General features: G+C 45.3%; 3 protein-coding genes across 4 annotated transcripts; all 3 read right to left on the reverse strand.

The window, feature by feature from the left end:
* Positions 1–3,802: 3,802 nt before the first annotated feature.
* On the reverse strand, positions 3,803–9,234 carry klhdc4 (kelch domain containing 4). The gene is made up of 13 exons (XM_076042755.1): positions 9,075–9,234; positions 8,866–8,957; positions 8,072–8,150; positions 7,806–7,904; positions 7,494–7,630; positions 7,132–7,224; positions 6,351–6,513; positions 6,189–6,267; positions 5,888–6,096; positions 5,510–5,747; positions 4,830–5,012; positions 4,548–4,679; positions 3,803–4,182 (listed from the first exon to the last, which is right to left on the reverse strand). The coding sequence occupies exons 1-13, from the start codon at positions 9,171–9,173 to the stop codon at positions 4,010–4,012; spliced, it is 1,776 nt and encodes a 591-aa protein (XP_075898870.1). The 5' UTR covers positions 9,174–9,234; the 3' UTR covers positions 3,803–4,009.
* Positions 9,235–20,090: 10,856 nt separating this feature from the next.
* Positions 20,091–34,052, reverse strand: slc7a5 (solute carrier family 7 member 5). Its single transcript, XM_076042874.1, has 10 exons — positions 33,149–34,052; positions 30,418–30,543; positions 26,777–26,882; positions 25,507–25,551; positions 25,253–25,376; positions 24,347–24,450; positions 24,164–24,260; positions 23,419–23,568; positions 20,741–20,918; positions 20,091–20,362 (listed from the first exon to the last, which is right to left on the reverse strand). Exons 1-10 carry the CDS (start codon positions 33,753–33,755, stop codon positions 20,310–20,312), a joined length of 1,590 nt encoding a protein of 529 aa, XP_075898989.1. The 5' UTR covers positions 33,756–34,052; the 3' UTR covers positions 20,091–20,309.
* A 4,685-nt stretch (positions 34,053–38,737) lies between these two features.
* On the reverse strand, positions 38,738–53,434 carry ca5a (carbonic anhydrase Va). Of its 2 annotated transcripts, none has more exons than XM_076042875.1 (8): positions 52,921–53,434; positions 48,691–48,888; positions 47,615–47,733; positions 46,103–46,198; positions 45,781–45,843; positions 44,312–44,470; positions 40,185–42,431; positions 38,738–40,142 (listed from the first exon to the last, which is right to left on the reverse strand). In XM_076042875.1, exons 1-7 carry the CDS (start codon positions 53,060–53,062, stop codon positions 42,258–42,260), a joined length of 951 nt encoding a protein of 316 aa, XP_075898990.1. In that variant the 5' UTR covers positions 53,063–53,434; the 3' UTR covers positions 38,738–40,142; positions 40,185–42,257. The 2 variants fall into 2 exon arrangements, with proteins under 2 accessions (XP_075898990.1, XP_075898991.1); XM_076042876.1 differs by lacking the exon at positions 52,921–53,434 and adding an exon at positions 49,024–49,168.
* Positions 53,435–54,178: the final 744 nt, after the last annotated feature.

A 54,178-nucleotide genomic window follows, 5' to 3' on the forward strand; every position in this document is an offset into this window, starting at 1 on the left:
CATCCCAGTCTCAGGGTTTTCAATTGCCTTGTCTGTGGTGGACTCTGTTCATCTTGCATCAGATTACACAATCATCAAAGAACCCACAAGTTGTAGAAGAAGTCACCATTGGTCATGATAGACTACCATAGCAGTCAATAGCTAGTAAGCAGTGGTCCACGCAGTCAGGCGTTGGTATACACCAGTCTTTAACTTTTCCCAGCAGCAGCATCGAGAGGAGCCAGCTGAGGTGGCTCGGACATCTGTTTCTGATGCCTCTTGGACGGCTCACTGGGGAGGTGTATCGGGCATCCCGATGTCCCAGTGGATGGAGGCCCCAGGGAAGACCCAGGACATGCTGGAGAGACTACGTCTCTTGCTGGCCTGGGAGCCTTTAGGGTCCCAGCAGATGAGCTGGAGGAGGTGATTGTTGTCAGGGCAGTCTGGGCATCTCTGCTGAGACTGTTGCCACTACGACCCAACTCCAGACAAGCAGCAGAAGATGGATGGATGGATGGATGGATGGATGGATCCAGCTGGAGATCAGCTCCAGATTACTGGGCTCACCTTCCTCTCACGGATGGATTTAAGAATTTAAAAGTGAATTTAAAATTGAGGTACAAATTCAAAGGTGGTTCAAAACAAAGAGAAATCAATTCAATGAATTCAAGTTGTAGGAAGTACTTGTGTCTAAACCTGGCTACAAATTTTTAAATATTCTCAAAAGCAATGTAAAATCGTCATAAAATGTCATTATCTACCACATTCTTTACTGTTGTTCCTCCTCAAATCCATGTCCTTCTACTCTTCACATGTCATCCTTTTACACCCTCTTCCCTTCCCCCAGTTCTTCCCTTCCGCTACTCTGTTGCTGCCGTTGTCCTTGCCTTTCTGTCTGCTGTGTCTGAGCGAGCTAAGCCAATTCCAGCCCAGATTACAGTAATAAAATCACTGTGAGGCTGGGGATTAAGGCTAAGGCCTCTAAACACACTGGTAGTAGTAAAGAGGTGGGGGTAGGGAAGGATGAGAGAAGGCAAACAGGTGAAGAAGGGGGGGAAGTCAGAGGTGGAAGAGTTCAAGTGATTTCCTGATCGCAATAAAAGGGATTAGGATTTGGAGAAGTCAGTAACGCAATTGTGTTCTCTGAGAAATCCATGACATCTGATCAATTGAGTTAATTGGAGCTAAGAAGGTGACCCCACTCAGGGACAATTGTTACCACGGCATTAGCGTGCAAGGAGACAAACATGAATGGTTTGGCCCCAGTATGCATCGTCCGGTTGTTCACAAAACCCCCCCATATTACACATATTTGCAAGGTTGCAATAACAATACAGCCACAAGAGTGAGCATACACCTGGTCGTGGATCGTTATAAGTATCCTGGATTATTATCATCAGTATTAGTGACATCACAAAGGGCAAATTTCCTGAAGAACATGGTTTTGCACACACTCTCTGAAAAGTGAAGCAGAGAATAGGAGCAAAGGAGGAGTAAGGGTTAACCCTAGGCCATTCTGTGATTGGCTGGAGACTCAAAATTATTGTTCCAACAAACAATGAGGTTTGCGTGATATGGGAGAAGCAGGTTGCCCTCCCTTCAGCACAAGTAAAAAGTAAACAGACTTTCAGGACCATGTTCCACAGAGCGGTTTAACTATATGGTCTATAGACAGACAGACAGACAGACAGATAGACAGACAGACAGATAGATAGATATCTCCTCTGACGGAGAGGCTTTGCGCGCCCCTGCGTCAGCAGTTCACCCTCGCCCCAAAATATCTCTTCAGTTATTTATACAAAAAAAATAATAGTAATCTTTTTTTCGACCTCGAGTTCAACTGGAAAAAAGTCGGGGGAGGGGAGGCGGGAAGCGGGAGGAGCGGGGCCGTGAGGGTGGGAGAGGAGGAGGAGGAGGAGGAAGGCAGCCTGGTTCACATCCATCTCTCCCTCTTCTCTATTATTCATCAGCCTCCTCTCCTCCCTCGTTCAGCATGCTGATGGAGGATAAAATAGGTCACCAAGGGATCGGCTGGTGCTCGCACTCTGACTGATGTCTTCCCTCACACGTCGTGTCCCCCCCACCCCATCTTCCTCACCTGCATTCTCTTTTACTTCCCTCTCCGCCACCGCCGCCCTGCAACCCCCCCCCCCCCCCCCCCCCCCCTCTTTAGATCAGCTCCAGATTACTCGGCTCACCTTCCTCTCACTGTCTCACCTCGCATGTCTCCCTTGTGAAGAAGCCTTTTCATGCTACACTGTCTGCATGGGCAGCAGCATTGATGGCTACTGTAAATGTTGGGGGGGGTATGAGGGAATAAAACAATCAGTTGTCACGTGCAAAGCGGCGTTTCTTTTCATGTTGTAGAAAGACGCGATCGGGAAATGAAATGAGGCAACGCCAAAGAAAGGGGCGGGGTTTGATTTCTAGGACCAGTGCTTCTCGACTGGTCTGACTTCAGGACCCACCTCCACTCCTTCACCACAAGCCACCGCCAGATGATTTGATTGAGGAGATGGTGCAGTTTGAACCTGGGTATAGTACAGGATATTACAGTGAGTCAACACAAAAACCAAAGCAACCAGCAGGTGGCGGTGCAATTTCCTGATACACTTGGCTGCATTTTAATTAAAAAGCCTTTTGATAGACCCGCGCCTGGTCAATGATAACCCGACGTGCAAACTGATTGGCCCACTATTAATAACATGCAATCACTTAATCGCCCTTAATAATCAATGTATCGTTAGGCAGTTAGAATATGTCGAACGGTTTATAATGTCTGTTTCACTCTTGCCCTACACGCACAGAGTGGACGATTAAAGCACTTTTAGCTGCTTACACTTTCAATGAACAACTTCGCTTATAAGACGTAGCATGTTTACAAGTCACTCTCAGCTCGGCTGCGCCGCACACTCGCGTAACACTTAAAACGGTCCGAGTGGAACCACATGTCAAACATAACAATCCTATTGTTACATTGTCGGTGAAGTGGAACTATTGAGAGCCCGCAACTCACCAGGAGAATCACTATCCTAGACATACTTCCGTGAGTGGAAAAAAATACAATGAGTCAAGACTTGAATCATTCAGACTATTATGAGGAGCGCGTCAGTGGAAAGTTGGACGTGGTTTAATAAACGGTCCTTGTGTTGTAGTAATGCTATGAATTGAAAGGGGGCAACAACAAACAAAAAAACACGCCTCAACCTGTTGTTGCTGCAGATGCAGAGCGGACAGTTGCCAGTTTTCTACCTGTTGGGAGACTGCGCATACAAAACGTCCGCTAGATGGAGACAAATTCCAAATTCACAAACCGCTGCGCGTCGTACTATACTGGAAGTGTCGCTCCGGAGGAAGTGAAAGACTCACCAGCACATGATTTTGTTCTGCTGCTCCCCTCCGTTCTTGGGGAAAAAAAAAAAAAAAAGTTCTTGATAGCCCCAAGGAAATGTTTTGATGAATATTTGGTTCCCAGGTGGTGCACAGGGGCTGCTGGATGCTCCTCAGAAGAAGATGGATTGGATCCGGAGAAGGAAATTCTATGTATCCCAGCAGATCTCAGAATCACTTCCAAAATCTAAAAGCTCCTCAATAACTATTATGGTTTATTACCTGGATTAATTTTATACGTGCAATATGAACTCACATTTTTTGCAAGTTACACACAGCAGTTTCTCTTACACATCATTTCCCACTTACCGCACACCCTCGCTGGTTAAACAAGGACAACACACAATAGGCAAGTGATGCTAAATAAGAAGTGCCAGTATCAACGAACAAATAAGAGTGCGGCGGCTTAGACAGTGAAATGAGAACAGAGTCATTTCAAAGTTGGCCGACTGTTTTAAAGGTGGATGAAATTCCACTTGTTACATTTCAAGTTGTACATGTAATTACAAAAAAGGTTGCTTCAAGAACATGTCCTTTACAAAGACACGCACGCACACGCACACGCACACACACACACACACACACACACACACACACACACACACACACACACACACACACAGTCACCCTGTAGCCTCCTCTACTGGTCTTCATAGAAGACTTTAGACATAGCGAGGGCCACCTTGGCCACCTTCTTGTCCTTGGCCTCAGGACCCATGTTGGTGCGGGCCAGTCCAATCCAGTAACTCTCTGTGCGGCTCTGGTAGTCCGTCACGGTCTCTCCCTCCTGCACTGTGGGGTGCGCCTCCTCATCTGAGATGGTCGGTGGGAGGGGGGGGGGATAACAGTACAAATACGAAAAGTATTTCTATTTGTGGTGTGGTGTTGTGGAATGGTCTCGAAGAAAACATGAAACTAGCGATAAATGTAGAGCAATTTAAAAAGATGCACAAAAAAAAAAATCTATTTTTTCACATGACTTTAACTTTCAAGTATTGCAATATTTTATAAATGGAGAGTCGTAAAAGTATCTTCTTTCTAGCTTCTTTCCAGTTATGCAATTTTTATATTTCTTAATGTGCATCTTCAAGTACAAACTATTAAATGAATTGCATTACGATGAGAATATCAAGTGCACTGTAATCAGGATTTATGCTGGAAGCGGAGGAATGGCTCACCTTCCTCCTCCTCGCTCTCCTCCTCGGACTCATCCTCCTCTTCCTCCCCCTCCGCTCCTTTCGCCTCCTCCTCCCCCTCCTCCTCCTCCTCCTCTCCCTCTGACTCAGACTCTTCCAACCACTCCTGTGTCTCTGCAGAGTGGGATGGTGGGGGTGGGAACCACGTTAATCATAAATCTGGATGGACCCTCACGCCCTCCAACCGGCTTCTCGGCTGATTTTTTTTTTTCTTTTTTTCATCTATTCGTCGACGCGGCGCTCTTTCTTTTTTTAATCACTCACTTGGGTCCATCTCGACCAGAACCTCCCACTGATCCATCTTGTGGAGGTCCAGGCAGTAGAAGTCGTTCAAGGTGAACTGCCGGTCGCCCACCTCAAACATGCCGCCGTACAGGAAGAGTTTCCCCTGACGCACGGTGGCCATGGCGCTGGAGCGGGGACACGGCTCCACCAGCGCCGCTGATGCTGAGCACATAGAAGCAACAAGGCTGAATGTACTGCTTTTATACAGTGGTGGAAGAAAGTTTTTGGACGGCCCGTGCATTTGTGATATACTGCAAGTGCAACGTGCACTACCAGTCAGAAGTTTGGACACACCCTATGAATTGAATGTATTTTCTTTCATTCTCACGACGATTGACATTGCAGTTTCTCACTGAAGGCATTAAAACTGCGTATATAAACACATAGAATTATGTCGGAAACAAACACGTTTTATATTTAAATTCTTCGAAATAGCCGCCTTTTATGAAAAGCATATTCAGAGTTATTTAACGTGTTGCATGATTCCATATATCTTGCTCATATATTTGATGTCTACAGTATTTATCTGCAGTGCAGAAAGTTGTAAAGATAAAAAAAATGCATGAGAAGGTGAGTCCGAACTGACTGCTGGTGCAGCTCCCTTCAGAATGCAAAGTCTGGCCAAAAACTGCTGTATGATATATTCAGCATCGTCTTACCATCGTCCTCCAGGTCTTCATCTTCCTCCTCCTCCTCGTCCTCCTCCTGCTCCTGCCGAGCCCCGGGGACGACCTCCTTGATGGTCATCACCGTGCCGTCCTCAGTGACGATCTCCTTGATGATCTCAGTGGGTCCCTGGGCTGCCGCTCCTTCCTCCTCTCCCTGCTCCTGCTGCTGCTCCCCCTCCGCTGCGCCCTTCTTCCCTCGTCGTCGCTTCTTCTTCTCGGACTTGTTGCCCTGGACGGACAGAAGTGGAAAATGACGATCTCAAAGAGCGAGTCGGTCTCTTTCCGACAGCCAAATTTTTTTTGTAGAGTGGAAAAAAAAGGCTGATGACGTTAAAGATGAAAAAGCGTTCAGTCGTAAGTGCCAGTTACCCTGAGCAAGCCGGCGAACCAGCGGTTCTTCAGAGGGTCAAACAGGTACAGGTCGTTGTAGAAGTCACCCTCCAGCGACTCTTCCTCTTCTTCGTCACAAACGCCGCCAAACAGAACCGCCCGGCCCGCTGGACCCACCGCGAGGGAAAAACCCGAGCGAGGAGGCGGCTTGTTGCCGGAGGGGTTCACCCTGGACCAGGACCACTTCTCTGGAGGGAGAGGAGGAGGAGAAAGATCAGCCAGCACTACGACAAACAGCTGGACGCTCAGAAGTCACGAGCAGACAGCATTGCTCTCTCACCTTGGCTGTCTTTACCGTCTCGCTTCAGGAGAAACATGTCAGAGTGGATGGTCCCTTTTTCAACGTCCTTCTTCACTCTCTGGAAGGAGCAGATTCAGTTGTTAGGCCGACTTGACAACACAATGCGGTTAAAAAAAAACTAATTTGCAAAGGTGCGCGCACCACTTTCGAATATCCACCGTAGATGACGACTCCGGTGCCGTCGGGGGTGGAGGTCATCTGGCAGGCGGAGCGCGGGGAAGGGGCGGAGCCAGACGGGGAAAGGCGGGACCAGGCGAATGTGTCCAGGGAGAAAGAGTAAATGTCGTTGTAATAGACAAAGTCTCTGCGGGGAGTCGGAGGAAAGAAAAAGAAAATATTCATTGACTTGAATGTTTCTTGCAATTACTGCATAGTTTATTTTTTTGTAAAAAAAAAAAAAAAAAACTATAAGGTAAAAAAAATCCCTTTTTACCGTAATACCCTAAAATAGTTTTACTAGCGCAGTCACCTGCTGGATAAAGTGACTGAAGGCTAAGGAGTGGGAAAAACATTCATCAAAACAGGGGTGTCAAAGGTTGCATAAGAAATCTTAAACTCTGACGATAACTGTGTAATCTGTCATTGGTTTCTACTGGACATAGACATAGAGACATAGACATAGACAGACTTTATTGATCCCTTTGGGATGACTCCCTCAGGGAAATTAAAACTTCCAGCAGCAATGAATTATAGAGATAGGAGATTAAAGCACGCAGATAGACAAAATAGCAGCACACAGATAGAAAAGTAGTAGTACTAGTACTACTACAGGTGTTGAGTTTAACAAATAGAAATAGAGAGAAGTTCATGATTAATAGCAGCTGCAATCGAGGCAGTTCATTTCCGCGTCATCATACATGTTCTCAGGCCTCGTCGGCTCCACGGGGGTCAGACACTTTTCCAACAGTGAACCTCTGCCTACCTGGCGCTCTCGTGGAAACCTCCGAACACCAGCAGCTGCCTCTTGCTGAGAATCATCCGGTGTCCGCTGCGACCCGATGGACCGCCGGTCGCCCTGGATTATTGGACCAAGCACATTTTGACCAAACTACCACTAATGTCTGCAGAACCATTAACATGCTTAGAAAGAAAGCACTCTGAAGTTAAGCAATAAACCGACCAGCTGATTAGGGTTATGTCAGGTCAGGCTTACTGTATATTAAGATGAACCGACTTGGAAAAATAATCTAATTCAGCGTACGACATATTCGTCCTCAAACCATCACTTCCACTCTAGTCCCTCCGTTCACCGTGTTGTCTGGCTTTAAGACCCCTCACACATACTTGATGTTCTCCCAGGTATTTGTGGCCAGATGCAGCACCCAAAGGTCCTTGTAGTGGTAGAACTGTTCTCCATTTGGAGAGGCGAACTCTCCACCAAACAGCCAGAGCTGACCACCGCCCTGAGGAACAACCACGGCCTGAGGACAGAGGAGGCATCGTAAGACGTGTGGTGAAGACAACCCAATACTCTGATTGATCTTTCATTACAGTCATCTGACCATCTGACATCCAAGTGAGGAATATCACAACTAATAAGGAAACAGGGCTAAGCAAGAAAGCTACAGAGTACTGTGCATGTGTATGTGTGTGTACCTGATGAGCACAGCGAGGAGGGGGAGGGTTTGGGATCTCAGATTTAACCCAGCAGTTTTTCTTGATGTTGTAGAAATAAAGGTCATTATAGAGGTATGTCTGCAAAAGAAAGGGGAACAGTTTTGGGAATTGAAGTCATTTTACTAATTCCCCTGAGAGACAATTCGATACTTCAACCTGTTGTCCTTTAAATACCAGCTATGAAAAGATCAATTGCATAAATTCCTGAATCAGAGAATAGCCAATGAAAAATTGTTACTGTATACCCTCTTTCCATTGAAAAACTCTCCTCCAAACAAGATGATTTCATCTTTCTCGGGATGTGCGCAGAGCGACGCGTTCAGCCTGGAAAACAAGGAAGCAACAGAGACAAATCATTTCATTGGTCGGATAACTTTGACAAACCACCAATCAATTTTTTAGATCTCCGTCATCAGATTATCATCAGTTACTTCATGAATAAGCAGACGCCTGCAAAATTGGATTGAAAGTCGTTCGCTGTTAGTTAAATAAATAAATTAATGTCTGCCTAACAATTCACACTGACAATCCAATTATGCTCCATCAAAGTAACAGGATCTAAATCCATTACTTTGTAAGCTAAAGCGATTCAGAGTAAATTTAAGACCCAGGATTTAGACACTTCAGTAATTTGTCATTGAAAATAGCTGGAATTGAGCTATATTCAAAGCAATCACAATAAGCTTTAAGTTTGAATTCTATTAAACACAGTAGTTTTAGTTTTTTGTGTTTTGTTTCTGTGTATTTAAACTACTTTATGAAAAGTACTTAGTTTTACTAATTTTATTAAAGAGGCCAGCTCAGAAACTATACTGGGGTTATGTACATAGTCATATACTGCTGATGAGCCTTCTACAGCATTTAGTGAGTGATAAAGAGGTTATTAAAATACATTATCAGTGTACTCATGTTGACATAATTTTTAATGATCCACTGTGGCCACGGTGCAGTGTGTAATTTGTCTTGTTCTGTTTCCGTATAATTTCCCCAGCAGCGACAATAAAGACCAGTAATGTAGTAATAATAAGACTACCGTCACCTTGGTGATGGAGGCGGACAGCTCGTCTCTACAACTTGAGTCTTCTTTGCATCCAGATGTTGAAACTCAGCGATCAGAGCCTCTAAATCTTCCTGGAAACACAGCGAGGAAACAACCGTAAGAGCGAACTAAAGCCACTGGAAGCACTTTCGTAGTTCACCTGTTCCCGAGTCTAGATATACATTAGCATAAAGCGTTTTCAGCCCTACCTCATCTCGTTTAGACCTCTTCGAAACCTTTTTCTCCATCTTGGCGGCGGTCTTTTCCGCCCCTTTCACCTTCTTCTCTTTCTTGCCTTTCTTCCCCATGGCTAACCGGGCTGGAAACGTTGAATGTCAGTGGGGTTTTAAACGATATACAAGGCAAAGTCAGTGTCACATGTGAATCCAAACAAACTCACATGTCAAAATTTCTGACGCCGGGACTCACTTCCGGCAATAAACTAGACTTCAAAGTATAGAGTACAAAGTTGAGCGCGCCCTCTAGCGTCATGGATGACTATTGTCTCAGTTGCCCGTAAAGCACAAGATATTGCCCTATTCACGAAAAAAGAAACAGGGTCGTATACTTATTTCTATACACTGTGTGTTCTAGGACATCGAGTACCATTTCATCACTAAACCATGTTATGAAAATGATGACAAAATATGAGGGGGGGAAAAAAAACAATCATAGCTTTTTATTTTCCTTTCAGCAGTTCCCTGTTATACTGTTACACACTTGCTTCCATCCCTGTACTTACTGCATCTTCCTTCACAACAAGTCCTCAAATCTTCTTTAACTTCATCCATACAGTACCATCTCAGTCCAAACACTTAACATGTACTGTCCTTTTGATGCGCTCAATCCTCATCCTATATATTATAGAAATGTGTAGTTTTTTCAATGGTAATGGGTTTAAGAAAAAAAAAAAGTCCATTGAATATATTTGACATCTCCATTTTCATTACTTGCCCTTCTGCTTTGGGAAAATGCACATTAACCATTGTCAATATAGATTGAACCTGTTGTAAAATCTAAACAGACTTCTTCTTAAAGTTTTTCTTTTACAACAATTACGAAAACGAGTAAAAAAAAAAAAAATTAGTAGGAATTTACACAATTGACGCAAAATGTTTTGGGGACCTAAAGGGCTAAAAACAATAAATGATTTGCCCCATTTGCTGCAACAACACATCAGACCTCTAATCCTAGAGTTATAATAATACTTTTTTTTATTTTTTTTTAAAAACAATCCAAAAAAAAATGTTTTTCAATTTCATAGAATTTTTGATGTAAGTAACAATGACAGAATCACATTTATTAGATTACAGCCAGTCTCACATACACGTGAATACACGTGCCAATATGTGCTCACCATGTGAGAAATGTAACAGAGGGAATCTACTGGTACCAATAAACAAGAAAATATTTTTGACACCTCTCTATGGCATTTGTTTGTCCCTGGGCCCCTCATCAGAGACCACGAGTGCAAACGGCAGCAGCAGCGAATCCTTCCTTCTAAAGGAAGGATTCACTTTCAACGTTTTAATACAAAGCTGAAATACCCTGAATGAGCCAGTGAAGATTAAAAACGTTACAGAAGCCGAAGCAAATGAACAGAACTCTACAATCTACTATTGAAGTTTGCATTTCAACCAGCAGAGGGAAGCCTTGTGTTTTTTCACATTCGATGAAAGGTTTACTGGCTGCTTCAACTACGCTGTTACTTGGATTCAACGTGTAATCTTTTGTAAATATGCGTTCAGGTACATCTACTGCTTTGGCTAAATGACGTTGTAATCATCGATTTGGGCTATCAACCAAACCAAAAGATAATTATTTCCCGCTGAAGCCTTTTCATTACGTCAAAAGATTATTTCTCACTGATTTACGGCCTCCTCTTCCTCCTCCTCATCTTCCTCTCAAACGGAATCCTGCTTGCCATGAGATGGCGGTCTCACCCTCCGCTCTCTGCTGGAGCCTCTGCTGCCGCTGATGTGTTTGCGTGTTTGCGAGGGTCAAACACGCGGGGAGGAAGTGCCTGAGAGCGGCCCGTCAATTCATCCAGGCCACATTGTGTCGCGCGAGCCACTCGGCTCTTCCTAGCCATCTGTCGACATATTGTGATTTTCAATTGTCCTTCCCGGGCCTCACGAAAGCACTCTGCCACACACAAACACACACACACGTGCGCATGCATCAGGTGAGCTAACGCACAAACACGCAGCACATGACCGCTCGGGCCCGTCACTCACTCTCAACTGCTGACCTTTGATGGTCTTGTGGACACGCTCGAGGGTCGGTTGGGGGGGGGTTGTGCATTCGTGCGTGCATGTCGTGCATGTGATTCGAGGGGGGGAAAATGCGAGTGACTTTCCTCATATCTATTTAAAGGTGCATTTTTAGAATGCGGTCCTTGTCTGGTACACGTGACAAATTGTACCGTTAAGCGCATGCATCTGTTTCCCGTCTTCCTCAGGGGCCGTCTTGCATTTTCATCACAAGCTCCTCACTGGGTCCCAGCACGCGATCACAGAGTCCATCTTCTAATTTCCTATGTCTCGATGCACCAAACACACCGGTTATCAAGGCCAGACCCACCAAGGCATTTCTCAAGGATCATGTGGGAAACCATGAGACAGTCGGCCGCGGGCAAATTCCTCCTCTCGCCACACTTTTTTCTGGCAGGAACCACAAGATAAAGAGTGAAGCATGCACCGGGGGTGTGTCCCACTCGGAAGAATCATGCCACACATAGCCATTAGCAGCTGAACTTTATGAGGCTGATCACAAGTTAGTGCTACAATAGGAGCAAATGGTGTCGGACTGGAATGAATGAAGTTCGTTCCATTTGGAAGATTCAAGGCGGTTTGTGCCAGATTGAGATGAAGTCTGGATTTTTTTTTTTTTTTCATGTATTTTGAGGAAAATACAGGAGGCAGAGGTGGAGGTTGCAAAGATTCAAATGGCCGAGCAGGGCAGAGAGGATCAGAAAGGAGAACATCAGAGGGACGGAGAAGGCTATGGGTGTTTTGGAGATAAAAGCAGATAGGCCTGACTGAGATGGTTTTCAACATGGACAGAGGAGAGACAGTGAACATATCAGTGGAAGGACAGCGAGGTTGAAACGGCCAGTCTAGACAGAGGTCTAGAGGAAGAGCAAAGTATGAACATTAGGGAAAGAGAACCTGAAGTGGAATTGGTCTGAGGAGGACATGATAGATAGAATGTTAGAATAGTAATGTTAGAACTGAGCTGGAATGGAGCTTGAATGGATTGAATGGAGCACACATACATTCACTACATGCCTCCGTCATTCACTCCCTGATGAAAATAACAATAATGGCTCATCTCGTCTCACTTTGTGTGAGCTCAGGGTGGTGGCGGCGGCGGCGGGGGGAGTGGTCGCTGGCTGCTAATGATGATTATAACAATAAACTAATTAGACCTTATCTAATTTGTGACCAGATTTGGCCCAAAACAGATGACTGACCTGATCAGCCACAGTGTTATTGATACGTCTTCAAACGGACTGACATTAAAACCAAACACACCCAAACAAATCCTCTTTGCTGGGATGAAACCTGGAGAAGCACCTGCGCCCCACCACTTAGAACACACACACACACACACACACACACACACACACACACACACACACACACACACACACACACACACACACACACACACACACAACAACCACACACACACACTCAGCGCCCTTGCGTCAATACTGCCCTCGGCTCATTGCTGTCTGCCTGTTAGTCCGGTCGTGACCGGCGCTGAAGGGAGAGAATAAATGACAGACGTCGTGATGAGATGAAATTGAGAGGAGGTGAGAGTTTTAGGTCTGACATGAAAAGCCAATTGTTGGCCTTTGAATAACAAAGGCTTTTGAGAGAGACAATAGCAATGATTCTCTGAGATCACAGCCGTGATCTTGGACGACCAATCAAAACGAAACAATGAATCTCTGTTCAAGCTACTGTCCACATCGCCGTCGCTGGCTTTGAAAAGTCTGCTGGGCAGAAATCTAATTCCGCATGTGATCAAATTACCAAACAGACCATTTGATGAGCATTTGTTCCAGTAGGATTACCGTGCCCTGCGTGTGCAACACTGAATTAGATAAATAAAACAACAAATCACTCATGATAAAAAAATGATTTATTAACTTGGTGGTTGCAAACTCTTCATTGCAAAGACAAATGCAGCGCGACAATTTGCTTTTGCAATATGTGCCGCAACTGCGGTGAGCCATGCGGCCCTTCTGTCTGATGCTATTGCAATCAACTGCGCAACTGTGACATCCAAGAATACACACAACTTGGTTGTCTTTGGCTTTCTGTTAAAGTTACACTCAAAGATTTTTCGCCACCGTGTTGGAACTTTACTTAAACCTTCCGAAAATCGCTTAAAGGTTATCAACCCTCCGACCACGGTTCTAGAAGCGTCAGGCACTCAACTACAACCCTGTGCACGTCCCTACTAAGAATCTGCCTGTTGTTGTGGTTGATTCATTAAGCAGAGGTGTGATGAAACGTCAGTACACTTGCTGAATCACCTGCGTCTGTTGCTTCTACCACCTAAACAATGATTCTGCGGAACTTGATGTTGACACTGTCCTGATCAGTTGCATCCTGATTAATACCTGTTGGGCTATTGTGTCTTTGTATCTGGATTTCTAGGTCACACAGGAGATGGGGGGAAAAAAAGACTGTGAAATTCTATTCCCGAGAAGTCAATCGAGGGAAAAGGGAGTAATGATGTCAGGTGGGCCTTCTCCTTTGTGGACTTAAAGGTTAAGTGTGTGCATCTGGATCACGTGAGTGAGGACAAACTGTCCCATTCTTAGAAAACTTAGTGAAGACAGTAAAGTGTGTAATATTTGGAAGAAGAAGAAGAAACAGCGACATCAACTGGTTACATTTTAGATTGCAGTGTCTTTCACCCTCTCCCTCCCCTCCTGACGTTGCCAGTGAGCTACGGTGGCCTGTGCACCCAAACGCCGGATTCCTCATCCACCTTCTTCTTCTTCGTTTCACCTACTGATGCTGCAGGCCAGAGCTTAAAGCCAAACCACCCTGTGGGATGGCGTAAATAGCCTTCTGACTATTTGCACAAAAGAGGCCCCTCTGCTTGCCAAGGCTGACTTGGATTCCCACAATTAACACACTGAGTCATCGATCTCATCAACGGGATCAACAAAGAGAGGGGGAAAAAATCACGTTAAAACACGTATAAAACGGACATAACGGAGTGAAAGTCAATTAAAAAGGATTGTTGGTTGAATACACTTGGCTGCCATCATCACATCCCGTCATTTAAGAAGGTCACGCTGACTCAAGCCTTCTTTGTGTAGGGTTTGTCCGTTCTCCCTGTGCCTGTGTGGGCACTTCTGGCAACTGTGAATTGTCTGTAGGTGTGAGTGTGAAGGATTATGTGTTTCTTTGTATCAAAATAATAGCAACTTATTCGAGGTGTGACCACACCTTTGCCCCAAGTTGGCTCAAACAACCTCCGGCACCTCCGCAACACTGAGTAGGTGTTTGGTAATACAGTCCCTTAAAGGCGAATATCTGTGAAGGTAAATTAGTGTAAGGATGCTTCCAAAAGCATGCAGTGTCTAATTTCTACATGTGTGTTTTGTATATAAGCCTTCGGTTTCAAAAAGGAAGACAGAGCAGAGGTGGCAAAAACCCGCATTCTATCGTTCAGCCAGCAGGGACTGCCAGAAGTGGTTGCAAAAAGAAAAAAAAAGAAAGAAAGAAAGAAAGAAAGAAAGAAAGAAAAAGAAACACTGTCGTTTTAATTATACATTAGAATCATTGTTTCGACAGAATGCCTCCTTGTCCAGCAAGAAGACCAAAGCTACACCGTTTCTATCTAGTCGTTATTGGGTCAGTGGAGAAATGTCATATCAGTAGCGTCAGAGGGGCGTTTTATTCCTCTGTTACAAGTAAATTGGCAATGATTCAACTTTTTAATCGATGAAAATGATTTACAAAAGCACAATTTATCAGGTCGAAGAAAACAAAAGTGTTGCCTCATCTCGCGCGCACACCTTTCCCACGTTGACGCTCACCCTCTTAAAGGGACGGTTACACTGCTTTTTAAGAAACTCCCTCTTCCTTCCTTCAGCTCGACGGCATACCAACAAAACCTGTTAGACAGTTCAGCGCTGGTACAGTACAATGCACTCTGGTGGCAGCATGCACTGCAAACGTCACTTTCACATGCATCGGCCGCCAATAGCGTCCTATAACAACTTCATGGCGAATTCCAATGTGCACATCCACCCACTCATCTTCTGTACCTGTTCTCCTCCTGTGCTCAGAGCCTTGCTGGAGCCTATCTCAGCTGTCATCACCGGGTGAAGTCAGTCGGTCGCAGGTCCACATCGAAAGACAATCGGACTTCTCTCCTTGTCCCCGTATGCGTGCGGCTGAGAAAATCGAATTATTTCGCGGGAACGTGTCCTCCTCCCCAACACTAGGGGGCGAAATCAGTCTTCTCGGCGTGTTCATTTCCGGTTAACCTCTTTCGTCGCATAATAATAAAACAACTGGAGCACGATACACCACCGGTGTTATGTCCGTACTGTTATTCAAATGAAGGAGTTTCCTCACCGAACAGCTGCGGGTGTTCACCACCGTCGTCTTTTATGTTTTGTTGACTCCACAGAGAAAGGCCAAATTTTCTCTACAGACACAAAAAATAAGTTGAAATGAGTTCTTCAAAAGGGGCGACACGGTGGCACAGTGGTTAGCGCTGCCGCCTCACAGCAAGAAGGTTGTGGGTTCGATTCCGGGGCCCGGACCTGGGACCTTTCTGTGTGGAGTTTGCATGTTCTCCCTGTGTCTGCGTGGGTTCTCTCCGGGTTCTCCGGCTTCCTCCCACACTCCAAAAACATGCATGTGAGGTCAATTGAACATTCTAAATTGTCCATAGGTGTGCATGTGAGTGTGAATGGTTGTCTGTTTCTATGTGGCCCTGCGATGAACTGGCGACTTGTCCAGGGTGTCCCCTGCCTTCGCCCTAAGACAGCTGGGATAGGCTCCAGCAGACCCCCGTGACCCTGACCTCGGGACTAAGCGGGTATGGAAAATGGATGGATGGATGGAGTTCTTCAAAAGGTCTTACTTGTACATTTACTGTCAATACTCCACCTCAGTTTACTACACTGCAATTTTTTTTTACTCTTCCTCTTTCTTACCTGGCACATGAGCGCTAATCTAGTTGATTAAAACTGAATCCATTGAGTTGAGGCAAGGAATGATATAACTGCAGGGGCCGCTGGCAGTCACGGGATCATTTCTAGTGCACCACAAATGAGTTCACCTGGGTCTCTTGCTGCTTTTCTCTTGCAGCTTGGTGCTAATTCTATTAGTCCACGGAATTCTGAAGAACGCTTAATTAAAAGCAGAGATACCGGCGTCGAAGTTTTAAAAACTTAATATCCAGAGGAAAAAAAGCTCTGACATAACAGTGGGTTCTGTGATGACAGCAGCCAGAAGACATCAGCCCTTCCTAAGAAAAGTTGGCTCAGAATGACACAACATTTTGTTTGTCTGGCACCGTTTCTTCCTTGGCAGTGGGGTTCTCTCTCTCTCCTAACCTCGGGCCTAACTTTTATAGTCCACAAGATTCTGCGGAACACCAAATGAAAAATTGTAGTAGTTCCAAATAAGAGCAGTTCCAAATAAACATTAGCCGGCCATGCCTTTTAAAATGGAAATGGCAATGACACTTCGGAGAGTCATATTTTGTTTTTCAGTAGCTTTCAGTTGGATTCAAGATGACATTTAGCACATCTGCAGCAGGGCATATGTTAAACGCACACAACATAGTGAGCAATCTCGACTGTTAAGGGGTAGAAAACAGAGGGACATTAGGAGCACAGGTTTGCAAGCTTTGTGTTCTTTTCACTTGGCGATGTGGTTGTCGTCTCTGTCATTATTGCGCGTTGTTGACCACCAGGGGGGAAATTAATCTGGCTTTTATTTTCATTTCCTTTGCATATGCAAGGATACTGGAAGTTTCCTTCGAGATAGATTCAGCTGGAACCTCACAGAATTCCTCACAGCCTGGAGATACTGAGGAACACAGCTAGTAGTCATCTAGCCTGAGAGTGTCTTTTATATTTAAGGGTTGGTTTATTTACCACTGAAAATGCATTGGAGTCTTTTTGTGCACACTGGGCACTAATACTAGACTGAATGAAATATATACTCCACATTTACAGTCGCCAAAACTAAAATGAATACGATGGTGATGAGGATTTTTTTCAAAGCCAGTTTTACGTCAGAGAAAATGTGTCTCCGGTGTTTTTCATTTGTAGTTCAATCAATCTTTTTGCCAACTGTTCCCAACAGATTTTTGGCTTTTTGATAACATTTCAAAACGCACCGAAAATACCACTTCAAACTACAGGTTGACATAATTTGACCCTTGTCGTACTATTCAATGCAGGTCACGCTACAGATGTAATATCACTATAAGATGGACTTTTTACATTTTCCATAAATTTCACCCGAACGTCGAATGTCCTTCAGTTTAGGTGAGCAGTGAATTGATTCATTTATTCAATTTACTACCACTTGATCCCTGTTCCACGTTAGGCCTCTTAAAGAGTTACAGAGGACCTCAGAGGAGCTTTTTCACAACATTTGCAGTTACAGTTCCGCTGCAAAAAACAAGGCACGAGTGTGTTTCAGCCACAGGGTTACAACAAAACATTACTGCTGCAAAGTCTATGTGCAAAATGCAAGCTCTGAGGAGGTCCAAGGGAACTCAGATGGCTGGCATTCACATTCATACATGTGTGACCTGCAGGGGGATCCAGAGTGGGATGTCGGAATTTCTAGCTGCCCCAAGGAAACTGGAGGAAAAGCATGTTGTGCATTGGAAGGGCTGGAGGAGATTTTAAATAATCTTTATTACATTTTCAAAGATTTGTTATTCATTAAAAACAGAAGATTGTGTTGTACTGTAGAGATACCGGGCAGGCAGCTTGGTGAGCAACCTGCAGATAGGCTTGTGAAATGAAATACCATTAGTACCAGCCACCCAGCTCATCAGAACTGGGTGGCATTTTCATATTAACAGAACGCCACATTATCGTTTTCCAAGAGTGGCTTTTTCAAAGGCCAGTCAGACCCAGTGTGTCTTAAGTGTCCTGTCAGGTCCTCCGTCTACTCTTGCTGTGAGACAGTAGTCACCCACGGGCGTTGCCGTACGCTAAATTTGGGACGGTGATACTTGGGGAGTCCCAACTCACAGTGCGACTACCGCCAGAAGGTCTGTCTGTGAAGGTTCTCAGTCATCCGGGGCATCTGAGGCAGAAGGATTAAGTTGGGGCAGCTGGTAGTTGTTCTTCTTGATCTTCAAGATCGCAGGAACAAGTTCAGTTGCTCCAACGTAACCCTTCTACGACTGAGATGTGACTCCACCCACCGATAGAAATAACCCTCAAGTAGTTTTGATGACATTAAATTCATAGGGTGTGTCCAAACCTTTGACTGTTAATGTGGCTAAACTGCCAGAGAATGAGTGATTTTGTCTGAATTACCTTTTAAGATTCCCAATTACAGTGTTTGTTGGTCACTGCCGTGCATTTCAAGTTAAGCCCCAATTAAATATACTATATGTTGATCATGCACATTTGGAGAGCTGATAGTCACGGCGGTTGCAGAGGGTTGCGGGCTCAACCCCCCACCTTCCCTGAGTGCAGGAGTAGCAGCGATAGAAACAGATAACATGGATGATGTATCGTTGATTTGATTTGCGCGTGTGTGTTTATCTGCCATGACGACAACGTGGTAAAGGGACGAGTCAAACACAAGGGGGGTTTTGGAAAAGAAAAACTCAACATTTTATTTGTAAAGCACTTTTGAACAAAATGCCCTGTAAACAAATAAGAACAACAACAACAACAACGAAGTTTCCTAAAAAATAAATAAATAAACAACCTCTACATTCCTATGGGGTTAGTTTCCCATCAGCTCCGCGCGTGATGGATGGAGTGTTAGCAAGACTCTACACCTACAAACTGTAACCCCCCCGCAGCCCAACCCCCCCCCCTCCCCCCCCTCCCCCCCACTTCCACCCAACACTCGCGCCGCCTCTCTGTGGAAGCCGCGACGCAGGGGCTACACTCATTAAGTTCGGCACAGACAGACGCTGTGCGCGGACAGGTTAACAAAGAAAAGTTTCAGTTCATACTGTGTTTATCCTTCTGTTCTTTGACCATTAAAACAAACAAACAAACAAACAAACAAACACCCCCCCCCCCCCCTGCCCCCCCACACGCTCTGCGGAATTTCTCGCCATCCAGCTTAGTAAACAAAGGTGTCCGTCTGCCTGTCTTGGCCTCTAGCTTATTAGCGCACACACACACACACTCACATTAACACACACGCGGCCGCGCGCACAAATACACGCGCACATTTAATACAATAGAATGCGTTCACGCTTACAATGCGGAAACACATACTATAATAATAAAAACAACAGGTGCATCCCGGCAGTTTATCTGCGGCACAGTTGAGCCCAAATGTAGCAGCAGCAGCACAAACACGAGGCTAACGCGCTGGACCTGCGATGAAACTCAACGAGAACTTTGCAAGTGTTTTCCGAGTTTTTAGTTTTGCGGTGTTCCGTATGTTTTGTCGATTTGCGAGTCGAGGAATAAAGTCAAAGCGAGTTGGTGGACGATTTGGGAGACGGCTGAGAGGCGTTTATCCCGCGGATTTAAAACAAGGAGAGACGTGATACTCTCACTCACCACTGCAACACCTCCACTCATCCTCTCAGCTATGACCACAATAGAATAAATGTTTCTTCGTCATGAACATCAAATACAAAACATTTTTTGGGTCATCTTTTGGTTTCCAAATCCCCTTTTTTCCCCCCCAGCAGATGAAATGTAGAATTTTATTTTTTTCTGTTGTTTTGCTTTTTTTGTTTTTTGTTTCTTTCGGTAGCGGGAGCTCAGTTCGAGCGTCGACTGCGACGCCAAAGGCGAGCGGAGCAACTCTGAGGCCACGTAAGGCACGCGTTACTGAGAGAACTGAAGAAGAACAGGATTGTATGTAACAAGGAACCATTTCAACAACGTATACAAAAGCATTTCGATGAACCACACTGTTTCGAACAATAAAAAAAGACAAAGAAAAGAGTTAAAAATAGACGCTAAGAAACCCCCCCCCCCCCCAAAAAAAAAAGCCTGCACTGATGACAACCTGGAAGCGTCGTATGAAACGCAAACAGAGGAGGAGAGGAAGAAGATGCAGTGGCATCAAACTGCTGCAAACAGATCTGCTTGTTATCTGAGCCCAGATGATGTGTGTGTGTGTGTGTGTGTGTGTGTGTGTGTGTGTGTGTGTGTGTGTAAGAGCAGGGTGTTTGGGTCAGATGAGGTCAAGCTTGATCACTCGCAAGTTTTCGTCACTGCCGTCTTAAGACTGAGGCACCACCTCCATCATCTTCTGACACAGCACCGTGGCCGAGACTGCAGGGAAGAAACACACACACACACACACACACACACACACACACACACACACACACTGGCGTTAGATCAGGGGCGGACAGAATTTTTGACTGGTGGGTCACAATGGGTTCTAAAATGTGACAGAGGGGGCTGGAGCAGGAGCAGATGGATGGAGTGTTGTGGTGAGCCACCTCATGAGAGGAAAAATATATATCATGGGATATGTAGAGAACGTGTGCTTTAACGTCATAATATAACTTCCTCAACTTGGGCGGGCCGGATTAAAAAGCTTAAAGGGCCACATATGGCCCCCGGGCCACAGTTTGCCCATGCTTGGGTTAAAACAGCTAAAAACAGTATAAATGGGGCTTGGTTGGTTGGCTGGTTGCTACTCACAGATGGCCTGCTCCAGCCACTTGGGCTTGTTCTGCCAGTAAACCCCGATGTAGTAGACGGGGACGCCGGTGGCGATGATGCCGAAGCCGATGCCGCACTCCTTGGGAGTCTTCCAGAAGGACACGATGATGAGGAAGAGGCAGGCCAGCACAAAGCTCACCGGCAGTAAGATGTTCACCTGGCGAGAGGAGAGCGGACACACGTTACACGTCTGGATATACCGGACATGGTGAAGAAAGTGAAGCACCGACGAGTGATATAGCTGGAGTGATATAGCTGGAGTAATATAGCTGGAGTGATACAGCTGGAGTAATATAGCTGGAGTGATATAGCTGGAGTGATATAGCTGGAGTAATATAGCTGGAGTGATAAAGCTGGAGTAATACAGCTGGAGTAATATAGCTGGAGTGATATAGCTGGAGTGATATAGCTGGAGTAATATAGCTGGAGTGATATAGCTGGAGTGATATAGCTGGAGTAATATAGCTGGAGTGATATAGCTGGAGTAATATAGCTGGAGTGATATAGCTGGAGTGATATAGCTGGAGTAATATAGCTGGAGTGATACAGCTGGAGTAATATAGCTGGAGTGATATAGCTGGAGTGATATAGCTGGAGTGATATAGCTGGAGTAATATAGCTGGAGTGATATAGCTGGAGTGATATAGCTGGAGTGATACAGCTGGAGTGATATAGCTGGAGTGATATAGCTGGAGTGATATTGCTGGAGTAATATAGCTGGAGTGATATAGCTGGAGTAATATAGCTGGAGTGATATAGCTGGAGTAATATAGCTGGAGTGATATAGCTGGAGTGATATAGCTGGAGTGATATATGCATATACACTTTATTTATCCCAAAGAGATTCAGTTTCTCAGCAGCTCAACCATTTTCAGTGCATAGAGTGCACAGAGGTAGTAAACAGTGAGATGAAGCCAGCGCGAACCGAGGTATCTTTCTTTAAACGCAGAATTGCAGGGTGCAAAGTGCAACACGTGCGAGTCATCGCTCCACTCGCCCCACCTCGCCCAGTGTTGCGTTAAAGAGCCGGATCACCTCAGTCTTTTATCCTGCTGGGATTTACATGCAAATTCCGCTGCTTCAACTGTGATGCAATTCATTTGTTGTTGTTTCAAAACCGGCACTGCGGTTCATTGAATCGGTAAAGTGGGTTTTAATAGTGGCTGACACACGTCTCCCTCTCGCTCCCTTCACACTGGTGTGTGCTAATCTCTGATGGCTGAGGGGGGCTGCTTGAGGCCTAATACCACACACATAAACCCTTTGGATCTGTTGATAGGAGTCAAAATTTGCAGGACAAACATTTGCATGTGAAAGGATGGAGTTGCGCACGCCAAACAAAACATGTTTGTTAACGCCATTGACTGTCAAGTGACACCTGGAGACGGTCGTTTGACTTGACTTTTCTTTTTGGTTTCCGCCTTCGCGCGAATAACCTGCTGTGCCGGTTAAACACAAATCATCAGAACCGCCAGCGAGCCGCGCGATGAACCAACTGAATAACGTAGAAACTTCTTCACTGATAGTTTGAAGACTGAGCCATGTGTGTATCTATCCATGTATCCATCCATCCATCCATCCATCTATTCGACTGTATCCATCCATCAAACTATCTATCTATCCATGTATCCATCCATCCATCTATCTACCGATCCATCTATTTATCCATCTGTCCATCCATCCACCCCTCCATCGAGCTCTCTAAGTTGAAACGATGTCGAGCTCTCCAGCAACAACCGCGTCAGACTGTCAGACTGTCTGGTATCAGTGTTTGTTCCTCGCTGATGCTCTCTGGTGAGGAGTCCTTCCAGATGAGCCGAGGCTGTGAGAGCAGCACATCAATCTGATCTAAAATGCATAAATAAACAACGTAACAAGTAAATAGATAAATAATACTGCCGTCCGGCGTCCCTCCTCGTCGCAGGGTCTAGCCGGTTCGAGCTCCGTCCTGCGCGGCTCCGCGGGAGCTCCGCTCTCGAGCCGTTGGCCAGCAGGAATGCGACGCGGCACCAGGGAAGCGAGAAGACGAGCACGAGCGCAGGAGGGACAGTGCCGCCACTGTCCCTCCGTTAATTCACTCGCTGGCACAATATCGCGAGTACAAAGCCGGCCACAATGCTCCTCTGTGCGCCTCGAGTGCAGACACACACACACACACACAGGGCTCAGCTCCTCCACCTCTTCCTCCTCCTCCACCTCCTTCTCATCCTGCCTGGCAGCATCTCTGCTGGATCTCTCCCAGAAACATTTCTGACTGGTAAACTCCAGTTAATTAACCTGCACTGCTGAGTGTGAGTAAAAGAAATTTGTGTATTTTACTCTGAACTTTTTCTCTATTTTATCTCTTAATGTGTTTGTATTTTCAGTGCTGTCCTTGTCTTTCTTGTCGTCTCCTGTGTTGGAGAGCCAAAGACAATTTTCCACCCTGGTGGATGACAAAAAGTGATTCTATTCTATTCTATTCTATTCTATTAATTTTCAATACCAGCTTTTCCCTTCTCCCTGGAGTTGCAATGTTATTCAATTCTATTCTATTATGTTCTATTCTATTCCATCCATTTTCAATGCTAACGTCTTCCTGCACTTGGGGCTGCAGTTCTATTCTATTCTATTAATCATTTTTTCCCTTTCTGCCTTAGCGCGTCAGCTTGTCCCACCTTGATGGGCCGCTCTAGCTCCGGCTTCTTGTAGCGGAGCCACATCATGCCCAGGATGGCCATGGCGATGCAGAGCCAGTTGAAGAAGCTGAAGAAGTTGATGACGGAGAAGATGTCGTTGGATAAGGCGTACAGCAGCGTCATCAGGCACTGGGAGAGAACAGAGAGAGCAGATTCAACATTTTTCATGTTACCTATTTATCGAAATGTCTTCACTGCATGTATGTTGTAAATAAAGCCGTCAATAAAAAAAAAAAGAAGTGTTTTCAGTTTTCTGTGGACTCCATAACCAAATGAGATCTTTCAGGTTTCGACCAAAACAGGAGGCGGCGGCAGCAGCAGCAGCAGCAGCAGCAGCAGCGCCACGCTAGTGCAGAGACTTTCCCCAATGAGAGAAAATGTGTTTTTGTGTTTGACCTCAGCTTAGTTAAATCTTGCAGAAGCTCGTCACGTGGTTCTGTCCACACGGCCACTGCCAACCATTGTGGCGGCCAGATGCCTTCAACTGTTGCTCTCCGGCTCAGCCAGCAATTGAAAAAAAAATACTTCAAATACACGTGGTGGACACAAGATTCATTCCCGGTGACCGGTGATCTTTTTCTATGGCCGACCTTGAAGCCTTTTTTAAAAGGCTTTTCACCAGATGAGCATGCAAAATGAACTAAACAGACACACGACACATTCACTCCAGCATGACACGCTACAGTGTGTACCGAGTCCCAAAAAACGAGCGTTTCGTACTCACAGTGAACACCAGCGACGGCAGCGGGGTGAGCAGTGTGGGGTGGATCATGGACAGCAGGCTTGGAAGGTGACCCTCCCGAGATCCGACAAAGAACAACCTGCGAGGGACGGACAGTGAAGGAAGCTGAGCCACAGCCGTTCTGTTTCGTCATTCATGCAACGGTACGCGTGAGTTTCATTTCACCTGGATGAGGTGAACAGGGAGCCGTTGACCGAGCCGAAGCAGGACAGACCCACAAACACGGGGATGATCCACGCCATCACACCGAGGTGCTTGTTGCCAAAATCCTGGGGGGTGGGGGGGGCAAAGAGCACAGGGGTCAGGTTTACATGAGCAGAGTGGCAAGAAAGGCCTTCAGTCACACAACGACTACGTTTACGCGCAAAGCTGAATCGGACTGAAGCTACAAATTCGTTTTTCTGGTCTAATCGGACTTCTCTCCTTGCCCACGTTTACATGCAGCTGAGAAAATCCAATTATTGACGGGAACGGGTCCTCCTCCCCAACACTAGGGGGCGGTAGCAGTCTTGTCAGCGTGTTCATTTCCGGTTAACCTCTTTTGTCACACAATAAAAAAAACAAAATCAAATCAACGTATTAATGCCGATTTGACTGTCGAAGCCCACATCTACCACAGCAAATATACTCGCATAGAGAAAACGCACAGTAGCATCCGAGACACGTGTGGCTCCAACGGTGTTCATTTAGTTCTTGCTATCTGCGAGGACCAATGCAAGATTCCTCCCCAACTGCTCCGTTATCTCTGCTTTGCATCGCAGCTTATGTTGCTTCTGAGACATTTCTTGACTATGCCCTCAAAATTCATTGCAATGCAATGTATTACTTCTAACATTATTTTTTTTTATCAACACAGACATTTTACATCAACAGTCTCGGGTGGAGCGGGTCAGATTGTTTTACTGGAAGGCTAGCAGAAAGCATTGACTTGCGCTAGCCTAGCGCCAGTGAACCCAGTGGAACTAGAAGGACTACCGGTAGATAAAAAGTGCTGACACGGCCTCCCCTGATAAACAGCACCCTGACACGCTAGGAAAAGACGTCCTGTTCTCAAAATCTGTCTGTACTCACCACTGCCACGGCCTCGGAGTCCAGCATCTGCTCCGGGGAGAGAGTGGTGAAGTAAGCCAGGTTGGTCAGAACGTACACCGCCGTCACAATGGGCAGAGAGATGATGATGGCGCGTGGAAGGTTTCTGAGGACACGAGCAAACAGTCTCAGGTCCGACTCAACACAAGCGCGAATGGATATCTTCCTCTTCCTCAAAAGAAGTCTGTTTTTTTTTTGTTTTTTTTTTCCATCATCACCACTCAGTCAACACTCACTTGTAAACGTCGATCATTTCCTCCGTGACAAAATTCAAGTAGTTCCTGGAAAGAGAGGCCCAGGTGAGGATGAGTGCACGTGATAAGGAGAATGGGTTTTCGCACATACAGAAATGTAGAAGTATATATATAAAAAAAGGTGAGAAAAATGTGAAAGTGAAAATAGCACAAAAATGTGTAACACTGTTGGTGTTAATGTTTGCTGGGGGTCTTTAAAGTCTGATACAATTGAAAAACACCAGCAAGGAGCTGCTGAGGCTTAGGTGGCGGAGCGGGTCACGTGCTTATCATGGGTTGCGGTTCCCACTTGTGCTAAACTTCAAGTAGGTCACAGGTGAGCTCTGCAAAATGATGAGTGCACATTGCTCTGAAACAGGGATGGGCAAACTACGGCTCGGGGGTCGCAAGCAGCCCGTGAATCTTTTTAATCTGGCCCGCTGAACTTGAAGAAATTACATTAATAGTAAGTCATAAAATATGTGTATTTTATTATTTAAGTTTAATAAGTGTTTTAAGAGTCATTTCAATGAAGAGTGAAATAGGGCTTCAAAGACAGCTATCATGTTGCAATGCTTTGTTAATTTTCAATTGACATTAACAAACGTTTTCTACGGATCACATGATATATTTTTTGTGGCTCACCAAAACACTCCATCCATCTGCTCCTGCCCCCTCCCCCCCCCACCCCCCACCCCCCAGGTCAAATGTTAGAACCCAATGCGGCTCCACCAGTCCAAACAGTAATACAGTTGACCTGAATTGGACAAATATTTGCAACAAAAAAAATGTAATGCTGATCAAATATTTGCAGGGACTTGCGAGAAGTGAAAAACAAAGCATTGTTGTTTAATCTGTTTAACATGTCAAACAATTGGTTTAGAAACGCAGGTCCGGGCCAGCCGTCTTAAGAGTCAAAATAGCTTAACCCAAACTGGCATGGATCACTTATACAGTGCATGCGTCCCATGGATAGCCAGCCATGCATTTATGGACCATGGAGCAAAAAGTCACTCGCTGTCCCATGAGGGTTTGTTGTGCAGAAACGACATGCCAGCCCCACACAGGTCCAATACTGACCAATGTGAAAGGCATATTGCCGCCGCCTATTAGGAGTTGGGAGACTCCACACTTGAGTCAATAAATCAATTATTTTCCCCGCCCCGCCCCCCACCACCACCACCCATGTGCACTGGGGGACGAGGACCGGAGTCCAAACGTACAGTATGGCCTAGTTGAGGTGTGACTGTAGCTTAACTGAATGTTAACCTACCAGCCTCCGTAGGCAAACAGGCCGCTGTAGAGCGCCAGGCCAACTTGGCCAAAGTCGTATTTGGAGCCCGTGAAGGCGTTTTCTGGAAGGAGGTGCACGGCTTCACCTGGAGGAGGAGGAGGAGGAGGAGGAGGAGGAGAAAGAGTGAAGAGAGAAAGATGAGGGGGGTGGGAAAGAGGGTAAAAAAATAAAATAAAATGAGTAAAGTAAACGTGGGGCTCTGTTTTCCCCGCACACACAGACGACAGTGCTGCTGAGATCAGTCTCGGGTTGCGGATCAGCGAAGGGGCCGCAGGACTGAACGCAGTTAAGACGGGCTGAGACGGCCAATAAGCGGTCGTCCACCTGAGGCGCGGCGCCGATCCCTGGACCCACACAGACAGCGGGGGGTCGTGAGACAGACAGGGGGAGGAGGTGGCGGGGAGTCGGTGCTTTATTGCCTTGCTCAAGGGCAGGACAGCACTCGGAGTGGGGTGGAGTGGAGGGGGGGCGTTTTAGTTCAGCTGATCGGTCATCGTGAGGATTTACGATATTTTGATCGCAGCCTCCCTCCCCTTCCTCCTCCACCCCCTCCCCCTCCTCCTCCCCTTCATTTTCTTCTTTCGACCTCCGTTTCACGGCTGATCTGCGGGGACGCCGAGCGCTTGCATTCCTGATGGAGCTGCTCCCCACAGCACAGGCACCCGCATTCTCAGACACACAGTCGGTTGCTAAACCAACAGCTTGGGGGCATGTTGGTATAGGCAGCGCTGGCTTACCAGCCTCAGCCGCTGGTGGGAAGCAGCCAATCAGTGGAAGAAAAACAAAACAAAAAAAACCTGCTGAAATATTAACGTTGTACCGGCGAATTCACCTAGCTCAGTTCATGAAGAAGAAGGCGGACGAGGTATCAAGGTTTGAGAGCGCGGGTCACTGTAGTTCGCTGGCAAACTCGCGAGAGGGAGGGTGAGCGAAAGGGGGCTGCAATGTAAAATGCTCCAAATATTACAAACTTAACCTGTAAAAGGTTTTCACCGCCGTTGGGCTAAGTGGACAAATTCATTCACGATTACAAGCTGACTGACTTTAAGAGGCAGGCAAAGTAAAGGGACGAGATGTACACGGTTTCGTACTAAGAACATGAAAGCGGGCTGAAGACCGGCCCCAAAAAAAAGCAGGACACACGTATCAAGTGCTTGGCAGACACAAAAGGGGGCGGGGCTACGTTCGGAAGTCCGCCTCCAAAACCGTGTGGACAGGTGTCTAAGGTGACTAAGAAAGCACGCTCGCTAATCAGATTATAATGTTCTCTAATCTCGGGACGCCAGCCAATCCCTGAGCAGACGAGCTCCGAGAATGTTCAGATTACTGGCCTTTGAAATGCACCACCGCTACTTTGTTTATGCCCCAACATTGCCTTGCTCCAGGTAATCTCTGGCAGTGTTTGATTATAAACACTCGGCCGCGCTGCAGCTGTTTAGACTGCTGGAAGGATTTAGGAATCACAAGACTACACGTGGCGTTCACAAAGCTCGATTGGGGGGGGGGGAGAGCACTTTGTTGAGGACTAAGATTACAAATGAGGAGAATTAACCTGCAGGCTAAAGCACGTGCAGTCACAGTCTGAGTCGTGTTTGCGCGGAACAGGATCCAATGTAAATGAACGCGTGATAAGACCTCATTGTGAATAACGTGAGCTTTCAAAAGAAAAATCAAATGTTGCCAAATTTCAAATTTGCTGAGGATCAACAAAATGTCAGAGTAGTGCTGCGTGTGTGTGTGTGTGTGTGTGTGTCTGTGTGTGTCTGTGAAACAGAGAGGGGAGGTTAAGTCAACCTGTCGTAGACAGATGTGTAGTTCCAAGTGTCAACTCTAGGTTTGGTGTCTCAGTTGGAGTTAAACTGAAAGTGTCAGAGGGGGCTGAGCTCTCAAGCCGTGAATGTCAGGTCACAGGCTAAGAGGTGAGAGGTGTTTGCACACAGCCGAGGCAGACAGCCGGGGCGAGGGTGGGCACTCGCTCAGCCGTCGCTCCGCACAACGAGCCCTCAGTCTGACGGGTCTTGACCTCACTTTGAGGATTTCTGCTTTCAAACATCGAGATTTCTGTTGCGAATACCAAGTCGCTTTAGGTACGCGGGAGTGGAAGGCAGGGGCAGCGGTACAGCGACAGCTGTGGTTGCCTACCATCCCTTGAAAAACGGAATTACCCCGAATTTAGAATCAAAGTCACGCATTTGCTATTAAGTTAAAAAATAAAAACAGGAATTATTTTCGAAATTTATCCCGTTTCCACAAAAAAAAAAAAAATCATAAATAGGCGGTAAAAGCCCCACCGCTGGACAGATGAGGGCCGGGGGGGTTGGGGCATTTTTAGGCAAGCCTAGAAAGTGAAAACCCAAACTGCAAAGAAAGTTGTCCAAAGCTATATGCTCATTTGGACATCAGTGACCTCGCAGACAGAAAACTGTGTTCTTCTGGCGAACCGTAAAGAGATGATAGTAATGCTTTATCAATCTGTTTCACTGAATTACTGTCAAGAAGAAAAGAAACGGCCCTGATCTGATCGACCTTTGAGTCACAAATTCATTAACATTTTGATGCAAATGTCAAGACACGACTCGGCAATCACCTCTTGCTCCTCCGACTCCAGCAGACCACTATGACTGGCTGGGCACCGAACTTGGATACATTTGTAAGCACCAACCGAAATGCTCCGATTATTTTCGGTGCCGAAATTGCGACACCCAAGAAAGCAGATGAAAGCAGGTGATTGGTTCCCGTCGAGCCTAAACTAGGCCATTTATCAGTAGCTGCGTTTCCATTACCCCCAGAATTGGGTAAAACCTGAAATATCGCAATGATTGACAGCAAAAAAAAAAAGCAAATGTAATTTTCATAAAATCTCCCAAGAATAACAGCTTTGAACACCTGCAAATCGCAATCGTGCTTCGTTGAAATTTTTAGAAATATGGCTTTTATTTTGCGGAGAAACTTTAATTGAAACGCAGCTCCAGATGACCGACTGTGCAGCAAACTTTTGCTTTGTTGAGAACACAACAAAGGGAAATAATGAGGGTTAAGAATCAGACAGGGTGTCCTTCAAAGAGCCGTGACTGTTTTAAGAACGACACATTCTGTACAAATTTTTTTTTTATCTAATAAAAACATTTCCACAGATTGTGCGTGTGCACGCGTGTGTGTTTTTCATGCCAGTCTCTAATCTTGTTGAGGCATCTGCCTGCAGGGACTTCATGGACCTCTGCATTTCCCTGCAGGGTCACTCCCAAAAAAACAGACAAACGCTTTCTTGTTGTGAAATAAGCGGTTTTAAAGCGATTCAATCAACGTATTTCAGCCGTTACAGTGTGTGTGGTTCATGGGGGCGGGAGGAACACTTCCTGTTTATTCTGCCATATGGCTCCACTCTCGCACATGTGGCGGGTGCAGCCTGTTTACAAGGCTAGAAACTATGTGCTTCAGTTGCCCCGCTGGAGGGACCCTGAGGCGCACTGAACGAAAAATAGACCAATTTATCCCAATTACTCACAATTATGAAATTGCTAATTGCCATGAGCGGTGACAATCAGAGACCCTGCCTGCCGACACGGAGGAAGAGTTAAGACTTGGAGCGCAGGCAGAGCAACGGAGCCGGCGCGACGTACCTTGTCCGATCTTGACGAAGCCGATCATGATGATCATGGCGAGCGCCAGGAGCTTCGCTGCCGCAAAGAAGTCCTGCACTCTGGTGGCCGCCTTCACGCTGTAGCAGTTCACAAAGGTCAACAGGACTGCAGAGACAGAGGGAGGGAGGGAGAGAGAGAGAGAGAGAGAGAGAGAGAGAGAGCAACATTACTTTACTTTACTGAATAACATGCAACCACTGCATGTGCTCACAGCACCATAGAATCTCCCCTCCGCCAGCAAAGAACCACCAACGGCCTTCCCGGGACCTGAGACAGTTCCTGGACGTTGCTCTGCAAGCGGGCTGAGAGTTGCAGAGCGGTTTTACAGACAATGTGTTGTGTTGCTCCCACGTTACGCAAAAACAAACTCTGACAAGGTTTTCTGTTTGTGATGTCACAAACGGCGTCGATATTTCAGCGAGATATCTCCGGGCCAACAAACCCCTGCCGAGGGGCTTGTCCCGCTCTTTGAGGCCCCTGGACCAACGGCCACCTGGCTTCTGTCATGTGTCCAACATGTGAAAGTTGCAACAAAGTATCAACTTTCGCAGGGAGCCATGCATTTGGTGAGAAGCATCTTAAGTATCTTTTACAAACATATATATACATATGTGTGCATACATATACACATACATATAAATATATATGTATGTGTGTATATATGTATACACACATATATAACTATATGTATGTCTATATATTTATACACACATATAGATATATAGATATATACATATATACACACATACATATATTTATGCATATATATATATACATACAATCAGTTGGCAACTTGCTCCACTTGAGTCCCAGATACCGAATGACAATTTGAAAACTAGTATAACTTCAAGGGGGTTTGACTAGCAATGTACCCTTTGGTCCTGCACACAGACACAGACACAGACACAGACACACACAGACACAGACACACACACAGACACACACACAGACACACACACACACACACACACTCTTACATTGTTGCCCCTGACCCTGGACCCCATTAAAAGTGATTATCTAAAGCAGCGGGTCCCCCCTCAGAGCTCCTAAATCAGGTCATGGCCAACACAAAGGGCAGAGTACAATAAGCCTCTGTGTTAGACAGAGCAGGATATGGAGAGACTCTCAGTACAGTACTGGGCTACACACACACACACACACACACACACACACACACACAAAGACAAAAAATGTTTCCAAAAACAAAAAAAATTCACACAAGCATGAGAACTCACAACTCAGTGGTAATTAGGCACGTGCGTCCATTTTTACAGAAACTCGGGCATGCGAGCCGGAGAACACGTGCAGGCACAAAGTCATGCTGCAAGAAATAAGATGTGAAAAAACTCACACCTCCTCAATGTATTCAATGAGCCATAAAGGTATGTCTCTGTATGAACATTGGGCTCTCAGCCCCATGGTAACCCTGACCACCCCATCTAAAGACACACACACACACACATACACACACACACAATACAGAGCAAGCAAGTCATGTGGTCTCAGTGAGGATTTAGGCCCCAGTCAATCTGCAGATTAGGTGCTGAAGTGGCTGGCTGGTATATACAGTTGTATCCAACTTACACCCGCATTGCTCAAACACTGCCTAGAATGTGATAGATAGATAGATGAAGACTTCATTAATCTCCAAGAGAAATTTGCATGTGGTTCAAATTCCCGTGTTCTGCGTGTGAGTGTGGTCAAACAGATTTACAGCAGAATGGTGCAAGCAGACTAAAGCGGATGGTCATCCCCCACAGCTAATCTCATTAAGACTTCAAACAGAAAAAAAAAAAAAAAAACACATGTAAAAATGCATCCCTGGGTTTGGTCAGTGTAGAACTCGCAAGCTCATAAAAGCGCTTCCTGAGGTCGATGCAGCGTGTTTAGTACCACTGCGACCTGTATTTCTATTCACCATTTGTTTGACAGATTAAACAACAATGCTTCGCTTTTTTTTACTTCTCGCAAGTCCCTGCAAATATTTGATCAGCTTTACTTATTTATTTGTATTTTTATTTTTAATTTTACAAATATTTTACCAAATCTGAAATGTGACAGAGGGGGCCGGAGCAGGAGCAGAGAGAGGGATGAAGATTTTTGGGTGACCCAGCTCATAAGGGGAAAAAGCATATCGTGGGATACGCAGAAAACATACTTTGTAACTTTACGGTAATAAGTAAGCTCTTTATTGAAATTACGGTTAAAACACCGAAAATAAATTGACGAAATACAGCTATTCTATCGCTTACTATTACTCATTTCTTCAAGTTCAGTGGGACATCCCATACATTTTCAATCTCATCACATTATTTTTCATCACGAGAAAACTGTTAAAAGGTGGAAAAATATATAATCGAATAAAAACTGTGTGAATGTGTATTGTTGATTTTTGTTTGCGTGTGTGTGTGTTGTTTTTTTTTTTGTTTTTTTTTTAAACCATCCACACATTTGGGATACCAAGTTCAAGTGAACAATTTATTCAAGCAGGATAATCTCATCATTCTGCATCACTCATTCTACCCTTTGTTGGTTGGCCAACACGCGCCAGAGAAGATGTACCAGAGCCATCCAATCACGTTTCCGCAACCAACCAACCAATAAAGCGGTTTAAAAAAAAAAAAAAAAAAACAGCACACAATACTTCCAGAAGTTGCATCATACCTAGACAGCGTGGTGCTCGGAATGCCTACCGGCCGCGGCTACTTACGGATGCAGAGGCAGGCCACGAGTTTGGCTCCTTCCTCCGGCACCGGGCAGTCGGGGAACACGGGCTTCAGCAGGTATTTGGCGAACACGTAGGCGACGATGTACTGCGAGGACGGCCGGATGATGAGCAGCTCGATCCAGAGCTTGAGGAACGCCGGCAGCGAGCCGTACACCTCCAGGATGTAGGCGTAGTCGCCGCCGGACTTGGTGATGGTGGTCCCCAGCTCGGCGTAGCACAGGGCTCCCACCGTGGAGAAGACCCCGCACACGGTCCAGATGATGAGGGACAGACCCGCCGAGCCCACCTCCCTCACCACGCCGGAGGGGGTGACGAAGATGCCCGAGCCGATGATGGTGCCCACGATGATGGCCACGCCGTTCACTAGCGTGATGGTCTTCTTCAACACGACCCCATCCTTTCCTCCTCCTCCTCCTCCTCCGGCGGCGGCGGCGGCGTTGTTCCCGGCGTCGCTCCCCGCCGCTTCGCCCTTGTTGTTGGGCTCACCTGCGACACCGCCGGTGGCCGGGGACAGCATTTTCTCCATGAGCTGAGGGTCTTCTTCTCTGTCTGCCGAGGAATTCGAGTTTCTCTTCTTCAGCCCAGACATGCTCGGGCGTAGATGCGACTTTCCTCTCTTCTTCCTTCTTCCTCTTCTTCTTCCTCGCTTGTCGCTTTGCCGCCTCTCTTCCCTCGACGGCTCTCGCTTGTTCACTCCCTGACGAGCAGTTTCCCGGGCCGCGTGGCTGCTGTGACTCAGCTCCGAGGGCTCTTTGCCGTTACTACTACGAGTGCGTACAGTGGACCTGTGTAAACCGGCATGACGGCCCTACTGACATCAAGTCCAGCCCCCGCTGTTTGCTCTGCGTCTCCTCCTCACGGAAGCTGGCTGCCGCGTTCTTGTCTTGCGCCCCCCAACGGCCAACGGCAGTACAACAACTCTAATCCAAAATCTTTTATCGTTCGTGGCCACATGGCGCCATACGAATTTAGACTATAAAATATACAAACGTTTATCATTATAAAATATTTAATTGGGTGTCTGGAGAAACAGTCAATTGAAAATTAATTGATAATTTCATTATTCTGTTCAATTTCCACACGTATTTTAGAATACAATACAATGGAATAGATGTGTTTTATTGATCCCAAATGGAAACTACATAATTATTTTTGCAATATTGGTGTCTTTCGTTGTCTTTTATTTCAGAACTGATTGTTCTTTAGTACAAACACCGCCTGAACTCTTGGGAAAAAAAAAAAAAAAAAAAAATCAAAGCTGATTAGCCAAAAATGTTTCGGGCAAATAATGCTAGTGACATAATAATTGCATAATTGTATTACTTTAGAGTAATATAGATAAAACTTTTTTTTTTTTTAATGAGATCGCTCTTTCCACATGGATTTAACAAGACCTTTTAAACTGTGGGTAAACATACCTTGATTGTCGTAACCATTAACAGATTGATCAGTTCAATTCAATTCATTGCAAACAATGCATCCATTGTTTCCACTGTACGCATGATTGTGGGTGTGTTGGAGCCTATCCCCTTACCACTGTGTCACCCACAAAGCATTCCAGACTTTTTCATTCATATTCAAATCACATCACTTCCATAATTTCTGAATTTTGCTTGAGTGGTAGTTGCAGTCCCTTACTGAGCCAACATTTCTGTTGTTCCAATACCAGGGAAAGGCTTGCATTAAACACAAAGGGTGTACGTGTGTGTGTAGTGCTGGAATCTTACCAGACTAGCTCAGAAAACACAGTAACCTGGAGTTTCTCTTATTAGAAAATTAGAATTAGAAAAGGACTTTAAAAACCTTGTGTCACAACCGAGGTGAAGTCTCTCTCAGGTACAGCATTTCCACACATCTACTAGTAATTTGAACTCAACCAATTTGACTGGTGACAAGCAGGGACGTGCAGCAGCATGGTATATGTTTTGTTATTTTAAAGCTTTTCATTCAAAGTCATGTTCTACAAACTTTCAAGCTGGGAGCTGCCTGATTGGATATAAGGAGGTTAAGGTGGTCACATGGTCATCCTAGGTTTACTCACAGAGCAGATGATGCGCTCTCCTCAGTCTGAGTCTGACAGCTCACTTCCCAACATCTTCTGTGTCAGGCCCACAAGCTCACAAATACAAACGCACCAGTTTAAAGTCAGCAAGATATGGGCCACGGCGTCATTAAAACTGGAGGTACGGACACAGTTTGCTCAATTTTGTAGACCGTCGGCTCTGAAAACCCAACACGTAAGACAAAACACAAACACACACCACAAAGGGACAATTTCCTTTTACTGACAAGGTACACATGCTTGTGAGCATGTATTGGCTCAACATGGCCTGAAGGTGCATTCTAATATTGTGTCTTGTCCCTCGGACCAGAGCCGAAAGAATTCGGGGGCCTTAATCTGAGGCCAAGCTACTGATGAAGAGATGCAGTTATTCCATAATCCGCGTCTGTCTGCCTGTTAACCCACACCGCAATTCTACAGACCCCCAACAGATGTGGGAACAGTGAAGGAGCTCATTTGTGTGTGTGTGTGTGTGTGTGTGTGTGTGTGTGTGTGTGTGTGTGTGTGTGTGTGTGTGTGAAGCTTTTGAAGACACTTTGAGTAAATCAACACTACCAGTCAAAAGTTTGGACACACCTGTTTCTTCTTTATGTTTACTACTTTCTACACTGTAGATACAAAATGAAGACATCAAATATAAGATGTCTTCACCTTATATTTGATGAAGACATCCTCATCAAATACTTGTCACAACTCCTTTCACAGCGCTGCCTCTTGTGAAATTTGCCGAAGTTTGCAGAGGAAATTCTGGACTGATGGGAAAATACCGGGAAACAAATGGACACTATGCTGTGGGTGTGTGATAGGTCCTGTTTCCGACCTCGCTCCCAGCATGAATGTCTAAATATGCCGTCGGCTGACTCGGGGAAATAATGAAGTCCACACAAAACACAATCACTCCATTCAACATAGATTCAGTAACCTCTGCGGAACACAAGAAAGCACAATGACTTTTGAGAACTCCCCACATCCACTTTTTCTTTTGTAACGCTGTTCTGTAGACTGCCTGTGTAATTTGCACTTGTATACATCAACTTTTATTTGTACAACGCTAAATGACATCAAAGGGCATTTTGAAGTGCTTTGCACAATCAGGAGAAAACCAACCTTTTTGACCCAATACAGTAAAGTTTAATGTAGAATCATTTATTTTGATAACTTGTTTGCTTGTGTCTGAAATTGTCCGAAGTTTTCAAAAAAAAATAATAATAAAAAGTTTGCATTATTGAATTTACAGTAATTTTTCTTGTATGGTTGCTGTGGGGTCAATATAATGTAATCAGAACAAACAGAAAATTATTAATAATTTCATAAGCTCCATTACATGTCCATTGGAAGCATCACAATTGGCTGTTGGCACTGTGACATATGCATTTGTGTGCAGTTAAATGTATCATTTTATCTCTTAGAGTTCCTACGTCACTAGCTTCAGTTGTGGAGCACCCCTAAAAATGTTAGAAAATCTCTTGACCCATACAATTTTGAGTCTATATTGTCAGATGCAATGTAGCAGTGCATCCCGTTACACTGTGACGACGTGAAACGGGATTGAACTCAAAAACGTTCAGACGCACAGTCCAGTGTGCACAAGTCTAAACAAGGATCACTTGGATGGAAGTCCATTGTCCGAAATACTTGAAGTTCCAAACAAACACATCAGAGACTCCGAAGCGCACAAAGATGGGTAAAACGGGAGGTTGGACGAGGGGGGAAGAGCAGGTGGGGAGTTCAGCGGATGGAGCGGGGGGCCTCTCATTGTGTGTTCCTGTTTATACCTCGGCCTGTATAGACAACTGGAGGAGACTGTGGGCCGTCACTCTACAAGGAGTCTTTTTCAAGAACAGTACAGCAGGAATACAAGAATGTGCCTTCTTTATCTTCTTTTCATCTCTCTGCACCCTTCATGGACAGGAAACATGTCACTATTGCGCTGAGCACACTGAGGCTCATTTCAATAGAAAGGCATGTCTGTGTACACGCCTGAAGCCAATTTGGAAATACTCATTTGGAGCTGCATCACGCTTCACAGGTAGTGAGACAACTCCTGCAGAGCGAGTTCACTGAGAAACTGGAAAGCAGATCCTAAATCCTGCTCGAGTGATAATATGCTTTCATTTCTTATCTGATGGAGGCTATTTGAACCTCCCCATTTACGTTCTCACTCTTTTCTCTGCAGCTACTTGAAAGGCGGCGGTAGTTCTGTGAGGACATGCAGGCCATCTGATCCCAAGCGCTGGATAGGAGATCAAGGTCCAGCTTTCCTTAGGATAGAGACTTTAGCAGTCTATCACACTAAGAGGAACAGGCTAAAACATCACAAACTGGTGCTGTTCATAATTTGTCCAAGACAGAGAAGCTCTCAAAGCAGGAACTCAAACCTACCATGAACATACAGATCTGTGATCTACAAGCCTATATACACTCCCCATAAGCAGACAGGGCCATTGGACCTCCAAGTAGGATTTATGGAAAATGTATGAAGTTCACGCGAGTGATCTCACAGTATGAGAGTAGTGCATTTAAAATAGAAGGACGTGATAGAAATGACTTCATTCCTAACAATTTGTTGAAACAAAACCTAAGAACAATGTTGAGTTTACCACAAGAAAGAATGTCAATGTCTCAATAATTTATGTTCAGTCTCAGTCCCCATGATGAGTGAGGACCGTTTAAATACAACTTGTCACTGAATTGGAACTTTTACTTTTTGGAACCAATTTACTTTTGGTTAATCCATTGTGATTTTTGCTGTTAACTGACTGGCAGTTAGTACTGAAACACTGAATAGTTGAAAATTTGCAATTTTAAAGTTTGACAAATTTCAAATCAAGTTCACCTGGAAATGTCACACACAGCGTTTTGGGTCCGTTAACTAGAATCTGAAGGTCGAGTGTCATGACCATGGCTTCACCCTACAAAGACTATAAAAAAACATTTAATGGTAAAGCAAAGTCCCAATTCAGTTCAGTTGTTTACATGTTATTTTTTTCCCCATTCTACAAAGACGCTTCTCAAAACACAGTTCAAAGAGTCAGGGTCTCCACTCAGTCTGTCACTCATACAATCGGGGGAAGACCAGTGCAGACTGACCGGGGTGTTCCTGTGGACCCCGGCCCCGCTCCTCTGCAGCCAAGCACAATAAACACCTGCAGAACGCTTGGCCCCAATCCCACGTCTTTGGTTTCAAGCAGGTGGGAGACCCGATCGCATCCAACCATGTTGACAGTGCGGCTGCAGTGTAAACATCCCACCCTCTGAAACCGAGGCGTCTGGGTGGGGGCCCTGCTTGTACATCCCCTCCTCTGTCAGGGGGCTTCAAAGGTATCTGTGGGAATAGGGAGTGTGGGGGTTGACAGTGGGGCGGAGGCCAGCTTTTGTTTCTCGGACAGGTCCAGCCTTGACCGGCAGAGCAGTGGGGGCAGTTTATGGAAGAGCACTGTTTCCAGGTTTCACATTTCAGCCAGGTGTGAAGTCTACACAGGTGCAACAAAACACAGATCACACAAATACATCTTTAGCAACACAATACTTTATTTCTTATTTCATTAATCATTAAATCAGCTTTACAATGTTATTATGCGAAGGGTTGTTTTTGTTGGACCACATTTCCACCCTCATAGGCGGCGGTCTGCTGTTTCTGTATGTTTCCCGTTGCACAGCTGGATGGGGACACTATATGCGAGGCATCCAGGTGGAGCATACCATTCTCAGAGGGGAGAGGGGCCGAGTTGAGCCCTATGGGGCAGGAATGTTCCTCCAAACAAATAAACGGCTGAAATATGCACTGCATATAGAGTCCATAAGAACGAAACAACGACGACTCACATCTGCTAGAAAATGGAAAAACACCTCGCGACGGGGGGGGGGGGGGGGGGAAGACAAGCGTTGAGGGAAAAAAGGGACAGGACATTTTAAAGTTGGAAATAGGAACAAAATCCAGCAGCATTTAAAAATTAAAAAAGAATCTCGTTAAGTGCCATCGGCTGTTTAGATTACATTGACCGTTGAACAGCCAATCAGATCGATCAATCAGCATTTGAACTCTGTTATTGCATTCAAAGTTTTGGAAAGAAGGCAGAAAACTGTAACTTATCATGAGAGACGTGAAGGCAGAGCGGTGATGGATGGATGGATAGATAGATAGATGGATGGATGGATGGATGGTGGAGTATGAAACTTTTTATGGCGACCGTATCAGCAGGAAATCCTTTGTGGACACAGGTGTAATTATGAGGGTTGACCTAGAGGCAGTTAGTTGGGGGCAGGGCCTTTCCTGTTGCCCAAAAGGCAGGGGCAGCACCGGATCTCTTTTGCCCGAGAAAAGAACCTTGACTAGTGTTGGCGGCAGCACGTTAGCGCACGACTATTTCGAGGCAGAATGGCGACTGTGAATAAAGTATCTGATCAAATGCATCTCTAAAAACACAAGTTTAGAAGGCATTTGAGTGAAGGCGGAAGGGAGTGTCTCGACTTTACAAAGCAAAGTCCCAGCGGCGACACTGTAAATTATTGAATCACTTTCAAGGAAATGGAACAAATAGAAGAATTACACAACATTTCAACTCTTCCAGACTCCTCACATTCCAAATCACGAGAGCAAGGCAACATTTCAACACCCCTCCAAACAAAAAAAATGATTCGACCTCTGTGACAATCTTACACATATGAATGAACTATAAACTACATCCAGTAAAATCGTTCGTAGTGTGGCCACCTGCTGGGAGCCCCGGGGGGGGGGGGGGGTCGAGGGGCGACGCCAGCGTCCGCGCAGGAGGGTAGGAGCCGTGTTTCAAAGGAGTGGGGAGAGCGAGCTCGGAGCGCTGTATTGTCACACAGGAATCATGGAGACAAGCGTTACCCCGCTGCCCAAACTGCTCACGGTCAAGTAGTGGCAGTAGACGTGACCCTAAACCTCTCATCTGTTCCTTTCACGCTTGGCGCGCTGTGTCGAGCGACGCGCTGAGTTCCTTGACGCAGCGTTAAAAGATGTAAAACGGAGACGCGCTGAGAAAAATGTGGCCGTAAATGATGCCAGGTTACGCAAGTTTGCTCTCGATTGCAGGGTTCCAACGCATTTTCAAGTGCCGCTCTGCTCAGTTTCCTGTTCCTGACCTCATTTGGTTGTGAAACCGTTGGCTGCCTGCTGCAGACACGAAGAGTATCGCCAAACCAGTGGAAGCTGGGAGGCGAAATCAAGAACGAGGCCATTGGTCTGGTAACTGGTAAGTATTCTAATTTTAGAGTAGTATTAGAGGACCAAATTAAAAGTTTGAAACATGAATGGTGGAAATAAGAAAGCCGGCAGGGACACCGGACCTTGAAGAGACTGAGGCATCGAGGAAGAAAAAAAATCTCTTCAGTTTACGTGGTTCGCCTCCAAAAAGTCCAGAGAATGTTTGGCCTGGTGTAGAGGCCTTTAATTAACCAATTCCCACAAAGCCCACTCGAGGCAAAACTAAAAAAAGATCGGGGGCAAATCGTCACAGCAAGATCGGACATGCGTGTAAGTGCGGAGGGACTCAAAGGATCTGATGCATCTCAGCTGGACTGCAAGAGAAGGTTTTGGTTTTTTCTTTGGTTGAACAGTTTTACATGTGCTGGAACTGATAGTCGTACTTGTTTCCCAGGAAGAAAATGACCTGATGAAATGAATACAGAATGGAACTGCTACACATCAGATGAAATATCTGCTTGGCGGCAGACACACACAGCTGTTGTGGTCAGCGCTCCTACCAACAGTCCATTAATATCGTCTGACTCAAATTCTACAGTGTAATAAACAGCGCACACATGCTGATTTTCCTCCTCAGCATCACATTTAGCATTACACCACATCAATAATTAGATAAACCAGGGGGGAAACAAGAACACCGCGAAGCTGCCAGACTTCCAGAGTCCCACTGATTTCCAGATTGGCCAGGCCGGCCTGATAACCATCTCCTTTATAAAACGCCTCTGTGACCATTTCTGTCCTTTCTTGACCTCAACACAATGTCACCTGAGCCTGGACTGTTTAAACAACAACCAACCAACCAACCAATTAGAGGTCAGAGCCAAATGGAACAGATCGTATCACAGATGCAGCAACAACAAAAAAAAAAAACATTTAAAAAAAAAAAAAAAAAAAAAACTACCCAGCACATTTAAGGCACTGTGGTTATGATTCTTAAAACCTCAGCTTTACAGAAAAAAAAAGGAACTTCTGTTAAAGAAAAAAAATGCATGTGCTTCCGGAACCAGGTGCGTTTTTGTGCATAACAGTAACATATTTGACAGTTCTGAGCGGGAGGGCCAAGGCTCCTCCTTAAGTGTTTGGTGTTTCTGAATGTCAGACGTATTGCATGCATGATAATAATCTCTTTGTAACAGATGAAGAAAATATACATTCTGTCTTTAAAATTCATTTAAGAAAAATGTTGTTATTAAAAAAAATAAAAATAAAACAAATAATGATGAACCCAACATGCTACCACACAGGTTTAAAAAAAAAAAATGATACCAAGGTACAAAAGCCTTCTTGAAATGAGACGTATTGTGAGATGGACTCACTCCAGAGGCACAAGAAGAATCTCTTGGACTTTCTGCTGTAAACAAGCAGCAGCTCTGGTCTTCTGCTGTGGTAAGATGGCAGAGCAGACTCTCTGCTGTAGTGCCAAGAGTGCTTTTTCTTTGCCTGGAGCTCAGCAACCATGTTCATTCTTTTGGTGAGCAGTAGAATAAATACCATTGATGTAAAATTATTAAAACCGATTTTCCCAACACAACAATCTTCCCTTATATATCACCGGTATTTAAAAGCGTCCTTCCAGTTACAGTGTAAATGGTCCACTGGCCACTTTCGGCACAACTTTTGTGTTTCTTCCTTGCGTGGAAACCGTGGATGACTTGGAGGTGGAGCGCAGCACGCGCGTTTGAACGAACCAATGAAAAAAAAAAAAAAAGTTCTGGCTCTGGCTCTGGCACTGGCACTGGGCCGGCGAGCAGGTTGCTGCACGTCTTCCGGCCGCCTGGCAGGCAGGCAGGCAGGCGTTAGTGGGGGAGGGGCTGGTCACCTGGAGCAGACGGCTCCTCCTGCAGGAAGGGGCTGAAGGAGGAGCGGACGGTGCGGCCGCAGAGGGGCTGCTGCACGCGGAAGTTGTTCACCATGCTCTTCTGCACCTCCTCCTCGGCCGAGGTGAAGAGCAGGCTGCGAAACACGGCCAGCTGCCAGAGAGGGAGGGACGGAGGGAGAGAGTGGGAGAGAGTGAGAGAGGGCGTGAAGAGAGAGTGAAAGGAATGCCGAGTCTAAACAGGTTTCTCCGTCACCTCTCACACACACACACACACACACACACACACACACACACACACACACACACACACACACACACACACACACACACACACACACACACACACACACACACACACACACCCTTCACAAATAGCTGAGTTCAAACCGCTGGAGTTACATTTTAACAGTTCAAACTAGTGAAGTGAAAACCAAAGTTCATCAAATAAGCACAGTTTTTGTGTTCGTGTTCTTTAAAACATCTGCTATTGGACTACTTGTTTTCCTCTAGATTCCTGAGAAGCACCTGAATAACATTCAGATTGGCTCTGGTAAACTTTCAACACATATGTAACTGGTCAGTTTGGATCAAAAGGCTGCACTGGGAATCATTTTGAGGCATCGGCCACATTTTTTGGGGCATTTCTCAAATGAGGGTAGAAACCAGCAGTAATATAGACACGTGAACACTTTTGTTCATGTGTGATAATATTCAATGTGCAAATCACAGTTTGACAATCTTTATTCAAATGTCAAACGTCTGTTTGGCCGAGGTTTGTTTGGCACTGCCTACAGAGTTAATGATGCAGAGGTATGGCAGTAGAGCAAATAAGAGAAAACTTGTCGGAGTTGGAGGTTGACACCGTTGCAAAAGCAGCAGCCTGAAAAGGGAAACTGACTTACAGAATATCTTCCAACCATTCTTACAGCTATAAATGCTCGCCAGTATCCAAAAAAAAGAAAAAACAAAGTCTCTGACCCACATTTATACTAGAGGGATGAGGAGTAACATCAAGAGAATATCTCTAATCAGAGCCCCTCTGTCCTATGGTGTCTTCAGAAAGTCCTTTATCCCAAAGGCCATTGGCATTCCTAAGTCAACAAAGTTGCTGCTTCACGTCTATAATGCTGTTTAAATTGTTATTGTGTGCCTTGTATCGCCTTATCTTATCGTGTGTATGCGATGGTGCGTCGGGCATGTGTGCCACGATGGTTTTTATGTTTTTAGCACCGTCTGTCTCCTACGTTGAGGAGTTTTATTTTAATTTTATTCTAATCTAAAAGTTTGTTTTTATTGTGTTGAGTTGAGCTGAGCTTCAAGTGACAGCTTTTTAAATAGTATAGTGTGTGGACTGCATATCGACAACCAACACTCTATTGTATTTATTTATTTATTTTACAAATACAATAAAAAGTCCTTCTCTGTAGCTCGGTGTGATCATAAATTGGACGACAAGTGTTGCAAGTTCAGCCATTTCAAGGCAGGTTTGACCAGAGTAGGGTCATGTGTGCTGGTTTGAGTTCAGTTCAGTTTGTCTTGTTCAAATACGGACGTTTGTGCCGATGTCATGGATTCCAGCACAGCAAACAGATTATAAATTCATTTTTGCTCCTTCACATTGGAAAGTTTGACGTGTGGCTGAAATGTGGAGTGTCACCGTCACTCCAGAGTGTGGCGCTATTATACACAAAAGTAGTTTTGCTGTTGTGTGTGTGTGTGTGTGTGCTTCTTTGCAGATAGTGTGCGCTTGAACTGTCTCCAGTGCAGCGCACTAAAATACAAACTGAGTCAAACACTTTGCTGGAGTTCTTTTGTTTCTGGGTCCAGATTGGAAGCATTCAAACTTCTGAATCTTTCGCATTAGACAACACGATGGACTAAAAACAATAATGAATGTGTAAATTGTGCAAAGCCTTCATTGACCACTCGTAATGTAAATATTTCATTGTCTTTACATTATTGGCGGGGTGCAGCATTTTACAAAGCCTGACCCCCATTCATGTGAAGAAATATCTGCACGGTGGCACAAACCTGGTCATGGCTGACTTCTATATGCTGCTGCATCACCATCCATGTGACCGACTCGGTCAGAGGGGGCGTCGTCAGAGAGCCGTGGTACGTCCAGTAATCATTAGTGTTGGAAGGTAACAGGCAGGCAGGGTCAAACTTGGTGAACTCCACCACGCTGCCCTGCGCGCCCAAAGGAAAAAAAAAAAAAATACAGGCACATTAGAGATGGACGTCGCACTAGTTTGAAGGATTATGGGAAGAAACCACACACAAAAATATCATTGTACACCTCTGTAGTTAAAAAAAAAAAAAAAAAAAGGAGATAAGGGAGTACAACACCATGAACATATTATTATTTTTTTTTTCATTTTAACAAGGTGACATTCAGGCAAATCTCTGTATCAGGAACCTGATTAGACCAGCGGCTGACTGTTGCATATTTGCCCTCCAAATACACACCACCAGTTAGAAGTCTGGACGCACCTTCTCGTGCAATGGTTTTTCTTTATCTCCACTCCATTCTACATTGTTGATACATATTAAAGACATCAAATATATGAGTAACTTATATGAAATTATGTAGCAAAAAAACATTGTTAAATAACTCTAAATGTTTTATATGAAGGGTGGCTATATAGAAGAAATCCAAATATGAAATGTTTTTGAGTTGAGTGTTTTGTTTACTACATAATACCATATGTTTGCTTAATTTAATGTTTTGATCCCTTAAGTGAGAATCTATGTAAATGGTCATTAAAATGAAAGAAAAACCATTGCATGAGAAAGTGTGTCCAAACTGCTGACTGGCAGCGAATGTCCTCGTAATATCCGTCTTTTTTGTGCCTGAGAGACTACAGTATCTCTCTTGAAACACTAGAGGGAGTCCATCTACAGTATGAAACATGAATGAAACAGTTAATACTATTAATACAGAACATTTAGAAAGATGTTATAAGCAACAATTTGCATGACAAAGAAGACTTTTATTTTTAATGAGTTGTTGTTTTTTTTGTGTGCGTTTCCTGAACATGAACAGAAGGCATACTGAGGGACTCCACGCTCTACCCAGCATGACATAATGCCATTCAAAATTTCTGAATCAAACCTCAGTCACTAGACTGTGACACCTGCCAGGTGACAGCCACTTTGTTTAATTAATCAAAATCTCAATATCACATAACACTTTGTCCAATACTGACGTAATTAGTGTTGAGTACTGCTTTAAAAGACAACTGAGAGTATAGAGGTATGGTTAAAATACATAAGCTAAAAAAAAAAATGGTACAAAATAATACTTTCCGTTTATGTTGTTAGCTTATTTAGTAATAGAGTGTGACTATAACCCCTAGAGGTACAAAACGGTATTTTATAACTTTGAACATTCACAAATCCTCCCTCGGATGACATTTGGCCATCTGGGACAGTGTGTGTGTGTGTGTGTGTGTGTGTGTGTGTGCATGCGGGCGCACATGCGTGCGTGCTGTGTTTACCTTGTGTCTAATTGCAGGAAGGGCGTCCACCAGTTTCTGCAAGCCTTCGTGTCTTTTTCCCACCTACACACGCATGGATGAGACTTTAATCTGGATTTTGCTCCAGCATAACCCGAAGAATCAGTGTGAACTGCACTGCCACATGAAATAGGTTTGCATCGGTTATTGCCATCACATTAACTGGATAATATCACAAGGTGGGTAAGGTTTCAGTCCTTTTTGCTACAAGTGAAATCCTGGACCTGGGTCATGAATTTCCAAGTTGCTGTTTAACATGTTTGACGTGACGAGTTAACTGAACCTTGAGCCTTGCTTTGTGTACCTTAAGAAAGACACCGATAACAGCCAGTCCATTGTCCTCCGCCACGGCCTCCTCAAACAGGCTGTACTTGTCGGAATTCCAGTGGACCAAATGGAGCTAAAAAAAAACAAAACAAATTCAATTAGCATCACTGTTGAGTGCATGTGTGTCTATATATATATATATACACACACAACATTTTTATATATATATATATATATAAATATACATTAGTTTGTTCTCAATGCCATCGTCCCCATTCCAATTATTTCTTAAATCCGTCTGTAAATTGCTGCTATTGGTTTTAAGCCTGAGGCGGCTATGAAACGTTACACATGTGAAGCAACAGATATAAAAAGCTATTCTGTGTGACACAAACACACACACACAACACATTCATAATGTTCATGGCGTAGTCACTAAGAGGCGGAACCAACTGCCCTCCATGTGACCACTGCTATGCTCCATTACACTCACAACAAGCATGTCTGGTTTATTTTCAACCACTAACAATGACAGAGGGTGTGTGTGTGTGTGTGTGTGTGTGGGTGTGTGTGACAGAGCCCAGCAGTCAGTCATGCTCTGCTCTGCTCTGCTCTTAAACATACTGTGGTTCTTCTATCACACCTCTATTTCCGCACTGTTCAACACTGCGAGGTGTCACTGGAACTGAGTTCTGTGTGATTGTTTCCTTGCAACTCAGCAGAATGAAACTGTCCATGACAAACAATTTGGATTATTCTCAGGCATTAGAGCAGAAAGGGATCCTGTCTGCAACTTTTATTAAATCATTACAAATAATTACATCCAGCAAAGAGCATTATTACTGCAGCATAAACACTGGGGCCTTTCAATAAAGAAATTGCTGCATGTAAAAGACTTGGAATCGTTTCAATATCAGGGCAGACTTGGGTTGGTTACCTTTGAAAACTATCGAGAATTAATTGATAAATTATTCAGTTACTCAAACAGTTCAACTAATTATCTATGTATATCATTTTTTTTTAATTAAATCTCAATACCCCCAATCTCTAAAGTGACACCTTTCCTTTGAAGCATCTTAGCACAATCCCATACAAAGAGCGTTTAAAGCTGAGACACAACTCAAAACATCTGGATCTAACAGACTGACTACAGATGTGGACTATCAGATGATGGATGAGATTTAACAGACGATCAATCAAATCTGGTATTTTAAATATCCACCTACCCACCCATTCCTTTCATACTACCGTTTCTCCTGCATCCAGGGGTCGTGAGTGTTGCCAGGATAAAAGTCATTGGTGCAAAAGCACTTCCAGTCGACGCTTTGATTTTCACACAGTCAATATTTCGTACAATTCTCACAGAAGCTCTTTGATACCAGGACATGTAAAGGCACGACCCTGCAGTGAAACACTGTCGAGTTTGTTTCGTGGAACGGGTACCAGCTTCGGTCAGAACATCGTCAGTGTGAGTGAGCTGCACTGTGTGGTGACTTTGCAGCTGTTGGCTTGATGTTGTCGCGCTGTGTGTATCTGTGTGCGTGTGTACCTCTGCGGGGAACAGCTTTCGGTCCACCGTGTGCTCTGAGCCCCAGGCGTTGCTCTCACCCCAGTGGAAGTGGAACTGGCACAGCCTGAATTTGTCTTGCAGGGGGCCCCCTTTCAGTGCTGCACACCACAGCAAAAAAAAAGAAAAGGGAAAAAAAAAAAGAAGGGCAGGGTACGTCACGGCATGCACAATACAATCCGTTAGGGGGAAAAAAAGAAAAGAAAAGACAGGCACTTTCTTCCATTCACTTCCTGTTGTACACTGAGGAATTGATCATACTAGTGATAACTTTAAAGAAGTGGCTGTTCAAGAACCAGCGACATAAAGATCTCTTATCATAGGCAACAATATATTTTGGGCAAGTTATACTACATCTGTAAATTATTTGTCAATGTCAGTATCGACAGATATCGCGATAAAGCACCTTTACCTGTTACAGTTTTCCATTTACAGACAGGATATGCGTTAAATCCTGCTATATTTAACTGCTTACTTGAAATGTGCACTTAATAGGCGACTTTATTCAGCGCTAGCAGGAGGAGGAGGAGGAGGTCAGAATTTAAAAAGAAGAAAAACTCCCTAAACTTACAACTGAACAAAACCATATCTGACTTCAAGGTTTAAAAAGTCAAACTGCACTTGGTCACAGGCAAATGATTTCACCACAATTACCAAAAGCACAATAGTGTGCATACACGGTACAACTGCAGAGAGGGCAGGAAACACAAGCAGGTCACATGACTGTCAGCACACCCACATGGAATTTGAGGCTTTCATCCACAGCTTTAAGTGCAGCATTGGCCGATTTCCGCCCCCCCCCTGCACCTAGTGGGTCCTTTAAGGCAGGCAGGCAGGCAGACGGGGGGGTGAGGCACGGGATAATCCCCTTGTGTGGATCAAAACATGCATTTCGCCACAGCCGGAACCCCCTTTAAATCCACTCACAGTTAAAGGGAAAGCACTTGCTCACAGTCCGTGACCCAACTCACGGGTTATTTCTTCACTTCTGATCAACTCTTAATGCGACATGCAGTCGGGTTTGAGTGCGTTTACGTGGCGGCGCCGCCGCTACTCACTCGACTTGTCGCCGGCGTCGTCGTACTCCACCAGAAAGGAGTAGCCGTTGTTCCAGATCTGCTGGCAGGTCTCCGGGTCGTACTCGGCCACCAGCGGCTTCAGCTGCTGGTCGAAGACGCTCTTGCGCACCACGATGTCGATGGGCGACTGGCGATCCCCTCCAGGTACCGCCAGGGGTCCCTGCCACATGGGATGCACTGGCGGGGAGAGGAGCGGAGAGCAGAGAGAGAGAGAGAGAGAGACAGAGAGGGAAAGGGGGAGAGATTTAAATCTCCGGAAGAGAGAGAAGGTGCGGCGGCGGCGGCAGCGATGGGGAAAACACAGAGGCCTACTGTTCATGTTGTCCTCCGCAGCTTCTTTCGCTCTTAGACAGTCCATTTTCCAAGATGGAAAAATCAGTGGCAAACAGCGGCTGGTGCAAAGAAAAACGCTAAGAAATATATATATATATATATATAAATATATATATATATATATATATATTTTTTTTTTTAAAAGATTTCAACCCTACAGTGTCTCCGCTTGACTCAGACAAAAAAAAGTCCTTCGAGCTGTGAGGAGGAACTGACTCAGAAGGGAGCAAGTGAGCGGTAATACTTCCTTCTAGAGCTCCTACATCTTCGAAAAGGAAATGATGAAAAAAAATGAATGAGAGAGAGAGAGAGAGAGAGAGAGAGAGAGAGTGAGGGGGAGGGAGGCAGAGAGAGTGTGGGAGGGAGGTAAAGAGAGAGAGAGGGAGAGAGAGAGAGAGAGAGAGAGAGAGAGCTGCACTGGCTGCTGTACAGAAAGTGACACGCGGAATGTCCTGGCACGCCCCCAGCTCTCCTCCTCAGCAGGGGAAACCAGAGCGAGACCTCTGGCAGGTCAAGCAGCCAACGTCTGTCTGCTGTCCTTGGTCCAGCTTTGGAAAACCCTGCTCAGCTTTCCCAAGAATTCCCCTTTTTCTTCTTATATTTTTAGTCGTCTTATTTTTAACTTGAAATTCAAAAAACTGAGGTCTATAGAAAATTCTCCGGAAAATCTCCAAGGAAGGAGCGAGCGTCAAATTATGTTGTCAGAGCAAACAAAAGCGTTCCTGTTTCCACCGCCTCCCACCCGCTTAGTCCCGGGAGTTTAAAGTTTCCGTCCAGGGTCGAGCTGAACGGGCCTGACTGAGAGACGACCTTCATCCTCGTCGGGTTTCAGCGTCGCCGGCCGGGGCGAGCGGGCCTCGTATTCTGTTACTCAACAGATGAGCAAATCTGTTCGTGGTCTTAATGAGAAACGGGAGGTTGTTCGGCCAGGCCGTGTGAAACTGAGACCCGCGGCTCCTCGCTCGCTGTTACTCCGCAGAGTGACGGAAAGCCAACACCAGTTTCCTCTCCCGGGGAAAGACTAGAGCGGACCGCCTGCAGCGGTGAACATTAACGGGTCCGAGTGCGAGGCAGGTGCGGCTCCGACGTTGCAAACGTTACCAGGATCAGTCAGTGAATACTTGGTGGAAACTTTCTGTTTCTGATCAGGCCACTGATAAAAAGACTCGTTGAGGTGTTTTCCAGAGACGACGAAGCAAATGGTTTGGTGTGTAAAATTTCTCAGAAGACACTCGTTCTACCATTCTTAGCTACGCTTCAAGAAAAATCTCTTTGCAGGACAGAAAATCAAATAATGACTCAGTCATATGAACTGCTTGGCTATTAACCTCCTGTGCTGAGCTATTTCTATGCAGAAAAAAGAGCCACTGTTAAAAGAGGACTCGGTTATATGCCCATCCCCCACATTGAATGGGGATGCACCAATGCCGTTACTGGTATCGGTAACGATACGGGGGTCGAGTACTCTACTCATACTCGTAAAGTACGTGCTGACACCACGACACAGAGACCAGTCGTATATGTATTTGCATGGCAATTTGGTCCAATTTGTATTTGTACTGCAACATAATTCTACAATGTTGTAATGGCCATGTCAAGTACTCAGCATCGGTAAGTAGTGAAATGCAAATACCCATACTCTACTCGTATCCATATCAGTGCATCCTAATATTGAAGAAGCGAAGACCATGCAAAACCATCCCAGGTGGGAAGATAAACCAGGAAGACGGGAACAGGGATGCACACACTGGTGTGTTTTATGTACACTGAAAACCGTTTCCACATTAAATCCTCTTATCTTCACAGGCGCAGACTTTACGATAGCAGCGACCTCACCCAAGCAGTGACTCCCATCTTGCAAGAGATCGGCCGACACGAGGTGACCGTATGCATCTTCCATGATGGTTTCGGTTCACGGATCGAAATAAGAACGGACGACATGCCGCTGTGATGCTCATGATGCAGTAAAACCGACCGAAGACACAGAGCGAAAGAGATTTCAAATAGATAACAAATTATAACAAGGACAATAAATATGTATTTGATGACTACTACTAATGTTGTGTCCAAAGTAAACATATGTTAACTATGGACACTGCAGTGATAGTGCAGTGCTCCTCCCAGCCATATAAACTCGAACTGTGCCACTGCAAACACAGCGACAGTGCAGTGCCCATAATAAGCACACAACCACAAACACATGGTGAAGCTGCGTGCTAATGTCGGACGTGCTGTTCGGTGGAGAAAAAGAAAAAAAACAACCGCCACAAGTTTTGGTGAAGAGCAAATTTAGGCTTTCTTTCAGAAGACCTCGCGAGAGCATCGGTACTCAAGCGAGTAAATGCCAGCAACTGTTCACGCTTGCTATCAGCAATATCTTTGTTCAAAACCAACGCAAAAGAGGAGAGGGTTTTCCAGGATAGGAAAACCACTTCACTTACTGTGAGACAATATGAGATGGGATGGATGGATGGATGGATGGATGACAAACACATGGAACCAATCAGAATAGTAAAGAACAGTTTATGGAATATAAAAAAAGGCCAAAACACTCTGAAGAACATGGCATGGTCACCTAATGGCAGACATCTAGTTTGAAGGAGTGTGAATGATTTCTCTGTGGAGACGCTGCCCAGAAAACATGACTTGACAAACCAGCCGTTCGACAGTTAAACAGTTTCAGTCCAATATGAACTTTGACCAAGGAAAAGGGGACCTTTAAAACAACTTCACTTCAACAATATTCAATGACAACACCTGAACGTTTGTCACCGAGTGGCGTGGGCCCAGGACGTGAACTGAACTGGCCTCGTGTAAATGGGCGTGCCGGGGAAGCTGCTCCAACTCGTCAGACAGGGTTGACAGTCTCAAATAGTTTGTTGGCAAAGACACGTAAAAATGGGAAATGACTCACAACTAAGGTCTGATAAGCATAAAGGAAGTGTTTGTTTTTTTCAACTTCCCAATTGGTCAAGATTTATCTTCTAGCACAGGGGGAAAACCTTTTGACTGGTGGGCCACATCGGGTTCCAAAATTTGACAGAGGGGGCCGTAGCAGAAGAAGATGGATGGAGTGTTTTGGTGAGCCACCTCTTCACTGAAAAACTGGATGAAACCCAGCTATTTTATGCCTTACTGACTATTAACATCATTTCTTCAAGTTCGGTTGGATTATAAAGCTAAATGGGCCTCATACGACCGCCCCATAGTTTGCTCGTGCCTGGTTATAGAATCTACGACCTATTTTCACCTCCTGCTCTGCACAAATGAGTGAGTCACAAGATCAAGAATCATTAAACCATAAAAAAAAAACACACACACACACACACACACACACACACACACCATGCCTTTCATTACACTTATAAACAACAAATTCAATTGACGCAACAGGTTCCCAAGTGGGTTAAAGGGCACGAACGTCCCCCCCCTTCTGTGCGTCAGTGGTGGGGAGCATCAGTGCCGGTGGCGGTGCTGCTGGGGAAGGGGGCAACCTGCTAACTGAACAGCCGAGTCAACAGATTCAGCGTATGACCCAAATCCAGTGAAGCGGAAAGTCCACTCCGAGCTTTCCACCACGCGCCGTGCACGTTTTCACTGTTGACAATCGGCGATTTGCTGGGGCTCAGGGGCTGTGTGTGAAACGATGGACAACCAGGGGCCTCGGAGCCAACATTAACCCGTAAGACAGCATCGCTGCTGCCGTGTACTTGGGGCAATACCACGGTCCCCGTTCAAACACCGCGGCACCACAAGCTGTTATTGTCACCAGAAAAAGTAGGAACGCAAATGTAGAAACGTGAAAATGTTTTGTTTTTTTCTCCCCCCCCCCCCCCCCCCCCCCCCCACACACACACACACCACACACTGACTTACTTTGCGACAGCACCCATTTGCTCGAGCACGCCGTCAGGTTGCATCTCCTGACGGGCGTCGTCCGGTGACTGGTGCCGTGTGCGGCGAGCCGTCGGCGGAGCTGGGAAGCCAGGGGTCTCATCAGGGCTGACAGAGTCACCATGTTGATGCAGACGGTGTAGTCTTCCGACCAAAAGCGGTGTTCACGCGACGTCGGTGGGCTGCCGACTCCTCTCGTCCGCACTCGGAGCTCACAGCTTTGCCGTTTGAGACTCGACTGACACGAGTTTGGCTTTCAGCGCAGAACCCGTTCGACATTAAAGCTGCAGTTTGTTCTTCCCTCCGGGCTCTGCCCACGACATACCGCTCGGCAGAGGCGGACGGGAGGGTGGGGGAGGGGAGGGGCACCGCCGTCACACACGTTCAAAACTGTGGCCGCGAATGCCAGCCGCTGACGCGCCGTGTCACCGCGGTCACGGTCACGGTGAAAATTGTGACCTCGCTGCGGTGGGGGGAACCGACGGGAGGTCCGCCACAGCTCGTTCTTCGAAAACAAGTTAGTCGACAGGTCGACGGGGCGAGGGGGGATAAAGGGGGCTGCGGCTGGAGCGTCGACCAATCAGAAGCCTCGCCTTGAGGGGCGTTAGCGGATGATTCTGGTGAACAACAGACGGACAGACATAACGTATCGATAACAGCGCAACTGACGCCGATCAACGACGAGACGAAAGACCAACTTTTTAGTTTTTTTTTTTTTTTTTTTAGTAGTTGTAGTTATTTGTTTTAATTAAGCAATGGTGCTTTCACAGAGTTCTGGGATAATTTACTGAGTTACGAAGAAAGTATGTTTACTGCTTTGTAATTTGGTGTATGACCTGCAGTGTGTGTGTGGGTTTTTATGTTATTGTTGGCTGACCTTGACCTTGACACACTCACCAGTAGCAATGTAGACCAATTATCTTTACTGTAGAGATGACAAAATAAAAAGTTTAGTACCATTTTTGGAGAGTGGCCTAATAGCCATGACCCTGCACATGCGAGATGAGATGTGTATGGCCCCGTTTTGTCAAAATGATGACAGTGAAGTGTCTTACCTGAAAGCATTGAAACATGGAACCTCCGATCGTCAACATCACAATCAAAGATGAGAGCTTTCAATGAAAAAAAAAGAACACATCTACCCACAAATTATTTGTTTAGTGAATGTATACTTGGCATGAGGATCATCTAAATAGTTATCCAAATAGTTGGTGACCATCATGCAAAGCATATTTTCAGT

Source organism: Nelusetta ayraudi, unplaced genomic scaffold, assembly GCF_046127955.1.
Source record: "Nelusetta ayraudi isolate G7.1 ecotype Tasmania unplaced genomic scaffold, CSIRO-AGI_Nayr_v1 ptg000071l, whole genome shotgun sequence".
Taxonomy (NCBI): domain Eukaryota; kingdom Metazoa; phylum Chordata; class Actinopteri; order Tetraodontiformes; family Monacanthidae; genus Nelusetta; species Nelusetta ayraudi.

Coding starts and splice junctions, on each gene's coding strand:
- klhdc4 (XM_076042755.1), bottom strand. CDS start 9,173: ATGGGGAAGAAAGGCAAGAAAGAGAAGAAGGTGAAAGGGGCGGAAAAG. Junction 6,514..7,131: donor GGTTTCCACGAGAGCGCCAG/GTAGGCAGAGGT, acceptor GACTCCCCGCAG/AGACTTTGTCTATTACAACG. Junction 5,748..5,887: donor GGTTCGCCGGCTTGCTCAGG/GTAACTGGCACT, acceptor CTGTCCGTCCAG/GGCAACAAGTCCGAGAAGAA.
- slc7a5 (XM_076042874.1), bottom strand. CDS start 33,755: ATGTCTGGGCTGAAGAAGAGAAACTCGAATTCCTCGGCAGACAGAGAA. Junction 24,261..24,346: donor TCCCTGTTCACCTCATCCAG/GTGAAATGAAAC, acceptor CGTCCCTCGCAG/GTTGTTCTTTGTCGGATCTC. Junction 20,919..23,418: donor AGCTAGAGCGGCCCATCAAG/GTGGGACAAGCT, acceptor TCCTCTCGCCAG/GTGAACATCTTACTGCCGGT.
- ca5a (XM_076042875.1), bottom strand. CDS start 53,062: ATGGTGACTCTGTCAGCCCTGATGAGACCCCTGGCTTCCCAGCTCCGC. Junction 47,734..48,690: donor CGACGCCGGCGACAAGTCGA/GTGAGTAGCGGC, acceptor TGTGGTGTGCAG/CACTGAAAGGGGGCCCCCTG. Junction 45,844..46,102: donor TTATCGGTGTCTTTCTTAAG/GTACACAAAGCA, acceptor ATGCGTGTGTAG/GTGGGAAAAAGACACGAAGG.